The sequence below is a fragment of the Hibiscus syriacus genome, unplaced genomic scaffold (genome assembly GCF_006381635.1).
Source record: "Hibiscus syriacus cultivar Baekdansim isolate YM2019G1 unplaced genomic scaffold, ASM638163v2 tig00111210_pilon, whole genome shotgun sequence".
NCBI lineage: Eukaryota > Viridiplantae > Streptophyta > Magnoliopsida > Malvales > Malvaceae > Hibiscus > Hibiscus syriacus.
Genome location: NW_024063021.1, coordinates 569,314 through 641,402, shown reverse-complemented (window position 1 = coordinate 641,402; position 72,089 = coordinate 569,314). Strand labels below are relative to the sequence as shown.

The 72,089-nt window shown below is 33.6% G+C and overlaps 2 protein-coding genes across 4 annotated transcripts; one reads left to right on the top strand and one right to left on the bottom strand.

Moving 5' to 3' along the window:
• Positions 1 to 33,422: 33,422 nt before the first annotated feature.
• Positions 33,423 to 35,012, bottom strand: LOC120155953 (RING-H2 finger protein ATL11-like). Its single transcript, XM_039167402.1, has one exon. It carries the CDS (start codon positions 34,643 to 34,645, stop codon positions 33,470 to 33,472), a length of 1,176 nt encoding a protein of 391 aa, XP_039023333.1. The 5' UTR covers positions 34,646 to 35,012; the 3' UTR covers positions 33,423 to 33,469.
• A 3,178-nt stretch (positions 35,013 to 38,190) lies between these two features.
• LOC120155946 lies at positions 38,191 to 60,987 on the top strand. 3 transcript variants are annotated; one of them, XM_039167397.1, is made up of 6 exons: positions 38,191 to 38,196; positions 43,111 to 43,116; positions 59,463 to 59,677; positions 60,140 to 60,225; positions 60,333 to 60,532; positions 60,880 to 60,987. In XM_039167397.1, the coding sequence occupies exons 3-6, from the start codon at positions 59,613 to 59,615 to the stop codon at positions 60,970 to 60,972; spliced, it is 444 nt and encodes a 147-aa protein (XP_039023328.1). In that variant the 5' UTR covers positions 38,191 to 38,196; positions 43,111 to 43,116; positions 59,463 to 59,612; the 3' UTR covers positions 60,973 to 60,987. The 3 variants fall into 3 exon arrangements, with proteins under 3 accessions (XP_039023328.1, XP_039023327.1, XP_039023326.1); XM_039167396.1 differs by lacking the exons at positions 38,191 to 38,196; positions 43,111 to 43,116 and having other exon boundaries at positions 59,337 to 59,677; positions 60,143 to 60,225; XM_039167395.1 differs by lacking the exons at positions 38,191 to 38,196; positions 43,111 to 43,116 and having other exon boundaries at positions 59,337 to 59,677.
• Positions 60,988 to 72,089: the final 11,102 nt, after the last annotated feature.

Here is a 72,089-nt window from a genome sequence, read left to right as displayed (position 1 = left end):
TAGGCCCAATACATAAACCCACTCTTTTATTACAAATATGTATGCATTAGTGCTAGTCCATTCATATTAGGGTTTATGGTTTAGTGTTTAGTGTTTATAATTTATGATTTAGGGTTTTTATAAACTATATAAGTAATATAATTTATATAGTTTATATATACTATACATGGTTTATACATACATATTATATAAAATTATTTAATAAAATTAATAAAATTATTTAAATGTAAATAATATAAAACATGATTAATTAGGTGTTAAATAATTAGTATGTCACATTGCATATTATATGGTTCATAAATAGTAGTACATGTCATATTAATTTCATTTGCATAATTAGTATTTTAGTTGCATGTTAGATTAATTCACATTAATAGCCTATTTATTTTGTTGTTATGAATAAGAAATAATAAAACAAAAAAATAAGTCAATTTACAATAGTGTTAGTCCATTTACATTAATTTACATAGGCCCAATACATAAGCCCACTCTTTTATTACAAATAGATATGCATTAGTGTTAGTCTATTTATATTAGGGTTTATAGTTTAGTGTTTATGGTTTAAAGTTTAGGGTTTAGGGTTTAGGGTTTAGGGTTTAGGATTTATATAAACATATATACTTTATTACTTTATATAGTTTATGCATAGTATTTCTATAAACTATATAAATAATTTACTTTATATATATATATATATGTTGTTTTTTATATACTATACATGATTTATACATACATATACTATAAGTTACATATATAGTTCAGGGGTTAGTGTTTAGGGTTCACAATTTAGGGTTTACAATTTAAGGTTTACGATTTAGGATTTATAACAAAACGATCACTCGCTGTTAACCTTCGTTAATGTGGGTGACGAAAAACTTACATGGCCTACTTTGTCTACTTTCTTCATCACACACTCTCTTTCCTTAAACTCATGTTTTACTTTTTCTGCTATAAAATTTTCTCTATAAAATCATTCTTCCTTCGTCATCAAACCCTCCACTGTAAAATAGTTTTTGTTATTTTAAGGGGGTCAAAGTCATCGGAAACACATACCCCAAGTGTTGTGATCAAAAGACTTTCCTACGCAGACATCATTGTAAACAAGTTGAACAAGAGTTGTTTTACCCATGTCCCATGCTAATGATGGAAAGGAGACAAACGTTGGTAGGAGACGGGTTAACGACGATGAGCAGTGATTGCGTCGATGGTGTTTCTGGGACAAATTATTCACCTGGGAAACTCATCCAATCTAATAAATTAAAATAAAGGTTTTAAAAACCCACAATGTCGGTTTAAAATAAAATATTATTAACTCCCATCAACCACAATAGCCTAGCCTAAATGGTAAAAGGCTTAGGAAATATCTCTATAAGACGTTGGTTCAGTTCTGCTGAATTTTTTATAGCCAAAGGGTGATGGAAAAATTACAATTTAGGTCCCTAACTAATCGAAAACTCATCAAAAAGGATCTCAACAACTGAAATCTAACAATTAGGTCCCTCGATTGATAATTAAAAATTACTAATATTAATCTAAAAATTTTGGGGTGTGACAGGTAGAACATGAGCACAAGGAAAAATAGATGTTTAAGGGATGCTGATCATCTGGTGAAGAAGTGGTCATACAATTCAGTGTGTTCCTTGATATGTTTAAAGCAACGTATGAAGCAATCAACTAAAGGAGATCTCACGTGGAACCTTGAGGACAAGGTTCTGTTTGAAGGCGGGGGTAATATTATGAACCAAGAATTGAAGTTATTAAAACACCATGCCAAGGGGATCACTTGAAGATATTGTTGAGTCATTTAGTTGAATTTTATTTTACTCATATTACGGAAATACTAGTATAAATAGATTAGGATAACCTCGAGATGGGATACGAGATTTTTTAAAACCTTTGGTTGCGGCTATTTTCTTCTCTAGGTTCAGTGTTCCCTGCTAAAACCTTTCTATCTTCTTTAATCCTATTTTCTCTATTTTTTCTACTGTTACTATTGAAATTGAAGGAAAGCTCATTACAGGACCACCCTGATTTGGGGAACAAATCAAATTTTGTCCCAACTTAACAATCTAAGGTAGAAGTAATGAACGAAGTTCTCAAACAAAACCTAGTTCTAATAAATAAATAATAATATTGCTTGTCCAAATCCAATTCAAACATAATGAACGAACAAAACCTAGTTCTAATAAATAAATAATAATATTGTCAGTAAATAATTAATAATGAAAAAATAAAGTAGAAGTAATTAGAGTAGAGCCAGCGCTTGAACGAAGAAAACAATCTAACGTAGTGCGTGTTGCACTCTATTTTGTTTTTTTCTCTGTATAAAGAAACAATAGGGTTTGAATATTTATCACCAAAACCTTTGCTTCCAATGTACCACTCTACGACATTTAGCATTTTTTTTTCGTATTTTGTTTGTCTTTTGCTTTATGAAATACTCTTTCATATATATATATATATATAGAATTCGTATTATCTGAGAGTAAAAAAATATTTTTTAAATAATTAAAATTTGTTATACGATAATATAAATTGTTAAAATCTGATTAGATTTTACCTGCTGTCTTTCTACTTCATAAAAATATCAAATAGTTTTAATATTTAAAAGGATATTCTACTCTATATATGTTCAGACTTATGAATATTTTAGTTTAAAATAATAAATTTTTTATTATTTGATTTTCATATATCATTAATAAATATATTTTAAAAATATAAAAATTTAAATTTAAATCTTGGCTTTTTTTTTTTAGAAAAAAACTCAATTTAAAGATTATATATTGTAAAATTTAATCAAATATGGGCTTTGGTTTGGTGGCTAAGGTGCATGCACTTCCCCCTAATTAAATTAAATTAATTAAAAGTAAAAAAATATCCTTCAATTTAGTAGTGACATATGTCACCACCTAATTGAAGATTAAATGTATTTAATTGAATTAAAATTAGAAACAATTTGATAGAATATATAAATATGAGGAACAAATTGCAAATGAAATGTTATCTAAGGGATTCAGACAAGGAACCACAAGTGTGCACCTCGAGGTAAATGCTACGTTTGTTATTAGATTGCAAACTCTTCTATATATTTTGTTTCAAAATATTTCACACATACAAATATATATTAAGTTATTGAATTAAATCTAATAAATAAATTTAATTCCACACATATAAATTAAATTATAGTTAACACAAGATTTATAAATAAAAATAAATGTAACATTTCTATTTTTTAAATTAAATTAGTTTTTTACAATTATTTTTAAATAATTATATATGAATTATATTAAAAATAAACTATAATAAAAACTTCAAAGTTAAAAAGAAACTTAAATCATAAAACAAATTTATAATTTGAATCTTCATTTTTTAGTTTTAGTTTTTTTAGGAAAAAACTATTCATCATTTTTTTTATATTTGTAATCATTTTTATAATAATTATAAAAATAAAGAAAATAAATTAATTTAAAAATATAAAATTATTAAACACAATTTTATTTTTAAATCTTACTTTAACTATAATTATATATATATATATATATAATATTATATATTTATTAGATTTATTTCAATAATTTAATATATACGTGTGTGAAATAATCTAAACAAAATATATAGAAAAATTTTCAACCTAATAACAAATGGAACATTTACCCTAGAGGTGTGCCTAGAGATACCCACAATCCTTAGTTTGAATATCTTAAGCAGCACTTTCTTTATAATTTTTTTCTTATCACCGGTGGTGACATGTGTCACGACTTGGTTAGTGGATAAACTTTTTCAATTAAAATATTAAAATTAACTAAAAAACTCTAATCATGTAGTGACATGTGTCATTTGAAAATGTGTCACAATAATCTGTTGACATGTGGCACCTCTGGATTGGAGGGTTAGTTTTTAAATTAAATTAAAACTAGGACTAAAATGATAGAATGTATAAGTATCGAAGACCAATTGTATAATTATGCCAAGTTTTTTAAATATCACATCATCATCTTCCTTTAATTTTCTTAGCTCGTGATTTTCAGGTTTGCATCAAATAGGCAAATACCCAGCAACCCATTTTCATTTTGGTTATATATTATATGTTGTTTGGCTATCTCTAACGCAGATCTAAACTTATTCACCTCGTGCAGTTACATTTAATTTTCTGTTAAATTTTAGTTTTTCTAAGAATTAGACTCAGATCTATTTCGTTTCTTTTGCATCTATTATCACCCTTTTTTTTGTCATAATATATCATCAAATGGGTAATTGGTTTAGCTCTTTAGCATTTCTTTTTCTTTTACATCTCTACTTCAAGTTCATCTGTTTCTTTTTCGTATATGTTTTAGTTTCAGATATATGTTTTTTTAACTTGTACCTCAATGGTTTTTGTTAGTGTTTTGGTTCAGCTTTGAAAAAAAAATTCGCTTCATTTCCCCTATTTCAAATCTCTAGATCTCAGTTTGCTTGTTATTTTTGCTTGAGTATCATCACCTACGTGTGTTATTTTGTTCTCTTTGGTTGGTTCTCCGATTTGTAAAGGAGAAAGATTAAAGCGTTTGTGTTATGTTCTAAGGTTTCACCCCTTTGCTTAGCAATAACTGTTAGATTTCTGTGATTGTGCGAAGGGGGATTGAAGAACTTTTGGGTTTATGTAGGATAGACCCTTGAAACATTAAATTGTAATGCTTTTAGTTCTTTTTTATAAATTAACAATCAATACTATTCTATTCTCTTCCCTTTTAACATTAGGCTTTTTAGCAATTAAATATATTCATAAATATTTACCCCCGCTTAATAATAAAAATCAATATTATTCTATTTTCTTCACTTTTAACACTAGGCTTTTAGCATTAATAATAACAATTAGTTTTGTATAAATTAAAATCCTATTAAGTAACCAACTAGGCTTCTTAGTACCCCCTAAATTCTCTAGCTTTTTATTGGTGCATCTTATGTGTTCTTTGGATTTTCTTTTTCATAGTTCCTCATAGCTTTGGCTATAGATGATTACTTGAGGTCATGTCTTTCTTTTAGATCCTATAGGGCATATAGGGGGCGGGCTCGACAGAGTGTGTCAGTGAGACTAGACTTAGAGTTTGTACGTTGAATGTAGGCACATTAAATGCAAGGCGGCTAGAGGTGACCAACGTACTAAGTAATAGAAAATAGATTTTGCATGTATTCAAGAGACTAGGTGGAAAGGGGCTCGTGCCAGAGAGTGTAATGGGTACAAGTTGTGGTATTCAGGCGTAGATAATTCTAGAAATTGGGTGGGTATCTTGGTATCCTCTAGGCTCAAGGAAAATGTAGTTGAAGTTTGTAGATACCGTGGTAGGATCATGATGATTAAGTTCATTGTAGAAGCGGAAGTGGTGAATGTCCTTTCAGTTTACGCCCCATAAGTTGGCCTAGGGGAGGGGGAGAAACGTTGCTTCTGGGATTCGTTAGATGATGTACTTAGGAGTATTCCGAAGGACCAAAGAGTTTTCATAGGGGAGACTTCAATGGTCATATAGGTAGTGAAATCGACGGGTATGACGGTGTTCATGGGGGTTTCAGTTTTGGTAGTAGGAACGATGAGGGGCGTACGATGCTTGAATTTGCTACTGCACACGATATGGTGGTCACTAACTCCTTCTTTAACAAGAGAGATGTGAACTTGATAACGTTCCATAGCGGGGGACATTGTACCTAAATCGACTACATCTAGTTCGAAATCAGGATCGATGGGCTTGCATTGATTGTAAGGTGTTCCCTGAAGAGGCATATGCATCACAACACAGATTGTTTGTTTTGGTGTTCCGTGTATGCCACGGGCGGAGCACTCATAGGAGGGCTTAACTAGGTAAACCTAGGATCCTTTGGAAGAACTTACATGGAGGGACAGCTGATGACTTTAAGAGAAAGGTTTTGTCTCATATAGATTTTGGAACTATAAGCTCAAATAATGCAGATATGTTAGGAAAAAATATGGAAAATTCCATCAGAGAGGTGGGCAAAAACACCCTTGGGTTGTCGACATAGAAGGCCAAGGATCATAAAGAATCGTGGTGGTGGAACGACGAAGTACAAACTAAGGTGAAGATAAAGCAAACTTGCTTCAAGGAGTTACTAAAATGCAATGACGACGAAGAAAGATCGAAAGCTAAACAAATATAAGGAAGCAAAGCGGGAAGCCAAGAAAACAGTGGCTAAAGCAAAGAATAAGGCATACGAGGAAATGTATAAGAGATTAGACACCAAGGAATGACACAAAATCCAGGGAGAATAGAAAAAGGATCTAGGTAGTATTAGGTTTATTAAGGACAATAATGGTGTTCTTTTAGTGAAAGATCATTATATTAAGAGGCTTTGGGGTAGTTACTTCTTCAGATTATTTAATAACGATTCCTCTCCCTGTAGAGATAGTAACGTTGATGGGCCAGTCGACCATCATACTACGACCAATGACTATCCTACAAGTAGGATTGGGATTGAGGAAGTTAAAATGGCCCTTAGAAAGATGGGGAGGGACAAAGCTGTCGGTCCAGATCAAATTCCAATCACTGTGTGGTTGACCCTAGGAGAAGAGGGAGTTAAGTGGTTGACCAACATCTTTAATGTTATTTTAGAGATGCCAAGATGTCAGAGGAGTGAAGAGAGTCTACGGTGATACCAATCTATAAGAATAAAGGAGATCCCCAACGTTGTGGTAACTGCAGAGGTATTAAACAACTCAGTCATACCATGAAGCTATGGGAAAGAGTGATAGAGGCTAGGCTGAGACAGGTTACTAGGTTTTTGGAAAACCAATTTAGCTTTATGCCAGGCATATCTACTACAGAGGCGATTCATCTACTTCGACGGCTTATGGAGAAATATAGGGAAAAATAGAGATCTTCACATGACGTTCATTGACCTTGAGAAGACGTATAATAGCGTACCCCACGATACGATCTGAAAGACCTTGAAAACGATACGGATCCCAACTACTTATATCTGGGCGATTCGTGATATGTACTGTAGATCTACTACATACATCAGAACTATAGTTGGTGACACTGAGGCTTTCCCGGTGGAAATCAGACTCCACCAGGGGTCGACTCTTAGCCCTTACTTCTTCGCCTTGATTATGGACGACATCTATTATGCGACACCAGACGGTGTTCCATGGTGTATGCTTTTCACTGACGACATTATTCTAGTTGCTGAAAAAAAAATGAGTTGAATAGTAGACTGGCTACCTGGAAGAAAAATGTCTAAGGATCAATATTGAAAAGACAGAGTATTTATGTTCAAACTTCATTGGAAACCAAAACGATGAAGATGTAGAAGTATGCATCGAAGGACATGTTCTCCCCTCAAAGGATTATTTCAAGTACCTAGGGTCTATGATACATAAAGATAGGGGTGTAGATGATGACGTTACACACCGTATAAAGGCGATATGGCTAAAATGGAGGGCTGCTACTGGAGTTTTGTGTGACAAGAAGGTGCCTCTAAAACTTAAGGGAAAATTTTATAAAATGGCAATAAGACCAGTGTTGCTGTATGAATCAGAATGTTGGGCAATCAAGAAGGATCACGTATGGAGGATGGAGGCCGCAGAAATGAGAATGCTTTGATAGGAATGTGGTAGGACTCTGTGGAACATGACACCAAACTCTGCAATTAGGATACCCTTGGGGTGGTGACTGTATCCGAAAAATTGAGGGAGGGAAGGCTATGGTAGTTTGGGCATGTCCTTAGGCGAAAACCGTCGGATGCGGTCAAGAGGGTAGAGTCGATTACAGTCGACGATGTCAGAAGGAGAGGACGACCAAGGAGGAAGTGGATAGACTGCTTGAGATCTGATTTGAAGGATTTAGCCCTTACCGAGGACATGACCTCTGATAGGAAAGTATGGAGACTAAAGACCAGGGTAGCCGAGTAGTGTGGGTCACAGCCATAGGGTATAGCATCTCTGTCTTCTTTTTAAATTATCTTTGTAGTAATTTCCATGACCTCTACTTTTTATATGTTTCTGTCATTGGATTTTATGAAGGATTAGAACTAGGGTAGCGGAGTAGTGTTGCCTTAGTTTAGGTTCTAACCCATTAGACTTTATTTGTAATACCCCAAAAATGTGGATAATAACCAAAATGAAAATTTTAAAAGTTTGATGGTCAAAGTAGAAAATTGGGAAAAAGTTTAGGGAATTAAGTGATAAATTTCCTAAAAAGAATTCTATTCCATAAAGAGATAGTTTACTCTTGAGATTGGGGTTTTATAGAAATTATATTTTTGGATTTGGAATTTTAGTAAAGAAAAATTTGAAAATGGTTAAAGTCCGATAAGGAATCGGTAATTCCGATCGAATTGGAAGTTTTACAAAAATTTGAAGGATGTTATAAAATGGTTGGAAATATTATTTTAATATTTTTGATTAGAGAAATTTGGTTTGGAATTGTGTAATTTTTCAGATTTAACCGAAACAGTGGAATTTAGTGACTAAAATGCAATTTTTGAAAATTCAAGGGGAAATTCATAATTAAAAGTCAAAATAATTCATATTTGACTTTGTAATATGATAATGATCAGATGTCTTGGTTTTATGGTGAATATGGAGATCATTAAGGGCAAAAATGGAATTTCTTATTGAATGAAATAAAAAAATTCCATTATAATATATTAAGCACGTGTTAGATCTAATTAACATTAGAATAACAATAACGGGGGAACATTTCAGCTTCTTCTTCATCCAAGGGCCGGCACCTCCCAGCTTGCAAGGTAGGTATTTTTGTTTTGAATTTTGAAGCAATTGTGTTGAGAATTAGACTTCGGTGTGATTAGGAAAAATATTATATGTTCAATTCTCTACGTTTTGACATGAATATTACTAGCGTTCATGTTCAAGTTCATCTTGAGTTGATGAAGGGGATGTTGATTTTTGTGTTTTATGGGTTTTGAAGAGTTAAGTGATTTTAAAGAATTGGTTGTAAGTATTGATGAAGAATCTAAGAATGAAGTTAAAGAAAACAGTTTGGATTTTGAATATGGCAGTAGGTTCGAAAATTCACCAGAAATTATATAAAAATAATTTCAAGGTTATTTTTATATATTTGTGTTCATATATCGATCTAGTTTCGTTTAAAACAAACGGGGATCAATTTAAATGTTATAAAAAAATATGAATTTTTAACCAAGGAAAGGTCAGAAAATTCGGACAGCAGATTCTGCAAAACAGATTATGTTGGTCAACTTTGAAAATTTACCATAAATTGTACAGAATGAATTAGAAGGAATTCTTTATATGGATATATTTGTATTCAAGTCTAGTTTTTAATGGAAGAAACGGAATTAAATTCAAGTGTGTATATCAGTACAGAATACTGATTCGTTAAAGGTAGTACGAGTTGTCTGAATATGAAAAATTGATGGGTTGTTGTGTAAGTGTTATATAATTGATATACTATGCTGGAATTATTAGTTTTAAGAATTTAAGTGGTAAAATGGTGAAGGACCATTTTGAGTAAATTGGAAAAGTTGGTTCCAATACTAAAAAGAATTAATAAGTGTTAAAGTTTTTGGTGGTGAATAGTTTGAAGTATATTATGGAGTTATTTTAGGATGTGTTTATGTTAGTACAATACTAACATATGTAATCGTTATGAATTGTGATTTATACAGATTGTGATTGATTTGTAATCGAAGCAAATCAAATATAAAAGGGCTTATTGTGGACAATAGTGAGGCACATATATTTGGAAAAATTATAAAGTGTCAAGGTGAGTGCAATACATGCATGAAATTATACATGGATGTTTTATACATCATTAGGAAGACTTGCGATAAGTCGACCTTGTTTTTATCAGCATGATATTATGTCATATTTTTTTATAAATTGACATGACATTGATATGTCATAGTATGAAATTATAATGCATTGATTTTGGAAAATGTGATATTTTACCATGAATGTTATTTCGGGTATGAACTGCCCAATGTTAAATATTGATGATATACTTTACCATGGATGGATCGAATAAAATTGATTATATGCCCAGTATGTTATTGAGGTTCAGTGGTATTAATGGCATGCCATAGAGTCTAGCAGCTGCATATTAGGTAGCACTAGAGTATCTAGAGAAGGCACATAGTGCAGGCCTTAGTGTCTAGTGAAGACACAGTACAAACACTACAGTGTACTAGGTGGGTAAATCCCGACCTCAGCACTACGGTCCATTATTAGGTGAGCAAAGCTCGACCTCAGCACTTCGGTGCAATATTTGACTCCTATATCGGGTTCCTCATACAGTTATACTATGGGCTATGAGTTATGGTTTATCGGTTAATAAATGGTAAGTATGCAAATAAGCTTATGAGCTTATGAATAATGGCAAGTATATTGATAAAATAAGCTTACGAGCTTATGGAATTTAAATAGTAAGTATCTTGGTAAAATAAGCTTACGAGCTTATGGGATAAATGGTAAGGGATTTTATATTATTTTGATCATGGTAAAATATTGGATATGTTAGTAACATGATTAAATGGTATTTTGATTTTTGGCATTGAAAATCATGCATGAATTGTATTGCACTGTTAAATGTTTTAATTGCCTCACTAAGTTTATACTTAGCGTGTGATGATTTTCACGCGTAGGTAAAAAGAAAATAGTGGATTAAAGAGTTCAGAGTGACATCAAGCATCGAGAGGTATATTTCAATATCAGTAAGACATCCTACGATGGAAATTGATTTTTGATAGTGGCATGTAATTTGAAAATGTTCAATTTATTTGTTGAATAAATTTTGGAAATTTTTATAGTGATGAAAGGTTAAATTTTATGAATTTATATGTATTTTTGGAAGTTACTGTAGCATGAACAGTAACCACGTTTTAATCCAAATTTCCAGATGACATAAGGGGTACCGATTCCCCTACAGGAACCGATTCCCCCACTGTTCACGGGTACTACCTCCCCCTTACCCCATTGTATATTGGGAATAGGGTTTTGTTGTTGTTGTTGTTGTTGTTGTATTTTCGTTAAAAAGTTAATGGTTAGTGGCTGGATTGAAGCATTTAAATAGTTGGGTGGTTTGATTGATTAAATTGAAATATCGATGGTCAAAATGAAATCTTGTGATAGTTAAGCGGTCGCTATTGTAGTTTGCCCGTAAATGTTTTTGTAGTAAAATAGATTTTAGGGTAAACTAAACGTTTTGTACCTAAACTATTATTTTAGTTCTGTTTTGGTACCTAAACTTTATTTTATTTAAAAATATACCTAACATTAATATTAGGTTTCATTTTGGCATCTCTTATTTAAAAACTTAACATAACTATTGTATGTGACATTTTTTTTATGGATAAATTGCATTCATTCATTACTCAACTACATTTTCACTCCTATTTTGGTCACTAAAGTTTAAAATTTTCAATTTAACTACTCAACTTTCAAATTGCTCATGTTTTAATCACTCTAATTTATTTTATTAATAATTTTGTGACATGAATTTTTTTATTATTTTATTAATATATAAGTAAAAAAATTAAATTTGAAAGTTAAAATGGTTAAACTAGGAGTAATTTGAAAGTTAAATAATTAAATTAAAAATGTAAACTTGAGTGACCAAAATAGGAAATAGAAGATAGTTGAGTGATGAATGAAGTAATTTGCCATTAAAAAGTGCCACATACAATGGTATTTTTAACGACAAGATATTAAAACGAAACTAAAAATAAATATTATGTATGATTTTAAAAAAATAAAAGTTTAAGTATCAAAATGGGATAAATAATAATTTAGATACTAAATGTGTAGTTTACCCTAGATTGTAAAAATTATATATGGTACACATTTTAAAAATAAATTTTATAAATAAATTTTCGATTTTGAGAAATAATCTTTTTTAAAAGAAAAATGAATGGATGGTTTTCTAATACTGAAAATTAACCTGAAAAACAATCGATAGTTTACTTTTTAACTAAAAGATAATCGGTAGATTGATTAAGATTAGTGAGTGGTTTCTTTAAACATAAAAAAAAGAATACTTAGTAGTTGTAATAGAGCGGATAAATTATTTTATAAAAATTATTTTTCTTTTAAAAAATATAGATGGTAATCGTTTAATAATAATAATAATAATTTGTTAACGTGACGCTATATGAAAAAAAGTGCGCCTATAAATTAATAAGGTAAATTACATGTGTAGTACCAAAATTATCGGTTTTGGTTTGTTTTAATACCTAAATTTTCAATTTTTCAAAATCATACTTAAAGTTTAGTTTTTATTTCATTTTAGTACCCTCGTTAAAAACTGAACGTTAGATTTTGAAAAAAAATGAAACTTTAGGTATTAAAACGGACCAAAACCAATAGTTTAGGTACAATACACGTTAAATTTTTAACGTCGATGTACTAAAACAAAACAAAAACTAAAGTTAGGTATGATTTTTTTTAAAAATTGAAAGTTTAGGTACTAAAACGGATCAAAACTGATAGTTTAGATACTAAATGCGTAATTTACCCAAATTAATAATAGGGTAAGGTACATAAATGATTCCTGACTATAGGGTGTTATTTTGTTGATTCTCATTACTATTAAAAGTTACACAGTGACCCCCCAATTATAAGATGTTATTTTGTTGAGTCCTCAAACTACTAAAAGTTATAAAAGGATCATTCTACTATTCATATATTCCAAAATTGTCCTTTTTCGTTTAAAATTAAAGCTTTTCTAAACTGGACGTTAAAATGTTGATTGAGATGTGATAAAATCATATTTTAATTGTGTCTACAGGCACTGTCATTGCTTTCAAGCACTGACTTACCAGTATTATATTTCAAGAATTGACTCGACAATATAGTGTAAATGAATATTCAATCCACAAAATACAACTAAAATGATTCTAAGATTATATTTTATCATATCCTAGTCAACAGGTTAACGTCTATGTTGAGATTTTCGGAAGCTCGAATAGATAACCGAATAGGTTTGCAAAGAGGGGTCGGAACGGTTTTTGTGTTTAGGGAGTAAGGAGATTGAAAGATAGAAATTTGTACAACGATTTATAGTGGTTTGACTTCTTAATCAGGTCTACATCCACTACCTTAGCTCCTCACCAAGGATTTTCCAACGAATTCACTAATTTGTTCTTTCTTTTTCAAGGACAAAGAGATAACCTTTACAACTCACTAGTTTTTTAATGGCTAAACTAGAACATTTCCCTAGCTTTTACACGGGCTTAGCTAGAACCTTTCCCCTTTACAAAGGAAAAGAAACGTAAACAAGAAAACCTCTCTAAGGTAGGTGTTTACAAGATTGAGCTCACAAGAACAAAATATTTATAAGAGAAAGATGAAATAAGAATGAAAAACTCTTCTCTTGTGTTTGATTGCTTGGATAGTTGTTCTCTTACTTCTTCAAGTGTTCTCAACTTGTATTTATAGATTGAAATGAGTTTAAAGTCGTATATAGTCGTTGGGGATGTTTTGGAGTCGTTTGGGGATTATTTTTTTGCTCAAAAAGGCTGCCCATAATAGGGGGTATCGGTTCCCCTACATAGGGTATCGGTACTCCTTCATTAAATTCAAATTAAACTAGCTGTTGCAGTCAGGGGGTATGGATACCCTTTCTGCATTCTGTAATTTGAGCTTTCATGGGGGTATGGATACCCCTGGGGGGTATCCATACCTCTTAACATTTTTGCTCAAATCTGAATTTAATGGACTTTGAATTATTTTTGAAACCTTTTGAAAACTTTGAATAAATTCAATTGAAGTCCAAAAACATTTTGCCTTTAAATTTTTTATATCGAAACATAATTCAACAGTCTATCTTAGATGACCGCCAATTGTTTTAACAAAAAATGATGAATTTGGAATATATGAATAGTCATGTGATCATTTTCTAACTTTTAATATAACAACCTCAGATCAATAAGGGAGATCCGATCTGATTTGGGGTGTAACATTAGGGTCACCGGAGCGACCCATATTGAAAATCCTGAAAATTTTAAAATTTTTGTTAGTCCATTTAAAAATGTAAAATAATTTATAAATAAAATACAAGTTCAAAAATAATTTATAAATTAAAAATATAATTCAACAATATCCAATAATAAAACAAGTTTCATACTCGAATATAAAAACATAATACAACCTACATTCCCCCTAATTTCATGCATCGTACTCCGCAAGCAACGTCGGTGGAACTCCTTTACTAATGTCGGTAAAAGCACATGATCAAACTTTTTAACCTGAAATTGTAAGTAACAGAGTGAGCGTTGGAAAGCTCAGTAATACAGAACTACCAGATAAATGCAATAGGTCATCGAGTATAAGGTAAAGCATAAATTGTCTTAACGATACAAACATCATCAGATTTTAGCGACGAGTTCAGATTCTATTAATTATTTCTTCGGTAACCATTCGAAAATCAGAATCTGAAGGAAATATTCAGAGAGACAGATTCAGGAGATTGAGATGAGGAGTCTAGTGTGTTTTAACAAAACCAAAGAAAGTGTGCAGATCTTTTAAAACAAAAATAGTTTAAAATATATTTTAAGGACCACAGTAATACCCTCTAACCGAACACCTATATTTAGTTCCCCAAAACTGCATCTATAAGGACTTACCTAGGCCCATTGGGCGTAGATGACAACCTAAGGGATTACCTTGGGGCCTGAGAACGTACTCAAGAGTGTACCTTGGGGCCTAATAGCCTACCTAAGGGAATACATTGGGGCCTTAGAGCCTACCCAAGGAAATACCTTGGGGCCTTAGAGCCTAACCAAGTGTCACCTTAGGTCCGTAAAGATTTATCAGCTTGATCAGAACTGAACCTCCATACTCTAGAATCCTACGCAGACAGTATCCCAATAAATCACTTCATATAGTAACCAGTAATTTCAATGACCTATAAATCAAGCATAATTATATATTATAGTGAAAACAAGTAACCAGAGAGCACATATCATGTAGCCATAGTTCATAACAATAAATCAATACATCAGTAATTAGGAATATCAAATAGTTAAAATATTTAATAAATCAGTAACTTTGATGAGTCACATTTCAGAACAAATAAAACAATCATATAACACATAGGGAACACACTAGAGGATCTAGTTATTTTATGGGGGTACTTGGTATTTATCAGGTAGAGAGCCAGAAAATTTCTTCAAACTGATTAAATTTCATAATGAGATCCCTTAAAAAGGGGGTTTGATAGCTAACAATTCATCAGTCATTCAGGAAATGATTTAACAAGATCATAGTATTCAAATATATTAGCAAGGTATTCACGAATTATTGCATCAAAATTTATTTAGGATTCAGACATTCCTAAAGTGATTCCATCATTCAGGCTTATAAGAGCATTTTAGTTATTTAATTCATGAGAAATTTGATAAATCAATTTAATCAGGGTATGAAAAGATTTACAGAATTCCATATTTCAAGCATCTTAACAAGTTTCCAGTTCCAATTGCACTGTAAAAATTCCTAACAAATGTGACACTTATCAATTATATAGGTAGAGAAACTTCACGGATATTCATTTCTTAAAATTGGTTGCACTGCAGAATCAAACTGATTACCTTGAGAACCATCTTTGGACGGATCATGAGGAGCCGAACATGTATTTAAGCGATATTTATTTATTTTCTGTATTGTAATAGTATTAGGGATGATCGGCCTATTTAGGTCGTAATTCAAAACCTCAAGGGTGTTATAGCATTTAAAGCTTCATTGGTATCTTCAGAAGTTATCCAAAGGCATTTGCTTAATCCAAGTCAAGAGGGTATTCATATCATTCTGGTTTTCAAGGTAGATTCAATCATTCCAGAGTTTATGGGTATTCAGTTATTTCAAGGCTTGGGGTTATTTTAGGTCATTTTACATTTCAGTGGTATTTTGGGCTTTTTATAGTTCAAGGGTATGTCAATCTATTCCTTCTGTATAATCTTTCCACTTAATTCAACTTGACATTTATTTCAGTTATTTCAAATAATTCTGACAAAAATGGTACTTCTGATAAGTTAGTACTCAGGTGTTTACTCATAAATCAGAAATTTTAGGTCTAGTGCTTTCTCAAAGCTACGAACTAATTCTAAATTTTTTTCGAGTAAATCAAGAATTTAACAGGTGAATTAGTAATCTATCAGATTAAATAAGAATTTTCAGGGTACTTTTACTATCAGGGTCAATTCGGACTATTTTTACCTCTCAAGGGTAATTTCATAATTTCTTAATCAGGTAATATCAATATTAAAAATTTATTTAGGATAAATAAAATTTTGAGATTCTGAGGTTAATCGCTTTTTCGGATAATCACTGAACTTGAAATTATTTCTTATCATTTTCTAGCGTCTTATACGTGTAGTTTGAGTCTTTTTCAGTTTAATACTTTATATCGCATACATATCTAGTTTAAAAATATTAACTATACACATGTGACCAAAAATAATCATTAATGCATTAACAAATACCAACATGTTCGTAAAGCATGCAAATGGTAATAATGTATTACCTCGATTTTTGAGCTACATCGGTATAACATTTAAACTCTATTTGATCGCTCTCAACTTGAATTCAACATTCAATAATATCTTAGATATATATCAACAGAAATTACATCAGAAACGAAGTTTAATTGTGAAAAATGGATCGAATCGAGAGGTTAATTAGTGAAAAATAGCTTACCAGGTTCGAATTTGACATAACGGACTTATGGCATCGAGAAAACATAAAATATGACTTTTTAGGAAATTTAACTTTTTGGTCAAAGTTAACCCAAAAGTCAACATTCAATCGGGTGAATAGGTTCGAGTCAACTCAGTTTAGGTTTACTGGCCTAGATCTGCTGGTTCAGGCCCACCAGTTCAGCTAATGGGTTTGTGTCACACCTACACTTTAGCCCAAACCCTTATTCATATAAGATTGGAAATAGGGTTCCCAAGCCCTCATATGAACGAGAGTGCAACGAACGAGAGTATTGACGGTGATGGTGGCGTGATCAACGATGGCAACAATGTTCTAAAGAAACAATTTTGGTTGTAAATCACCAGGGAGCATGGAGGTGGTGGAGGTGAGAGGAGTAGACTGATGGATCGGTCGAAACGAGAAAACCAACGGTGACAGTTTGGGTTTTTGGTGCAACTTCAAGGCGTTCTCCATTGCAAACGGTGATATCTTACGTTAATCGGCCACCAAGGTTTTGATTGAACGAGTGACGCACTTCCAGTGGAAGAAGTGATGACACACAACTGACGGTGGTGGAGACTGGCAGATGAGGATTCAAACAATTTTTCTTTGATCGGTGATGAATGATTGGCTTCTTTGAAAAAGAACAGTCGGGGTTGAGGTCGTACGGTGTTGATAAAGCTGTTGATATATGTGGTGTAAGTCATCACTGGATGAAGACTGGTGAACAACTCTATTTTGAAAACCAGACCGGCCGGTTCAACCGGGAACCGTTGCTTAGTCCGGTTCAATCAAAACCGGTTGAACCGCTATTAGTGAACCGGCCAGAACCGCTGAATCGTTCGAATCGGGCCGGCTGAAAACCGGAATAAACCGTTGAAAAACTGGGATTTTTGTTTTGTTTTTAAAAAAAAAAATTAAACCAAACAACGTCGTTTGTTAAACGAGCCAAGTCGAACTCGAGTATTGCTGAGCTCGACTCGAACTTGAAAACTTTAAAAGTAAGCTCAACTCAACTCAACTCAAACTCACAAGTTAAAAATTATCAAGTTCAACTCAAACTCGAAATATAATATTGAAACTTAAACTCAAAAAGGCTTGAACTCAAAAAAAAAATTAGAAGCTCGATTGAAGCCTAAAATTCGAGCTTGATTGAAGTGAAAGAATAGTTCACTCAATGCTCACCAAAAGGCTCCATGATTTTGAATGCCAAATTACCTCTATTATTTATAGAAGTTAATTGTGATGCGCTTCTATGTTTCTTAGCAATGTGAGATTGTTTTGTTCTCATATTTTTACTCTTTAGACTTCTGGGATGCTCTTCTATGTTTCTTAGCCATGTGAGATTGTTTTTAAAAAAATTAAACCAAACAATATCATTTTGTTATGATTTTTTTAACCCCAAATTTATTTTTTAAATATAGTTATATAATTATATTTAATATTTAATATGTTTTACCTTAAATATTATGTTGTAGTTAATTTGAATCATTTTGTTTCACTTGATTTTATGGTTTTTAACTTATATATGTTATGACTTGCTTTGAATATGACTTGTGATATAAAAAATTATTTTTTATTAAATATTTTTGGTATTTTTATTTAATTTTTTTAAATAATTATGACGTCGTCCGTTTCTTCCGACCGGTCGGACCGGTTCGACCGGTTGAACCAGTGAACCGGTAGCAAGACCGGTTCGCTAACCGGTCTGGTTCTGAAAACCATGGTGAACAACGTTGAGAGGGAAAAGACAGGAGCTTCAAGATAAATTTAGGGATTTTATTTGGTTCCACAGTGGGGGTATATGATTTTTGAGATTAAAACCGAGCCTTAAACAATTATGAGATATTTTTATTATTATAATCATCAATAATGACCTAGGGTAGATGGCTAAGGCTTGGGTGGCTATCCCCTTGGTCATAGGTTCAAACCTCCCAACCATAATTTTATTTTATTTTTATTTCAGATGATATTTTTTGTTATAAAAAAAATTATAGGGTTAATCCCTGAAACATCTTTGGTTTACATTTTAACATAAAATCATTAATAAAAATTCAATTTAACTCGTTTAATTAATTTAACGAATTTCTAATATTTTTACCCGAAATTTTGGGAATGTGACAACTCTCATCCCCTTAAAAAATGTCATCCTCGAAATTTATCCAATTTATGAAAATGTGAAAAATGAGCTTTAAACAATTCTTCATTCTATCAAATATCTTTTACAGGATTACAATTTTCCTACTAAACCTTAACCAGCTAAAAATGTGTTCTCGTCATAACTCTTCCTTAACAAAATTCTATAATCTGAATAGAATTCTCCTCGTAGAACCAAACATACCTTAAATATAGATCCCTAATCAGAATAATACTTGCTTAATTTTAGATGTAGACATAACTGTTTTCTTTCAGATGTAACAGAATCGTCTCGTGATTTACACCTTTAACAAGTATACTAGCATTTTCCTTTAATCTCAAACACTGATCAAATCATTGAAGTACAAAGCTCAAAATCTATTGGGTTTCATTCTCATGAAATTAGAACAAGAATGATTCTAGAAATTCTTTAATTCCATTTACAATGTAGAACTTTAGCATGGGAAACACCTTGTTAAAGCTTAGACCAATTACCTTGTTCTTCAATCCACTTGTGTAGCAGTTCTTAATCTCAAAACTTAACTTAGAAAGTTTGGTTACTAGCTTATCTTCACATGACGTTTGGGGGTAGCAAAACTCATATTCAGGTCGAGAGTCAATTCAAAATTCTTGAACAAATAATCTCCAATGTTACTCGCGGGGTAACTTTCAAAATTGGGACGAATATTGATATTATTACCTTTTTACACAGATTGAGTCATATTGATAAGATACTTTGGTATACTTATTACAGAAGGATTATTTGACATTAGAGTTCCAGCTTAGAAGAGTACAATCATAATCTAGGGGCATGTATTGACCAGACACCCTACAACAGTCGATCGACCGATCTACCCAGAAGACTCAACTCAAATTAAGCTTTGATACCACTAAATAAAACACCATCATATCCATAAGGGTGATTCGATCTGATCCAGGTATCACATTAGGGTCACTGGAGTGACCCAGACAAAAAATCCTGGAAAATTTAAAATTTTAGTTAATCCATTTAAAACTATAAAATAATTTATAAATAAAATACAAGTTTAGAAAATAATTTATATATTAAAAATAAAATTCAACAATATCCAATAATAAAACAAGTTTCGGATTCGAATATAAAAGTAGAATACAACCTATATGCCCCTTAATTACATGCACTGTATTCCGCAAGTAACACCGATGAAACTCCTTTATTGATGTCGATAAAAGCACAAGATCAAATTCTTTAACCTGAAATCGTAAGTAACAGAGTGAGATTTGGAAAGCTCAGTAATATAAAACTACCAGATGAATGCAAAAGGTCATCGAGTATAAGGTAAAACATACATTTTCTTAACAATACATGCATTATCAGATTCTAGAGACGAGTTCAGATTCCATTACTTATTTCTTCGGTAACAATACGAACATCAGAATCTAAAGGAAATATTCAAAGAGACAAATTCTGAATATTGAGATGACGAGTCTAGTGTATTTCAACAAAACCAGAGAAAGTGTATCGATGTTTTAAAACAACAACAATTTAAAACATAATTTTAGGACCACATTAATACCCTCTAACCGGACACCGATATGCAGTTCCACAGAACTGTATCCATAAGGACTTACTCTAGGCCCATTGAGCATAGGTGCCAACCTAAGGGATTATCCTACCCAAGAGTGTACCTTGGGGCCTAAGAGCCTTCCCAAGGGAATACCTTGGGGCTTTAGATCCTACCCAAGGAAATACCTTGGGGCCTCAAAGCCTGCCCAAGTGTCACCTTAGGTCCGTAAGGATTTACCAACTAGATTAGAGCTAAACCTTCATACTCCAGAATCCTACCCATATAATATCCCAATAAATCGGTTCATACAATAACCAATAATTTCCATGATCCAAAAATCAATCATAATTATATTTTCTAGTGAAAACAGGTAACCAAAGAGTACATATCATGTAGCCATAGCTTATAAACAATAAATCAATACATTAGTAAGTAAGAATATCAAACAGTTAAAATATTTAGTAAATCAATAACTTCGATGAATCAAATTTCAACACAAATAAAACAATCATATAATACATAGGGAACACACTAGAGGATGTAGTTATTTTTTGGGGTACTTGGTATTTATAAGGTAGAGAGCCATAATTTTTTTGTAAACTGATTGAATTTTAGAATGGGGTCCTTATAAAAAGAGTGTTTGATAGCTAACAGATTCATTAGTCATTCAGGAAATGATTTAACAAGATTATAATATTCAGATATATTAGCAAGCTATTCAGGAATTATTGCATCAAAATTTATTTAGGATTCAGACATTCCTAAAGTGATTCCATCAATCATGCTTATAAGAGCATTTTAGTCATTTAATTCCTGAGAAATTTGATAAACCAATTTAATTAGTGTATGCAGTGATTTACATAATTCTATATTTAATGCATCTTAACAGGTTTTCAATTCCAATTGCATTGTACGAATTCCCAACAAATGCGACACTTATCAATTAAGTAGGTAGAGAAACTTCACGAATATTCATTTCTTAAAACAGGCTGCACTGCAAAATCGAACTGAACACCTTGAGAACCATCTTTGGATGGATCATGAGGAGAAGAACATATATTTAAGTGGTATTTATTTACTTCTCGTATTGTAATAGTATTAGGGATGATTGACCTACTTAGGTTATACTCCATATGTAACATCCTCAATAACAGGTTAGTGACCAAATTGTAAAGTTTCAGAAATTGGTGATTAAAGTAGAAGAATGAAATAGTTCAATGATTTATTTGGGAATATTTCCAGAAAGTTGTTAGTAATTATTAAAGGAATTAAGGGCAAAGTGGTCATTTGTCATAAAAGATATTTTTATTTTTTTATCTCTTTAAGGAGAGATAAACACTTGGGAGGGGAAGGAGTATCTGGAAAACTCTTCTTCTTCTTGCTTTCTTCTTCTCCAACGTGCTAAGCAAAGGTGAGTTTAATTTCAGCTGTTTAATTCTTGGATTTATAAGTTGATTTTGATTCTTTGAGTATTATATAAGCTTAAGGAAAGCTTATATAAGCTTTAAACATCAAGAATAGAGAATTAAAAATGAAATTATATGAAGGGTGTAGAAATTGACTTTTGTTATAGAAAGGTTTTGGAAGTTCTAAAGCTGGATTTGACTTGTCAATGGTCTAATTAAGAAGTTAGAAGCAATTGAATGGAATTTGGAACATGTTAGAAATTGAGTATGATTCTTGAATTTCATAAGGAAGATAGGATTTTGAGGTTAAAGATTATTTCATGGATATAAGTTGGTTTAAGTAATGGTAGTTGAGTTTAATGACATATTAGAGGCTTAAAATAGAAGAATTTAACGGAAGAGTTGATTATTATCGTGCTAAAATGCAAATTCTAGGCAAGGTGTATCGATGCATATTCAATGTGCATCGATGCACTCTTTAAAGAAGAAACATCGAATGCAATTGGTGCATCGATGCATCCCCTTAAAATGAAAATATCGAAGGTAATTTGTGTATCGATGCATGGGTAGTGCATTGATGCACATGTTAAAGAATGCATCGATGCACTGTAGAATGCATCGATGCACTTCAAGGGAAATAGAATTATACCTTTCTTTTGGTCTAAGAAATGATATATTAGTGTATATCAATTGGATACTAATATGTATCAATGTATGATTATATAGATATCAAGCACGAACAAGTCCTAGACCGATTATCAAGTTATGATTCGATCGCAAGAGAGGAAATCATAAAAATGGATTGGAACTTAGTGAGGCCAAGGTGAGTGCGTATTATTTTATATATGATGTTTAATGGGAAATAAGACTTGTGACAAGTCTAATTTCTATAGTATTGTGCATGAATCATGAACATGAACATGTGTTTGTTATAAGTGTCTGAGTTATATGTTATGGTATGTGTTGACATATTATTGTATATGTATTTCATGGTTGATGTGAATATATTCTATGTTATGATGATATGATAATAAATTATATGAATATAAAAGAGAAATTATGTGATAAGATCTTTGAGATATATAGAAATGGATTATAAGATTACGCAAATACATGATATGGGATAAATTAGGTAATAATATGGGAATATGGTAAAAAATGAGTTTAGAAGAAATGATGGGAATGAAGTACTCAAGTGTAAAGGTTATATAAACAATAAGATTGTGAGTTGGGTAAATGAATAGTGGTATGAACATGTGAAATAGTAAAATAGAATTATATCATTGAATGAGAATTGAAACAAGATAGATAATATTGACCTATATGATGATATGAGACTTGAACATAAGTGATAATAGGAAAGATGAGTTATATGAGAAAGATACATAAGCTTAAATAAATTATGATATATGGGTTGTATGATGGAAATCTACGTAGTCATATTAGAAAGTTATAGGTACTATATGAATTGAATTAGGTAAATATATTAGATTAGTATATAAATGAAACAATAGAAGTGACATATGTTTATGAGTGTGACAGAATTGATAAGATCTAGGTGAATATCATAGAATGAGGTATAAGCTATATGATATGAGATAAGTTATTTTATACATATATGATATAAGCTATCAATCAGGACATAGGAGATTATGAGAAGGAGAATATAAATGATGTGAATACAAGTATAGAAAAAATGATATATATATATATATATATATATAGGAAGATGAATTATATGAATATACATTTAGATGAAATGATGGATTATGAACATGTGAATATATATATATATATATATATATATATATATATATATATATCTAGGATAAGACATAAAAATAAGATATAAGCAATGTGACAAGAAATGTAAAATAGTATAAAAACTGAATATGAGCTACGTGATAGGTGAAAGTTATTTACGTGTTTATACGTATATGTGATTCAACTTATGTGACATAATCTACGTGCTATGTGAAAGTGAACTACGTGTTTATGTGAAAATATGTAATGACATAAATGATGATGCCCATGTTATTTGTCATGAGAGCTAGGGTATAGTTGGCATGCTAAGAGTCGAGGGTCTACGCGGTCCTTTGGGATATATATGTATTCTTTGGAACATGTGTGAGGTCTTTTGAGACACATACTTGATCCTTGGCATATGTATATGATTCTTAAGGAATGATATATGGTCCTTAGGGACAACCTTATATGGCACTTCGGTGCATTTCTACGCGGCACTACGGTGCAATTTTACGTGGCACTTCGGTGCATTTATACGAGCTGTGGTGACAGCATTAGTGCACAAGCTCTATAGACTCATATATCTATAGTTCTCACATGTGTACATGGGCTAATAAGATAAACAATGATTTATATGATGACATGTGGATTGTATGATTAAATGAGGCAAATATTGGTTAAAATGCTAGGTATAAGAGGATATGTATTAAGTGATATAAACAATAATAATATTGATAATGAAATAAGGCTAATGATGGAAATGATAAGTGATGAATATATGTGTGTATATGTTTTTATTTGTAATGATATATATTGCATATGTGTTATAGGGATTTGTTACATGAATAAGGGTATGAGTGATAGTAGTAATTATTTATGCATGATTACAAGCCATAGTTATATTTTATGTTATTGCCTCACTAAGTCATCGACTTAGCGTGTGACTATTTCACACGTAGGCTACCGAAGTGAGAAGAGTAAAGAGCAATGTGGGGCAAGACAGGTCAGTTCTCCTTACCAAAGGTCAGATCAGAAGAAAGGTGAATAATATGTATTTTAATACATAAAGTTCTAGTTGGCATGTATTCAAAATAATATATTGTATAAGCTCTGAATAGTTCGATAAAGGTTTTGAAACATTTATATGTAATAATAAATTTTAATTACTCACTATTTTATACAAGTAAAGGTTTTTGAAAAGTCAATGTGATACTTCAAACTCGGATCCAGGTCGGATACGGGTTGGGGGTGTTATATTTAATGGTATCAGAGCTACGGTTTAGCCGATTCTCGGCATAAACTAAAGTCCAAAGTGTCATAAAATATGTATATGCCAACACAGAGTGAAAATTTATGATCTGATAGGGTAAGGAGAATGTTATATTTCCAATAGAACAAGATTTGTATAATATAATAGAATGGATTATAAAAATTTTCGAAGTGAATCGATATCTGACAAATCTGATGGTGATAGCAATTCACTTGCCCTGGCCAGGCAGGATGAAGAGAAGAGACCTCAGAAAGTGTCTTATAAGATTAAAGGTTGATTTTAGAAATTGAAATCATATTTGAATAGTGATAAAAGGTTTTCACTGTTTCGAATCGAAAAAGTGATATGGAGAAATTTTGTTATAAAGTGAATAAGATATAATATGGTGAGCAAGTGTCACCATAAGGACGTTAGAAGATCTAAAGATGTGATTAGAATTTATGGAGAATTCGAGAATAAGTGCATCAGTGACAAGCGTATAAGATATATATAGCCAGAGTTGATGAGTTTGAAATACAGGAATAGTACCGTGTATAAGCAAGAATGTGGATAGAATAAGGGTTTTCATTTTGGATGGATAGAGTTAGCGTTGGCTAACCAGATTATGTGATGGAAAAGGTATAGAATTTAATATTTTGAGATGTTGTCAGGATAAGACAACCAAATATAAAATGGATCTGGATACAGTTGTATATTTGGACCATAGTAAGGTGATATAGTAAAGGAAATAAGGATTTGTATATTTGAGTAAAGCTGAGGATTGATAAGAAGAGTTTGAGAATGTATATATTAATGATCAGTTTATAAGACAAAGGAAGTTATGATGTTGAGTTTGAATAACAGAAATTTCAGGATGTATGAGAATGGAGGTGAAATTGACAAGTTAAGTAAACGAATTTTGAGATAATTTCGATTGAAAAGGATGTATGTGATTGGTTGACTAGGGTTTGTGCCCTCGATTGGACAGATGTTATTGATTAATTATCATAGTAAAGGTTATAAGACTGGAAGAAATGGTAATGTTGAGTTAATCAATTATGATGTGAAATGAATGTAGTTGTGTATTCTGATCAGATAGTTATGATGTAGAAAAGAAGATAAGAATTTGCATGGAACCTTAAGGAAGGAAAATACAAGTATAAGAAATGATAAAGAATGAAGTTTTATATAAGTAAATGGGTTATCAAAGTTATGAGGGTGCCATGAAGATTGGTACATAGAGATGAGTATAGATGATAAGACAAGAGTATATGAACATGAAATGAAAGATATGATTTGGGGTAAAAAAAATAAAGGAATAATGGAATAAAGAAATAAAAGGAATGAGTTAAAGGATCAGATACGATAAAGGTTATATGGAAGTGTAGATGATAATTTTGGATATAGAATTAAGAAAAGTGTGTAAGGTGATGTGAAAAGATTCTTTAAAGTGTATGTTGAATCGTATTTAAAGAAGATCTAATATTGTGTTCTCGGTCAAATGATGTTGGAAAATGAGTTGGTTATTGTTATAAGATAATTGAAGAGGGATTTATGATGTTGAGTGATGGAAATGAATGTTGTTGTTTATATAATGAGTGACATTATATGGATTTTAGAAATGTCGAAGGAAAATGCAGAATCAAAGGAGATAAAAGACATAAATGGATTGAGGTTATGGGTTACTGTGTATATGATAAGTGACAGTAGATAAATGTATAAAGGAAATCGACAATTGAAGAAATAAAGGAAGCAAGATTAAGTAAAGGAATTAGCATGAGAACATTAGAAGAGATGTTCTTATTGATATGTCCAGTGAAAATTCGAGGACGAATTTTCTTTAAAGGAGGGGAGATTTGCAACATCCTCAATACCAGGTTAGTGACCAAATTGTAAAGTTTCAAAAATTTGTGATTAAAGTAGAAGAATGAAATAGTTCAATGATTTATTTGGGAATATTTCCAGAAAGTTATTAGTAATTATTAAAGGAATTAAGGGCAAAGTGGTCATTTGTCATAAAAGATATTTTTTTATTTTTTTTATCTCTTTAAGAAGAGATAAACACGTGGGAGGAGAAGGAGTATCTGGAAAACTCTTCTTCTTCTTGCTTTCTTCTTCTCCAATGTGCTGAGCAAAGGTGAGTTTAATTTCAGCTATTTAATTCTTGGATTTATAAGTTGATTTTGATTCTTTGAGTATTATATAAGCTTAAGGAAAGCTTATATAAGCTTTAAACATCAAGAATAGAGAATTAAAAATGAAATTGTATGAAGGGTGTAGAAATTGACTTTTGTTATAGAAAGGTTTTTGAAGTTCTAAAGCTGGATTTGACTTGTCAAGGGTCTAATTAAGAAGTTAGAAGCAATTGAATGGAATTTGGTACATGTTAGAAATTGAGTATGATTCTTGAATTTCATAAGGAAGATAGGATTTTGAGGTTAAAGATGATTTACATAGATATAAGTTGGTTTAAGTAATGGTAGTTGAGTTTAATGACATATTAGAGGCTTAAAATAGAAGAATTAAGGGAAGAGTTGATGATTTTCGTGCTAAAATGCAAATTCTAGGCAAGGTGTATCGATGCATATTCAATGTGCATTGATGCACTCTTTAAACAAGAAACATCGAATGCAATTGGTGCATCGATGCATAAGGAGTGCATCGATGCATAAGGAGTGCATCGATGTATCCCCTTAAAATGAAAACATCGAAGGTAATTTGTGTATCGATGCATGGGTAGTGCATCGATGCACATGTTAAAGAATGCATCGATGCACTTCAAGGGAAATAGAATTATACCTTTATTTGGGTCTAAGAAATGATAGATTAATGTATATCAATTGGATACTAATATGTATCAATGTATGATTATATAGATATCGAGCACGAACAAGTCCCGGAGCGATTATCAAGTTATGATTCGATCGCAAGAGAGGAAATTATAAAAATGGATTGGAACTTAGTGAGGCCAAGGTGAGTGCGTATTATTTTATATATGATGTTTAATGGGAAATAAGACTTGTGACAAGTCTAATTTCTACAGTATTGTGCATGAAGCATGAACATGAACATGTGTTTGTTATAAGTGTCTGAGTTATATGTTATGGTATGTGTTGACATGTTATTGTATATGTATTTCATGGTTGATGTGAATATATTCTATGTTATGATGATATGATAAGAAATTATATGAATATAAAAGATAAATTATGTGATAAGATCTTTGAGATATATAGAAATGGATTATAAGATTACGCAAATACATGATATGGGATAAATTAGGTAATAATATGGGAATATGGTAAAAAGTGAGTTTAGAAGAAATGATGGGAATGAAGTAGTCAAGTGTAAAGGTTATATAAACAATAAGAATGTGAGTTGGGTAAATGAATAGTGGTATGAACATTTATGTGAAATAGTAAAATAGAATTATATCATTGAATGAGAATTGAAACAAGATAGATAATATTGACCTATATGATGATATGAGACTTGAACATAAGTGATAATAGAAACATATAAGACGAGTTAGATAGGAAAGATACATATGCTTAAATAAATTATGATATATGGGTTGTATGATGAAAATCTACGTAGTCATATTAGAAAGTTATAGGTACTATATGAATTGAATTAGGTAAATAGATTAGATTAGTATATAAATGAAATAATAGAAGTGACATATGTTTATGAGTGTGACAGAATTGATATGATCTAGGTGAATATCATAGAATGAGGTATAAGCTATATGATATGAGATAAGTTATTTTATACATATATGATATAAGTTATCAATGAGGACATAGGAGATTATGAGAAGGAGAATATAAATGATGTGAATACAAGTATAGAAAAAATGATATATATATATATATATATATATATATATATATATATATGAAGATGAATTATATGAATACATATTAGATGATGAAATGATGGATTATATGAACATGTGAATATCTTTATATATATATATATATATATCTAGGATAAGACATAAAAATAAGATATAAGCAATGTGACAAGAAATGTGAAATAGTATGAAAAGTGAATATGAGCTACGTGATAGGTGAAAGTGATTTACGTGTTTATACGTATATGCGATTCAACTTATATGACATAATCTATGTGCTATGTGAAAGTGAACTACGTGTTTATGTGAAAATGTGAAATGACATAAATGATGATGCACATGTTATGTATCATGAGAGCTAGGGTATAGTTGGCATGCCAAGAGTCGAGGGTCTACGCGGTCCTTCGGGACATATATGTATTCTTTGGAACATGTGTGAGGTCTTTTGAGACACATACTTGATCCTTGGCATATTTATATGATTCTTAAGGAATGATATGTGGTCCTTAAGGATAACCTTATATGGCACTTCGGTGCATTTCTATGCGGCACTACGGTGCAATTATACGTGGCACTTTGGTGCATTTATACGATTTGTGGTGACAACATTAGTGCACAACCTCTATAGACTCATATATCTATAGTTCTCACATGTGTACATGGGCTAATAAGATAAACAACAAATATATTACATGTGATTTGTATGCTTTTGTGATATGAATGGTATTATATGAGTTATATGATGACATGTGGATTGTATGATTAAATGAGGCAAATGTTGGTTAAAATGCTAGGTATAAGAGGATATGTATTAAGTGATATAAACGATAATAATATTGATAATGAAATAAGGCTAATGATGAAAATGATGAGTGATTAATATATGTGTGTATATGTTTTTATATGTAATGATATATATTGCATATGTGTTATAGGGATTTGTTACATGAATAAGGGTATGAGTGATAGTAGTAATTGTTCATGCATGATTACAAGCCACAGTTATATTTTATGTTATTGCCTCACTAAGTCATCGACTTAGCGTGTGATTATTTCACACGTAGGTTACCGAAGTGAGAAGAGTAAAGAGCAATGTGAGGCAAGACAGGTTAGTTCTCCTTACCAAAGGTCAGATCAGAAGAAAGGTGAATAATATGTATTTTAATACATAAAGTTCTAGTTGGCATGTATTCAAAATAATATATTGTATAAGCTCTGAATAGTTCGATAAAGGTTTTGAAACATTTATATGTAATAATAAATTTTAATTACTCATTATTTTATACAAGTAAAGGTTTTTGAAAAGTCAATGTGATACTTCGGACTCGGATCTGGGTCGGATAAGGGTTGGGGGTGTTACACCATAAACCTCAAGGGTGTTACAACATTTAAAGCTTTATAGGTATCTTTATAAGTTGTCCAAATGCATTTGCTTAATCCAAGTCATGAGGGTATTCAGATCATTCCGGTGTTCGAGGTAGATTCATTCATTTCAGAGCTTAAGGGTATTCAGTCAATTCAGGGCTTGGAGGTATTTTAGGTTATTTTACACTTTAGGGGTATTTTGGTCATTTTACAATTCAACGGTATTTTAGTCTTTTCCTTTTGTCCAGTCTTTCCACTTAATTCAAATTTGTCATTTATTTCAGTTATTTCAAACAATTCTGACAAAAATGGTACTTTCGATAAGTTAGTATTCGGGTGTTTGCTCATAAATCAGAAATTATAGGTCTTGTACTTTCTCAAATGTATGAACTAATTCTAAATTTTTTCGATCAAATCAATAATTTGATAGGTGAATTTTTAATCTATCGAATTAAATATGAATTTTCATGGTACTTTCATTATCAGGGTCAATTCGGGCCATTTTTACCTCTCAAGGGTAATTTCTTAATTTCGTAATCAGGTAATATCAATATTAAAACTTTTAACAAGGATAAATAAAATTTTAAGATTATGAGGTTAATTATTTTTCCAGATAATCACTAAATTTGAAATTATTTCTTATTAATTTTCTAGTGTCTTATACGTGTAGTATGAGTCTTATTCGATTTAATACTTTATATCGCATACAGATCGAGTTTAGAAATATTAACTACACATGTGACCAAACATAATTATTCATGCATTAACAAATACCAACATGTTCCGTAAAGTACGTAATGGTAATAATGTATCACCTCAATTTTTGAGTTACACCGATCGAACATTTAAACTTTATTCGATTGCTCTCAACTTGAATCCAACGTCCAATAATATCTCGGATACATATCAACAAAAATTACATCAGAAACAAAGCTTGTGAAAAACAGATCGAATCAGGAGGTTAATCAGTGAAAAACAACTTACCAGGTTCGAATTTGGCAAAACGGACTCAGGACGTAGAAAAACATAAAATATGACTTTTCAAAAAATAGACTTTTTGGTCAAAGTCAACCCAAAAGTCAACAATTAATCGGGTTAATAGTTTTGGTCGCAAATCGTTGGGAAGCACGGATGTGGTGGCGATGAGAGGAGTAGACTGCTAGATCGGTCGAAATTGAGAAAACCAACGACAACGATTTGGGTTTTCGGCACAACTTCAAGGCATTCTCCATAGCAAATGGGGGCATCTTACGTCAATCGACCACCAAGGTTTTGATCCAACAAGCGAGGCACTTCCAGTGGATGAAGCGATGACGAAAATTACTAACGGTGGTGGAGACGAGTGGAGGAGTCAAACGGTTTTCCTCTGATCGATGACGAATGGTTGGCTTCTTAGGAAAATGGCAGTCGGGGTTGAGGTCGCACGACGATGGTGAAGCTGTTGGTATAGGCGGTGTAAGCCACCACTGGCTGGAGACTGGTGAATGATGGTGAGAGGGCGATGACGGGAGCTTCAAGCCAAATTTAGGGATTTGATTTGGTTCCACACTGGGGGTATTTGATTTTTGGGATTAAAACTGATCCTTAAACAATTATAAGATATTTTTATTATTATAATCATTAAGAGTGACATAAGTTAGATGGCTAAGGCATGGGTGGTCATTCCTTAGGTCACAGGTTTAAGCCTTCTAACTACCATTTTATTTTTTTTTTGTGTCAGATGATACTTTTGATTTTGAGAAAATTATGGAGCTAGTCCCTTAAACATCTTTGGTTTACATTTTAACCTAAAATCATTAATAAAAATTCAATCTAATCCGTTTAATTAATTTAACGAATTTCTAATATTTTTACCCAAAATTTTAGGGGTGTGATATTTAATATTCGAGGACTAAACAAATCAACACCTTATAGTCAGGGGACCATTTTATAACTTTTAATATCCATTGGACTCAACAAAACAACATCTTATAGTCAATGGATCATTTACCCTTAAAATCATATTTTAATGGTGTCTATTGGCACTGTCGTTGCTTTCAAACACTGACTCACCAGCATAATTTTAGCACTGACTCAATGACATAATGTAAATGGATATTCAATCCACAAAATACAACTAAATGATTTTGAGATTATATTTTATCATATCCTAGTCAATAGGTTCACGTCTGTCTTAGATGATCGCCAATTTTTCAACAGAAAATGATGAGTTTGGAATATATGAATAGTCGGTGATCATTTTATAACTTTTAATATTTGAGTACTCACCAAATCAACACCCTATAGTGAGGGAGCATTTTATAACTTTTAATAGTTATTAGACTCGACAAAATAATACCATATAATCAAGGGTTCATTTATGTACTTTACCCTTAATAATAATACAATGAACAAAAAAAAAGAGTTTTAAAGAAAAGGTGTTGACAAAAGTTAAAAGAAAAAGCTATCTGAAATGCAACAACCGACGTGACGCTCATATATTAAAAAAAAGGTAAACTACTTGAATGACTACTAAACTATAGAATTGGTGTCGATATAATTACCATTTTCCAAATTTTGTCAATATGACCATTTAACTATTTAATTGGTTTCAATATAGTCAATTGTCATTAACATTTAACGGAATTGTATACGTGGCAGTTAACAAAATTGATATAATTACATATTTGATACTCAATACTTGTACATTCAATAAAGAGGTGACACATGTCACTGTTTGATTGGATAGAAAATGAATTTCATTAAATAAATTTAAATTTATAAAAATCTCCAATTAGGTTCTTACATGTGTCAACTATGACATGTGCACCATCATATATTGACACATGTCACCTCATGATTGAATAGTTAATTTATGAAATTAAATTGAAATTAAGACAAAATTGATTGAATGTACAAATATTGATGATCAAATATATAATTATATCAATTTTTTTAACTGCCACGTAAGCACCTTCATTAAATGTTAATGAATGTGACTATATTGAAACTAATTAAATAGATAAATGGTCATATTAACGAAATTTTGAAAATGATGGTCATATCGATATTAATCCCATATTAAATGATCACTCAAATAGTTTACCTTAAAAAAATAACTTGGGTCAAATTTTTCAAAAGTCCCCATGATTTAATAAAAAAAATTTCCCATGCTCATTCAACTTTTAGAATTTAGATTTTTTTAATAAATTCAAAACAATAAATTTTAAAAAACTTTAAAGTAAAAACACAATTATTAATTTTATTTATTTATTTAATTACAAAAATATTTTTAAAATATAAAAAACATTAATTTAAGTACAAAGAATTTATTGTACTACTTATGTTTAGATTGATCCGATAATAAATAATTTAGTTTAAAAGTATTTAAAATTGAATATAATCTATTGAATTAATACTACAAATAATGAGTAAATTTCTTCTAAACAAATAATGATATCAAATAATACTACAACCCATTTTATCACCTCAAATCCAAAAGAAAAAAACCCGATAAACCACCAACGTCTAAACCTGACTTTCAGACCGTAGTCGGTCCGACAATCGTTCACCTACGTTCTCCTCCCCCAACCCTCCAATGAACAAGCGATCAAATGACGATTTAATAGGTTTAGTTAAACTCCTAGCCGACCCCTCATCGCCGCCACTAACCACCGGTTTCGGTGACCCGCTCAACCCGAACCTTAAAAAAAACGGAGGAGTCGTAGTGAACCCCCACTGATCGAACCTCTCGTAATTATAATAATTCCTCCCTAAACTCCTACTCCTATAACCCCTCTTCGAACTCCTCGCTCGGGGGAGCGCCTCCCAACTTTTAGTACGGCTCAAACTCGAGTTCATCAGCTGGCTCCGAACATCCTCCGGCAGCCGTAGCGTAAACCTCTCGCGGTTGTCCCCCGGTTGGACCAACGAGTGACCCGTCGAGCGAGACCGTGGAAACAACCGGGTTAACCTCCACCCCGTCGACCGTGACCTTTGCTGCCTTGCAACCAGATTAACATCCGGCGATTCTGTGTCCGCTGCCTGGTTAACAACGTCGATATCACTGGGTTGGTCAATCGGATTATTGTTTTCGGGTCGGGTTTCTTGTTCGGAGACCGAATCGTTTTCTTGGAGCACGGCGGCGCAGGGGATCGTCGACTGGTCTGGGTTTGGAACCAAATTTGCGCGGCAGACGGGGCACGTGGAATGAGAGGAAAGCCAAGCGTCGATGCAACCAGGATGGAACACGTGGCAACACGTAGGGATCATACGCAGCGTTTCGTCGTCCTCGAACTCGTTTAAGCAAACGGCGCACTCAAGCGTGTCTTTCCCCATTTTGAATCCTTTGACCGTCGAGTACAGGAACGTCGGGAAAGAATCGATCACCGAGGGGTCGAGTCCACGCATCGATCTCCTCGACCGCCGCCCGAAATTCACGGTGCCGTCCCAATCCCAGTCCCAGTTCCCGCCACGACTCCTCCTATCGGCACACTGCCTGATGTAAACAGAAAAGAATCCCATGAAGAAAAATGCCGTCAGCAAAACCACTATGACGATCTCCATCGACGGGTTGAACTTGTGTCCAGCCGGCCCAAAGGTGTTGATCGGTGGAGAAGGCGGAGCTGACGAAGCTTGGCTTTGCGCCGTTGACATCGAGACGACGAAACAGAGAAAGAACAGGAGTGAATTTGCCTTCGCCATTGATTTACAATTCCTGTTGCCATAACGGCTGCGATCTTCTGGTATTGGGTTGAAGACGACAGCAGAAGGTGGAGCGTTGATTTTGCTTGCTCATGAGTTTTATGAAACAGTAGTGAGATGTTTTAGCTGTGATTTTAATGATTTTCTTGTTGCCTAAAAGCAAAGCAAAGTTTAAAGCCACAAATTTAAAAAAAGTTTGCACTAATACATGAAAGCGAAGATGGGGAAGAAAAGGGAAATGAAAGATAAAGTACGGCGTCTTAGTATGTAGCAGGTGGTTTAGAATATAAAAGGAAGAAGATAGTTGTTTTTTCCACGCGCCGTGGCTGCGTATCTGATTCAAACTAAAGGGATACCTCTTCCTTGAGACAATGCTCAAGCAATACATGAAACAGTAGAGGCGGATGACAATAAAAAATTATAAAAATTTGTGTGAGGGTAGACGTATGTATGTCCATTTAGAATTTAAATTTTCTCTAAATTATATATTATTCTGATTGTATTCGTATTAAAATCTTATTTATGTCTAGATCATATATAAAAATTGTATATTAATAATATATATCTGTCGGAACCGTCTTTCGGATGGATTCCGAATTGGGTTTCGACTTGAATTAATTGAATTGGGTTAGAGTTACCACTGATCATTTTAAAAACATTTAGGTAGATCGGACATCATCTTATCTGATCTGCGTTGTACCAAAAATGTGTTGAGTTCGGGAGTCGGTTACTGTCAAGGAAAGATTAGCACCCTTGAACCGCCCTTTCGGTACCAATTAATTTATCGGTTCTCTTTAAACGCGAAAATTGCAAATTAAAATTTAAATTTAAATTATTCGATCCGAATTACTTACCCTTTGATTGGTTGGAATTACGACTGAAACAAAGTATGTTAGATAAAAAAAATACGAAAACAAAATTTTAATATGATAATAAAAATAAATAAATAAAAAGATAATAAAAATGAAAGAAAAAATTATTTAAAAAAAATATATATACAAAAAATAATAATAATAAATGAAATAAAGTAAAAAAACAAAAGGTTAAGTTTAAAAAAATATTTAGAAGTAAAATAAAGAATAAAAATAAAAATAAAACTTAGGATCAAATTGGAATGAATTGTGCTTAATGAATTAGAAAATGAGCTGCAAAAGAACAAATAAAAAGTTAGGGGACCAATTCACAGAATAAAAAAAATAGGGATTGAATTGATTAAATTGGAAATTTGGAGGCAAATTTACAGGTAGTGACCAAATTGAACTGCGACTCAAAATATCAGGGACTGCGGAAAAAATTTAAGAATCTTCTATTTGCAGAGTGGTCCCTCATATATAAATGAGTTAAAACCCTATTTCCATCACATTTTTCTCATTCCTCCAAAGCTCCCGTTTTTAAACGAGAGAAAAATCTCTCTGCCAGGCGATATCAGACCACCTCCTCGGTGGCCCCTAGTTGCTCCGACCGTCGCTTTAGCCGCCGCTCGCGGCGACCGGGTAAAACTAAACTAGCCCAAAATAACCTCCTCGGCCTCGCAAACCTAAAACGGACCTCCAAATACCCAAACAACATCCTCACCGGCATGGATCTAAAAAAACAAACCTCGACCTTTTACCTTTTTTCTGCAAAAAATCGTTCGTTTCCCGGGGAGCCCTGTTGGTTCCGACGCACATTGGTTCTTACTGTTTTTGTTATTGTGTTGTATATCTGGTTGCTTTGTTTTGTTTCGATGTTTGGTTATTTTGGTTTGGTTTTGCTTCGACTCTCGTGTTATTTGGTTGTGGCTCTCTGTTTTTTATGTTGGCTGATATGTTGAGATGGGTTTCTCTTGGTGTACTGTCGAGGGTATTGTGTGGTATTCTCTCGATGAGGCTCTATTGATGGTCTGTTGGTTTTGGATGGCTCTGTTTCGTTCTCGTGGGTTCTCGATGACCGTTCTCCCCTCCTCTGTTGGTCACCGGGGTATTTATACCCTGCTCGGTGAACCAATACCCCGAGTTGTTCCGTTTTGCTCGGGGCGTTACTGCTGAAATCCCGGGATGGTTCAGTCCCGGGATCCTCGACCGACGTCCGGCCGTTTCGCGTGACCCTTGACTTTAGGGTTTCAAAAACCCTAGTCTTGCTGTGTAATCTTCATGCACTTGGGCCTAATCGGGTCAGCTGGATTAAGCTACCTGGTTGGGCCTGTTGGACTCTGACTTGGACCCTTTTATTCTGACCTAAACTTTGGACCTACAAAAAAATAATAAAATGTTAATAATAATAAAACAGAGAAAAGGAAAAAAATTAATAATAATATATTATATATAAAAAATATTTTCCAAAACCTATATAATATATAATTTCAAAACTATTTTAAAATTATATATTATATACTTTTTAAAAAATGTTTTCAAAATTATATAGTTTTCAAAAATGTTTTTAAAAAATTATATATTATATATAAATTTTCAAAAAATGTTTTATATAATATATGTTTTTAAAATGTTTTAAAAACTATATATTATATATACTTTTAAAATATTTTAAAAACTATATAATATATAAATGTTTTCAAAATATTTTTCAAAACCATATACTATATATATTTTAAAAACGTTTTCAAAAACTATATAATATATACTTATTTTTTAAAATCGTTTTTCCGAAAATTATACATTATATTTTGTCAAAACATTTTCAAAAATTATATTACTATATACACACACATATATATATATATATATATATATAATAAAATAGGAATATATATATATATAAAAACAAAATTACTCCGGGCGAAAATAAGTGTCTACAATATCCATCTTAAAAATATTTATAAATTCATGATTAATAAAATTTCTTCTCAAAATTTCTTATAAATAAAAGTTGCATAGAGGTTTGAATCTTTCTCTCCTCTAATTATAAGAATAAAAAAATATAAATTAAACAAAAATATCAATGAATGTAATACGAATACCGTATAATATTATTCCAAGAAAGGAGTAATATTCCTGAGGGGATGGAGATGGCCGGTGAAATGTGGGCCAATAGATAATGGACACGTAATCAGAAAGAAGCTGGGTGACTCACGGTGATTGGTTAATGTGTTGGTCAGAAACGATGAGATGTTCTAAATTTGTTCTAATTGTGAGATTCAAGTGATTTCACCTAAAATAAGTTTGAATATTTCAAAAATAATATTAATAAATTTAATTCGATTTTTAATATCCACAAATTTGTTTTGATATTTTTAAAAGAATAATTTTGAGTGGGGTTTAGTGGCTATATCTAGATTGACTTATCCGGCTACAAATAATAATATTTTTAGTTTGACTTATCCCATAACAATCAATTAATTTAAAATATTTAAATTTAAATAGTATTTATTATACTAATACAGAAAATAAATATTTAATATTTAAATATTATTATTGATTTTTATTTACAATTTTAATATTAACTAATGTTTAAATTAATAAGAGTAAAATTATTGAAAGTATAATAAAAATATTTCATATTATAAAAGAGAGACCTACTATTACATACATTAGCATAAATGAAATGCAAAGTTTGTGTTAAAATCACGTCATGAATTACATTTTTATTTATTTTTCTTTTAGGAATAATTAATAAAAAAACGATAGATATAATTAAACTAACAACATTAATAAAGTTTATATGAGTGCTGCTAAATTTTTATTTAGTATAATATTATTGGAAATGTTACATATATAGTCATTATATTTAGTTGATTGAATATAAGATTATTTAAAAGCATGGTAAAATTATACTCATTACCACTTAATTATGGAAAGATTTTAAGACCGTTGAATTTTAATTTTGACCACATAACAATTTAATAATGATAATCAAGACACATGTTGTTAATATTTGATGAAGGAGATGACATGGCAACCAACAAAGTTGATATAATTACACATTTAGTCTTTATTGCTCATATATTTTATATATTTGATTTTAATTTTAATTAATTTAATAAAATGAATTATCCAATAAAATGGTGACATATGTCGTGACCCGTGTTACTCTAAGATAATGATATATATATATTAATGAGATCAGATGCTTTAAATGAGATAACATTTATAGAAATTAAAAAAAAAATCATCTCTGTAGGTAGGATTTGAAAATTTTATGTGGGCTACCAAAATCCCCTCTTTAAATTTTCTGTAAATTTTAAAATTTTCCATTAAATTTTACTTAAATAAAGAAAATTACTTTTAAAATTTTAAAAATCGTAAAATAAATAAATCTTCTCTCAAAATCTCTCATCCAATCACATTCTTATTGTTTGGAATCATATGTTCTCGGGTTCTCTTATTTATTGTTTATTAATATGATTAAGAATTATCTAATTATTATTTTAAAATAAAAATTTAATACATTTTTGGTTTTTAATAAAAAGAAATATTTTCCTACAATTATACTTTAATTAGTTACGTGTTAGTTGTTTGAGTGTTAATAGGATTGATGATTTATTCGCAAGTTATTTTCATAGCATTACTCTATAAAAATTCATATTATATAATATTATAACGTGTGCTCCAAGTTACCTCTTCAATTACAACAGAAGTTTAATAAATTATGAACCCAGTTTTGCCATAATATGCATAATCAAAAGTAAAATATGAATAATTGGGGGGATAAATAATTGGTTAACTAGACTTCCAAAAGTAAAATATTATTGATGAAAATGGTAATGATTTCATTTAAATTATCTATTCATAACTTGTTTATTTGTTGAGAAATAATTGGTTTGAAATATTTAAATTTATAAAAAATTTAAAAAATGGATAAAATTTATATTAAAATGTTTAAAATATATATTCCTTGAAGTCCTGGGTTTGAGTACTATGAATGTTATAGGTGTGAGCGTTCAATATCAAAACGGTTGAGAATTATCTTTAAACATATATTGTCTTGTATTTTTTCTAAATTAAACAAAAAATGTTTAAATAAAAAAATTATAATTCTTTATCTTAAACCCTAGCGATAATGAAAAGGATAGCCTAACCCTTCGATAGTGATAGATCTAAGCTGGAAGAGTAATGTCGTATACATGGTACACACTATTTTAAGAAAAATATTTGAAAAAGATAGATGAAATTATCATAATAATACTAATAATAAATTTAGATTGATTATTATATTTATCTTAATTTTTTAATTTGAGATAATTACAATATAATATTTTCAGAATTTTTTGAACTAATCGACTATAAATATACATATATTTTGCAGATATAACTACGCGAATTCAAAATATCAAGAGAAAATAAGTTTTTTATCTTACACTTGACATATTATCTTGGGTATTTTCTTACAATTATATGTAGTTATCTATGGATTATCTTTAAAATTTAATAAATGTTGTTAGGTGTTTGCTTATGTTAGGCCTATAGGATGTTATGTAGTTGAGGACAGTTGAGGGTGTTAGTTGTTATGCAATTAAGGCTATTGAGTGCAGTTAAGAATTAGTTACGTTAGCTTGTATGAGTGCATGAGTTGTCTTGTAAAACTATATAAGCATAGCCTGATATCGTTGTGAAGTGTGAATAAAGAAATACATTTCTCTTAAGTATAGATTTCTTTACATGGTATCATTCGCCATTCATCCTGGAGGAGGAGTCATTGATGCGTAGTTAAAAAGAGGATTCTGCTTGAAGTTGTTGATCCACTGATTGAAGGTTGCTTCAAGAATTAGTGAAGATGTTCACCAATAAGAGAGTGAATGTAGTTCTGATGAATCAAACTTTCTACTATGGAAGCAACAAATACTTCTTATTGTGAGAAGTCATCATTTAGAGGGGTTGCTGACTTGTGTAATGCAATCTCCACCCGCAATGGTTCTTGATGATAATGGTGTGCTGACTGCTAACAAGGCATATGAAGATTTTGTTGCTCAGGACAGTGCTGCGGTTTCCTGGCTCTTATCCACCATCAACAGTCACCTCCTGCCGTAGTTCGTTGGTGCTGAAATGGCTGGTGCTGTTTGGAGTACAGTCTTGTAATTTTTTGCGAATCGGTCTACAACGTCGGTTATGAACCTACACTATAAACTGCAGTCACTCAGAAAAGGAGATGACAGCATGAGGGTGTTCCTTACTAAGGTTAAGGAGGTGTGTGATGCGTTGGCGTCTTGTGGCAGCCCAGTTCCTACTGTAGAACACATTGCCAGCATTCTTAAAGGACTCCCAAGGGACTACCAACCATTCATGGCTGCCATAACGTCCAGTGGTGAGTCTCTTTCCTTAGATAGGATTCATACTATGCTAATTGATGCTGAAACACAACTAGCTGGGTTTACTGCCCAAGAAGAACATGTTGCTTCAAGTGTGCATGTGGCTCATGGATCAGTAAGTAATACTACTGATGGTTACCGTAATCCAGCATATCGATATCATTCTGGTGGACGTTCCATGGGGTGTGGTCGAGGGAGACCACATGTTCAATGCCAACTTTGTGGAAAGATTGGGCACCTTGTCAATAGGTGTTGGCATAGGTTTGATGAAAACTTCAATGGTCTTGATGATGAGGTTGGGCAGTTTCGTCCTAAACAAGGAACAGCTGGTGCTAATTTTACCACAATGGAGAGTACCAACTGTGAGTGTTGTTAGGCTAAGAAGCGTGGAATAGCTCAAGACACTTCCTCGGCTCATGCTGAATTAGCAACTAGCTCGAATCAATGGGTGATTGATTCGGGTGCTACACATCATGTTACACCCGAATCCAAGAACATTACTCACCAAACTAAACACTTTTGCCCAGGTAATCTTGTTGTGGGTAATGGCATGTCATTAGCAGTTAAAATGGTTGGTAATGATGCTTTACCCTTGTTATCTCGACAGTTATTCTTGAATGATCTTTTACATGTACCTGGTGTGACAAATAATCTGCTTTTGGTTTTAAAGTGTGCTAGGGACAATAAGGTGTATTTTGAATTTCATGCGCATGGCTGTTATGTTCGAGATAGCTCCAAGGGTGAAGTGTTGCTTTCAGGGAAGGTCAAGGATGGTGTGTACGTGTTTTTCGAGGCTAGTTCATCAAGTGTTTGTAAAAAAACCCAAATTAATCTCGCTGATGTTAGTAATCTGTATACTCTTTGGCATAGGAGGTTAGGACATGCCACTTATAACACTGTTGTCAAAGCTTGTAAGGACATTGATGTATCGTTTTCCTCGAATATGAATGAAAAATGCGATGCTTGTTGTATTGGCAAGAGTCACAAGCTACCATTTCCTAATTCTACTTCTGTTTATTGTGCTCCATTCGAATTAGTGTTCATTGACCTTTGGGGACCGGCTCATGTTGCCTCTAAAGGATTTAAGTATTATTTGACGTTTTTTGATGCCTATTCAAGACACAAGTGGATTTATTTCCTACACAATAAGGCTCAAGCTGTAATGGTGTTTCAAAAACTAGTGTTGAATCAGTTTGGTACGTCGATAAAAGAGGTTTAAAGCGATTGGGGCAGTGAGTATAGGAGTTTGTCACGTGCTTTGCTGCAAGATGGCATCGATCATAGGCTTTCGTGCCCCCACACCTCCGAGCAGAATGGAGTTGTGGAGAGGAAGCACATGCATATCATTGAGCTGGCCCTAGTTTTATTAGCTCAAGCGTCCATGCCTATATAATACTGGTTTTATTCTGCCATGACTGCAGTTCACACTATTAATATACTTCCAACTAAGATACTGAGTGACATGTCCCCATGTGAGAATCTATTTAGAAAAAAACTTGATTACACTTCGATGAAGGTTTTCAGGTGTAAATGTTTCCACACCTCAGGTTATTTCAGACTCATAAGCTTGAGTTCAGGTCTCAAGTTTGCACCTTCCTGGGCTATAGCTCACAACACAAAGGATATTTGTGTCTTGCATCAAGTGGAAGAATCTATGTTTTGCGTCATGTTGTATTTGATGAGTAAGTATTTCCATTTGCAGGTTTGGCCACCAAGGTCCCTACAAACAGCAGTGTAGTAGAATCAGCTGACTTGGAGGTTGTAATTGATGTTCAGCAGTTACGAGCAATAACAGATGCTGTGGGAGCTGCTGATGCAGTTCATGGACATGTGTAAAGTACTTCAGAGAATTTACAAAGCGCTTCAGAAAGTGTGCGAGGTACTTCAGTTAATGGAGTGCTTGAAACTGTTGGTGAGTCTGGTCATACGGATAACTCTAATGATGTAGTGGTTTTTGATGGGCAAACTGGTGAAAACAGTGATGGTATCGTTGTGCAAGAACTTGTGGTTTCAAACACTGATGATGGAGTTGTGCAAGAACCCTTGATGCCAGATATTCCTACTGTAAACGTCATCCTATGATGACAAGGAGCAAGTGTGGTGTTTTTAGACCTAAGTTAATCATGATATCTTCAGAGACAGTAGAGCCAGACAATGTATATGATGCGTTGAAGTCCCCTAACTGGAAAGCAGCAGTATATGCTGAGCTTGATGCATTACAGAGAAATGGGACATGGACTGTTGTGAAGCTGCCACCTGGGAGGTCGGTTGTAGGCTGCAAATGGTTGTTCAAACTAAAGACTAACCCAGATGGGTCTGTTCAGAGATACAAGGCCCGTTTGGTTGCTGATGGGTACTCGCAAGTACCAAGGAAGGATTTCACCGAGACCTTCAATCCGGTAATTAAATTTCCCATAATTCATGTGGTTTTGTCGTTAACAGTAACAAGACAGTGGCACCTGCGTCAAATTGACATTAACAACGCGTTTCTGAATGGAGAGTTACATGAGGATGTGTATATGCAGCAACCACCAGGCTTTGAGCAGTATGCTGAAGATGGTAGTCAACTTGTGTGTAAGCTAAACAAGTCCCTGTATGGACTTCGACAGACGCCTAGGAACTGACAAGCACGGTTAAAGTAATGTTTGTTTCAGTTGGGGTTCACTGAATCCAGGGCTGATGCATCATTGTTTATACGTAATAACAATGGTGTGTGTACCTATATGCTAGTCTATGTCAACGATATCATAATTACTGGAAACTCGAACACAGAGATTGATGATGTGGTTCGACAGCTGGACCTTGCGTTTTCATTAAAAGACTTGGGAGAGCTCGGTTATTTCCTTGGGATTGAGATTGGAAGAAGCGGAGGAGCGTTGGTACTAAGCCAACACAAGTTTGTTCTTGAGCTGTTGACAAGAACATGCATGGAGAAAGTTGGTCCAGTAGTAATACCTATGGTGTTAAGCAAGTTACAATCAGAGGTTGGTGATTTATTATGTGATGCAAAGGAGTATCGTAGCATTGTTGGAGCACTACTATATGCGTATCATACTCGGTATGACATCACCTACAGTGTGAACCAAGTAGCTCAATACATGCATGCACCGCGTTAGAGCCACCTGGTTGCCGTTAAAAGGATACTTTGGTATCTTGCAGGCACGCTTGACTATGGGTTAGTGATTGCACCCTATGGAGTAAATATAAAGATAGTAGCCTTTGCAGATGCAGACTGGGGTGGCAATCTCGATGATAGAAAGTCCATATCTGGGCATTGCATGTTTGTAAGGGATAACCTAGTGTCATGGACTTCCAATAAGCAAAAGACAGTTTCAAGATCCACCATGGAAGCCGAGTATCGCAGTGTAGCTGATGCAACAGCTGAAGTGGCTTGGGTTGGTGCTCTTTTGTCAGATATGGGTGTCGTGAAACAAGGAGTACCAATCATCTGGTGTGATAACAGTGGTACTGTGGCCATGAGCAGCAATCCAGTATATCATGCAAAGGCCAAACACGTGGAACTCGATGTTCACTTTGTGCGAGAGAAGGTGGTTGCTAAACAAGTTGTGATTAACTACGTCCCAACAAGCCATCAAGTTGCAGATGGACTTACTAAGCCGCTGTCCAGACTGTTGTTTGAGCAGTTTAGATCAAAAGTACAAGTGTTTTCATTTGGCAGAGAAGAAGGAAGAGAAAGCAGGGAGAATGTTAAGCCTATAGGCTGTTATGTAGTTGAGGACAGTTGAGGGTGTTAGTTGTTATGCAGTTAAGGTTGTTGAGTGTAGTTAAGAATTAGTTACGTTAGCTTGTATGAGTGCATGAGTTGTCTTGTAAAACTATATAAGCATAGTTTAGTATCATTGTGAAGTGTGAATAAAGAAATACATTTCTCTTTAGTATAGATTTCTTTACAGCTTACAATTATTTATTGATATAAAACATTAACTTTCATCATAAATGGAATACAAATCATCCCTTCATCTTTTCTATTTGATTATTTGATTTAATAAGTCATTAATTATTGTTGTGTACTTGATATCATTTGTCTTTTGATTTCTTATTGTTTGATTAGTGGAAGTCAAACTCATATCTTGAAAGAAAAATAAATACATTTATTATTAAATCAATGAGTGATTTAGTTTTTTAAAAAATGGCGGGTATATACAAGTAAATTTGGAAGGGGCTGAACCAAACTGATCTTATCCCTTATAGAGAGGGACTGGCATGAGCCTTTGCCCCTTTACTGGTAAAACTATGCATACGTAAGGATGGGCATGGGACCCGAACCCGACGGTTTTAATTTGACCCGATTTGGTCGATTGTTTTTTGAAAAAATCAGATTCGGGTCGGGTTTTTTCAATGTGATGTTTGGGTCAGGTCGGGTTCGGGTTTAAGGTAAAAAATACTAAAGCCGAAAAGACTCGACCCGAAAAAAATATAATTTTACTTATATATTTATGAATAATTACAATAATACCCCTCTATATATTATTATTTTAATTAAGTCACTGTTTTTATTGAATAAAAATAATATTTTTTATTATTTCGGGTCGGGTCTGATTTTTAAGTTATATATCGGGTCGGGTTTGGGTCGGGTGGAATCTTGTTTTGGTCGGGTCGAATCTCAGGCGGATGATTTCTTGTTCTCGGGTCGGGTCGGGTAGACCAAAAATCCGACCCATGCCCATCCCTATACATATGCCTCTCTAAAATTTACAAAATAAAGTAATACATGGTAAAATCACATTTATCCCCTAAATGAAAGACAGTGATTTAGTCCTTGTAAAAGTTAAAAAATTGTAAGCTAATGTATTTTAAAAAGAAAGAAAGAAAGGCGAGCCTCGTTAAAAATTCTTCCATAATCCAATTAAGACGAAGTTCAATTGTGATAGCGGAAGGAGAGTGGAAGGAGAAAAGAGTGCTCAAATGATTTTATTAACCAATATCGTAATGCAAGAAAACCAACCAACCAACAACCGATAACTAATATAATCTTCAAGATAACAATCTCTGCACTTCACTTCAAAACACTATAGCCGAGCCCCTTGCAGAAACTATTTTAGCAAACACATAGCAGTCCACAATGGATAACTACAGACTAATCCCGCACGGATACCAGAACTGAGCCTTCAACAGAGCACCCACTAGAAGGATCAACACAATGCCAGCCAAACGAGCCAGACTGAACAAAGTAGAATAACAAAACAACTCAACAACCCGGACACATACAACGAAAACAAGCGACAAGATGAAGAATAAAATCATAAGAACCATTACTGCTTGCACCATTACAAATGAAGGCCAAGAACGATGATAGAAATCGAAACCCCACAACACCCAATTTTACCAATCTGACCAACGAACAAACTTGCATAAATAAAAAGAAATAGCTCGAACCAACACAATGAGCACAACATCAACCGGTATCAATGACAGAGGATGAAACAAAGGAAATTCTAATATTTTCTGAATATCTTAGTAATCGAAACCGCGGAAGGATCTGCAGCAAAGTTATTTATGGATATTACCTCTTCGGGCCAATTACACTTGCACCACCAAGCAATCCTAGTAATGAAAATATCTAACATTTGGTTCTCATCAACCGTCTTGCCATTGAAAACTACCTCATTTCGAAACAACCAAATTGTCCAAGCTAACCCGTGAAGAGCCACTAACCACACTAGGCGAGAGGCAGCTCAAATGGGACTACAATCCTAGGGAGTCGCAAATGACATGGGGTCACATGGCATAACAAAATGAAGGTTCCGAATTTTACAATTATAACCTCTAAGATACCAAGCAATGGAAAAAGAGGTGAGTAATAGATTCGTCAACTTCTTTGCATAGAGGGCAGCGTAGTTGGTCTGGCGATAGCAAACCTCTATGGCGAAGCTCGGACTTAAAGGGCAATCTTCCAACAACTAGTCTCCACATAAAAAATTGAACTTTGAGTGGGATGAATTTAATTCAAACGACCTCCCATACTTAATCCTCAGTTGAATCAGCCGAGGAAAGAGTCTCGCAAAACTGTTTCATAGAATAGACCCCTTTGTATTCACCTTCTACCTTAGGCAATCCTGAATCGAAATATTGACCAAAAACGATTCAACAAACCATTAAAATTGTCTTAAATACTTACTTCCCAATCGAATAAGCTTCTCCTTAAAGGTATCAACCATTTCTAAGAATTGAAAATTCGGGGAATAGTTCTTTGAGAGAAGAATCGTCTGTCCAAAGATCAGTCTTAAACTCTATGATTTTTTTGTCATCTAGCACTAGATGAAGATTATTTGCAAAAACATCGTCATCCGAGGATATTGGTTTACTATCGACTTCCACACCCATGACATGTGTCTACCAACAACAGCTCTCGACGATGAGTTTGGAGATTGATTGCTCTTGGCACAAATAAATTTCTTCTAAAAGCAATCCCATTCTCGCCCGAAACTCCAAATCCATTTATTGAGAAAAGCACGGTTATTTACCCTTAATCAATGAGACCCAATCCATCCCTCGATACCGGTTTACACAAAACTTCCCACTTGACGCAATGGATCGATCTTGCATTGACCTTTCCCTAAATAAACTTAGCAATCATTCTATTCATCGAAGAACTGATAGAAATAGGTATTGGGAATAAAGGAAGGAAGTAAATGCGAAGGTTGTTTAAGAAGAACTTCACCAAAGTCAATCTTCCTCCCGAAGATAACGAATTGCTCTTCCAACTTGCAAGCCTCTTTGAAAACTTGTTAGCTACTAACTTCCACAAATAGATTATTTGTTGGTGCGCCTAGGGGAATGCCCAAATAGCTTGAGGGGAAAGAACGCTTACAGCAGCCAAGAGAAGCAGACAGAGAGCTCAATGCAACATCCGATATATTAACTCCAAACAGATTAGTCCTCTTAAGGTTGAGTTTCAGAGCTGAAACCAACTCAAAAGATCTGAGGACCCTCTCGATGTTTTTTGACTTGGGGTTCATTAGCTATAGCAAAGATAATCAGATTGTCAACAAATTAATATCTATACCAGAAAAGAGATCCAAGTCTACAGCCTTCTTTAGAGCTAAACTGAGGCCCGCAACAACAATATTGAAAAGCAAAAATGATAATGAGCAACCTTGTCTCAGCGCTCTTTTAGTCCGAAAAGAGGAAGATGGGATGCCATTAACCAGAACTGAAATTGAAGCTGTAGAGATGTAGCTTCTAATCTAATTAACCCATTTGGGTCTGAAACCAATCCTTCTCATCATAAATAGGAGGAATGACCAATCAACTGTGTCGAACACTTTTCAGAAGTCTGCTTTGAAAATTACAACCTTGTCGCCCATTTTACAACTATATCCGTTATTTCATTAGTGATTAGAGCGTAGTCGAGAATCTTCACGCCAGGAATAAAGGAAAATTACTTACAATCAATTATTTCCCTAATGCACAATGATAATCTTTTTGCAAGAACCCTAGCAAGTATCTTTTACATGCTGTCGACAATACTCATTGGACGAAAATTGTCAATAGATGATGGGGACACCACTTTAAGGATCAATGAAATAACGGAGTGATTTAAGGCCATGTCTAATCCTTTACCTTCGAAGAACTTGTTAAAAAAAAAAGCCATAACCTCGTCTTGGACATACACCCAATAAGTTTGGAAAAGGAAAAGATTAAACTCGTCTGGCCTTGGGGCACGAGAACCATTTGTAGTAGAAATTACAACCCACACATCTTCCTTAGAAAAGGACCTCTCCAAGAAGGTATCAGACTCGACATGAAGGTGATTGAACTGAACATCTCAACTAACCAAATTGATAGTGTTACACTCATTGAAAGACTGCTTAAAATGATTTGCAAAAGCATCTAGGAACTCAGCTTGTTTTACAAGGTTGCGATCACCACTGGCAGAGAGGACACATAAATTTATGTTGGGAGCGAACTTAACCTTAAGGGGATAAATTAAAATTCTAGGGGCGAAATAGATTTTTGATAGGAAATATATAGAAAAAATTTAAAATATATAGTAATTTTAAAATTTTACCTCGGTCCATCCTTACCCACTTGGATAGAATCAATTTGATTCCTCATATGTTTCATCGTTGCAGTGAGATGAAACTATTTTGTATTACAATCGTCTTCTTTAAACCATTGAATCTAGACTTCTGAAGCCAGTCTCTCTCTTCCTTTTTATAGAATTACCATAGCCGATTCCTCAACTCTATAACTTTATTGACATCTTCAGCCTTAGCTTTACTCGAACAAAAGACCTTACCTAGCGAATGAAAACGATGCACCAATTGATATATTGAATCACTATCAGCGGGTTTATTGGCCTTCAACAAAGCTTTCGAAGCAAAATCTATACTCCTTTAACAAGTTTTTAACGTCGACCCCTCCCCAAATCACACTTCACTTTGATGACTTCTGAATAACCCGATTCATCATCCCAAGATGAGAACCATTTGAATGGTTTTGGCCCTGATAAGATACCGCTTTGTCTAATAGTGACAGAACAATGATCCAATAAAATTTTTGGTAGGCAAATTTAAGATAAAAGAGGCCACATTACCAAACAGTCAGAAGACACCAAAATCTATCAATGCGACTCGTTGTAACGGGATATCGACCACCTATCCAAGTAAAAGGCCCACCGATTAATGGAAGTTCAATGAGACTTAGAGATTCAATAAACTTTTTCAAGTCATTTGCAGCACTTTGGTTTATGCTTGAGCCAGTTTTCTCCGCTGCCCTCAAAGTGCAATTAAAGTCCCCTCCCACAATTATAGGAAGCTGAAGGGTAGATAAAAAATCATGACTAGACTCGAAGAAATGCTTTCTCTACACAACATCATTTGGTGCATAAACAATAACTAAGAACAATTTCAAATTACGAATGCCATAAAATCTAATCAGCCCTCTAAAATAATAATTCTTTCTCAACTATGAATATATCTGGATCCCATATTGATAACAAGCCCCAGCAGAACCAACAACATCAGCAGCAACCATGCGACGATTCATCAATGCCATTGAGAACCGTAACAAGTTACTCCTTACTGAATTTAATTTTGACTCTTGAATGAACACAATCTCAAAGTTACCTTTTGAACAGAATCTCATAATAGTTCGTTTCTTCAAAGGGTTTCCCATACCTCTAACATTCTAGGATAACAAATTTAATGATTCCGAATTCATGGAATAAGATAAAATATGCACACATCTTCACTTCTGGTAGAAGGCAATTTTATGGGGTGAAGCAATCTTCCTCCTCGATAGCCATCATTCTACTCACAATGGAATCTTTTGAAGCATCAAAACCAAAACTGAGATTAGTAACAACTTCATAAACAACCTCTGCTTCATGCCTTAACTTCGCATGAGCTTGGCTAGATTCTCCTCCCTGATACCCTTTGGATATTCTCAGTCGCAACCTTCAAATGCACAGAAACCCCCGCTTTTCTTCTTTTCAATGATTTTTCCCTTTCCATTTTTTATCCATTCTTCTCTAATTTGCTAATACGATCCCCGTCCAGCATAATGAGCAGACTTGAGTCTATTTACTTCCAAGAAACTGGTCCTTCCAAAGATTTTAATGACTCACTGTCATCCAGCACTAAAACATCTAATAGTTTCAACTGTCTGTTAGAAGACTCCAGCGAAATAGGATTACAACATACCATAGTCCCATTGTTCGAGCCCGACGCGATGTAGTGAGATTCATCCCTAGAAACAAAAACACTATAGGTCTCAATAACCTTAAAACTAGCCCGCTTGGTCAATATGGTTAGCCTCACCAATAATCCCTTCATCATTGCTAGACCCGGGACTTCCACCTATAACCCTTTCAACAAGCCTATCCAAATGAATAATTGCTCTATCGGTTTCACCAGGTACGATAAAGTATCCATTAATAAAAACACAATCTTCTTTGAAAGGTTCCACGGTAACTCATATGGTTTTGAGAGCCATCTATCGAGATTACAATAGAAGGAGGAACAATTGACAAACTTAGTATAAGAACCAGAATTTTCACAACGTCAAACCTTTCCTTCCTATATGTTGAAGTATGGTGCTGATATGCTAGTGCATGACATGCTGGTTCGCTCGTGCATGGTAGTCACTACTAACGTTCGTGGAACATTCTAGTTTACTGCTGGCGTTCGTGGAACGTTCTAGTTTCATATGCATCAGATCACTGCTTGAGGAGTTACAGCAGTTATTGCTGTTAGGAAGTTAGATTTTTGTTAGTGTAGTTGTAGTGCAGTTAGTCTCTTGCACTCTTGTTGAATCTTGTAGATTGTTAGCTATATAAAACATGTAAGGTTGAAGGAATCAATGAAGAAGAGTGTTATCTGTTTCTAGCTATGTTGCAAACTCTCGGTTATTGAGTTCTTTCAATATGGTATCATTCGTTGATACATCCTAGGGCGTGCTTTCGTTGTTCGCTTTCCTATGGATCACAGTACCTCATCTACAACCACATCAATGGAGTTCTCATCAAGGAACACTAAAGTCTTCACCAATAAAAGAGTGAACGTAGTGCTTGATGAAACTAATTTTCTGTTGTGGAAACAACAGGTTCTGTTCACTGCAAGGAGCCATCGCCTTGAAAGAATGCTTAATGGTACAATGCTTCCTCCTCCAGAAACAGTGGTTGGTGAAGATGGAGTTGTAGCCGCCAATGAAGAACATGAAGAGTTCTTGGCTCAAGACAGTGCCTTAGCTTCTTGGCTGCTTTCGACGATTAGTCCCAATTTACTTCCACAGTTCGTTGGTGCCGAAACGTCTGCCCAAGTATGGAACAAGGTTTTACAGTTCTTTGCCAATCGCTCTACCACTGCAGTCATGAGCTTACACTACAAGCTCCAATCCCTCAAGAAAGGATGAGATAGCATGAGATCTTATCTCACAAAAGTAAAAGAAGTCACTGATGCCTTGTACTCGTGCGGTAGCCCAGTAGCAGCATCTGAGCACGTTGCGAGTATTCTCCGGGGTCTCACAAGGGAGTATCAACCCTTCATCGCGGTTATATATGCCATGCGTGACACACTGTCACTTGACAACATATGCACGATGCTTATTGATGCTGAAACTCAGCTTGAAGGCTTTGATTATCAACATGACTCCTTACCTGTCAGTGCCAATCTTGCACAAGGAAAAGGCGAGGTTGAATCTTATAAGAACCAAGAAAAGCAAGAGCCTCGATCAAGCCACTCGTCCTACTCACGTGGGAGATCTCGTGGCAGAGGCAGGACACGGCCGAGAGTTCAATGCCAACTATGTGGAAAAGTTGGTCATCTTGTCAGTCAGTGTTGGCACAGATTCGATGAGGATTTTTCTGGTATCTCGATTGATGATCACACGGCTGGTTCTGACTCCTCTAAAGCATACTATGCTACAACCAATAACAATGAAAGCACATGTGCTTGTTGTAATCACAGCAGCGCACATCGTGGTGACAACAGGGGTACTACGAAAAGCCAAGCGCATGTAGTATCTGCTGGTCAAGACCAGTGAATAATTGACTCTGGTGCAACACACCATGTCACCCCCAACGAAGCCTCAATCATACCTCACTCGAGCTATAAAAATACCGGTAAGTTGATGGTAGGAAGTGGAGACTACCTACCAGTTCACTTGGTTGGTAAGGCTGAGTTGAACACTTCTTCTAGAACCTTGGCCTTAAGCAACATTCTACATGTTCCCTCAATAACGAAAAACTTGCTTTCTGTCTCTAAGCTTGCTAAGGAAAATAGTGTGTTCCTCGAATTTCATGCCAATACGTGTTATGTTCGAGATGAGGCCTCCAAGACAATTTTGCTGCAAGGAAAAGAGTGCAGTGGGCTATATACTTTCAAAGCAAGTAGAGCTCGATGCCAAAACAATGTGGTTGAAGTATAGACTGCTATAGCTTCCTCCACAGTCTCAGAAATGTGGCACAGAAGACTGGGTCATCCTGCTCATGACACACTTGCTAAAGTTTGTAAAAAATTCAATGTAAAAGCATTAGATGATATTAATAAGAACTGCATTGCTTGTCATTTTGGTAAAAGCCACAAGTTGTCATTCCCTTGCTCGGACAGTGTATACAACAAACCGTTTGAACTCGTGTATTCTGATTTATGGGGACCTGCACATGTTTTATCTAATGGCTTTAGATTCTATATTTGTTTTATTGATGCTGCCACACGATTCACCTGGTTGTATCTACTAAGGACAAAGGATGAAGCCGTAACAACGTTCCACCTGTTTCAAAAGCTAGTTGCTACACAATTTGGTGCATTACTCAAAGCCCTCCAAACTGACTGGGGAGGAGAATTTTGACCTTTGACCAATGAGCTAAGCAAAGCGGGTGTGATTCATCGCCTCACCTGTCCCCACACGTCTGAGCAAAACAGAGTAGTGGAACGAAAGCATAGACACCTCGTCGAGATGGCCTTGGTCTTACTTGCACAAGCATCCATGCCTATTAAGTACTGGTCCTATGCCATTCAAACCACTGCACATTTTGTAAGCAGGCTTCCTTCAAAGGTGCTTCTAGATAAGTCCCCGTTTGAGATGCTATATGGCAAGCCACCAAACTACAGTAGCCTACGGGTGTTTGGGTGCAGGTGCTTCCCACACTTAAGATCGTTTCTACAACACAAGTTAGAATTTAGATCCCAACCATGTACATTCTTAGGGTACAACACCCAACACAAAGGTTTTCAGTGCATGGCAAGCAATGGGCGAGTTTATATTTCCAGACATGTTGTCTTTAATGAAAATGTCTTTCCTTTTGCATGAAATTATGGTCGAGCTCCAATTGCTACCCCAATTGGGAACACTTCTCAGTCACTCAAACTGGTCACTGATGTTACCAGGCTAGAATCCTCACGATTTGGTCATAACATACCATCTTTAAGTGCTACCAGAAGCAGCTCAATGAGCAGTCCACAAGGTTCAACTGCCAATCAAGCTGTGCTGGAAGCTGTGGTTGCTCCTGAGGTTCCTGTTGTTGATACTCATGGAGATTATCAACATGAGTTGAATTTAGAACAAAATGTACATAACTCACTCGTGTACGATGACACTCAAGATGAAGAACGAAATCCGGTATTAAATGATGGCACTGAAAGTGAGGCTGCTCGGGTCAATAATCACCCAATGATGACTTGTAGTAAATGCGGTGTGTTTAAACCCAAAACATACCTAGGTGTCACTGTTGATGATGTTCCGTGCAGTTTGCATAAAGCACTTGAGTCTTCAGAATGGAAGTCTGTTGTTCTTGAAAAGTACAATGCATTACAACGCAATGTGACTTGGGAATTAACCAAGCTACCTGAAGGAAGGAAGGTGATAGGCTGTAAGTGGCTTTTTAAGGTCAAGAAAAATCCTAATGGCACCGTCCATCGCTACAAAGCTCGACTAGTGGCTAAGGGCTTTTCTCAGATCCCTGGCTATGATTTTCGGGACACATTCAGTCTTGTAGTCAAGTTCAACACACTGAATGTCATACTTTCATTGTCTGTAACCAACAAATGGACCCTAAGGCAGGTTGACGTGAACAACGCCTTTTTGAATGGTGACTTACAAGAGGTGGTCTTTATGCAGTAGCCGCCCTGATTCGAACAAAATGCCCTCGATGGAAGCAGTATGGTTTGCTCCCTGAAAAAGGCGTTGTATGGATTGAGGCAAGAACCAAGGAGCTGACATACTAAGCTTCGAGATAGCTTGCTGAGCATTGGATTCAAAGAATCAAGAACAGCTGTGTCGTTGTTCATTAAGAGCGATGGCCAGCACTATGTGTATTTGCTTGTCTATGTTGATGATATCATCATCACAGGCCACTCGAGTGCTCGAATCGATGAAGTAGTTCAGTTACTGAGTGACAAATTCTCCCTAAAAGATTTGGGGCAGCACGCATACTTTCTGGGAATTGAAGTCAAACGAACTAATGGCTACCTTGCACTCTCATAGTAGAAGTTCATCATGGAACTCCTTGAGAAAGCTGGTATGTCGAAAGCCTCTTCAACACCAACTCCTATGGTGGCAACTACCAAACTACATTGTGACGATGGAGAACTCATTTCCGATGCTCACTTCTATCGCAACATTGTTGGAGGGTTGTTGTAAGTGTGCCATACAAGACTTGACATTGCTTTTTGTGTTCACAAAGTCGCCCAGTTCATGCATGCTCCACGACAGTCCCACTTGGCTGCAATTAAGCGAATCCTGCGGTACTTGGCTGGTACATTGAATTTTGGCCTAACTTTCACTGCTGCTGGAGCTGGTGTGAAGGTGGCTGCCTTTGCTTATGCCGACTGGGGAGGCAACCTTGATGACAGGAGGTCCGTTTCTAGGCATAGTGTGTTTGTTGGAAGCAATCTTGTTGCATGGAGCTCAAAAAAGCAAAAGTCTGTGTCGAGATCCACCATGGAAGCAAAAGTATGGGTTGGAGCCTTGCTGACTGAACTTGGTATATGTCAGAAAGAGGAGCCTGTCATATGGTGCGACAACACCAGTGCTGTAGCTCTCAGCGCCAATCTAGTCTATCATGCTCACACCAAACATGTTGACTTGGACATACATTTCGTACGCGAGAAGGTTGCTGCCAAACTGATGAAGGTCAACTATGTACCAGCTGCCCATCATATTGCTGATGGATTAACAAAACCTCTAGCACGAAATGCCTTTGAAGAATTTCGTGAGAAGTTATGTGTGAAGCCATGCTGAAAAGAAGGAGAGGAGAGAAAGCAGGAGGAATGTTGAAGTATGGTGCTGATATACTAGTGCGTGATACGCTGGTTCGCTCGTGCATGGTAGTCACTACTAACGTTCGTGTAACGTTCTAGTTTACTGCTGACGTTCATCGAACGTTCTAGTTTCATGTGCATCAGATCACTGCTTGAGGAGTTACAGCAGTTATTGTTGTTAGGAAGTTAGAATTTTGTTAGTGTAGTTGTAGTGCAGTTAGTCTCTTGCACTCTTGTTGAATCTTGTAGTTTGTTAGCTATATAAGACATGTAAGGTTGAAGGAATCAATGAAGAAGAGCGTTATCTGTTTCTAGCTATGTTGCAAACTCTCGGTTATTGAGTTCTTTCAACACTATAAGTCTCTTAATCGACCTTGATGATCTCGCCCCACTTACCCACCAGCTCAGTAAAAAAAACTCTTCATGCCAGCCTTTCAAAGGCACGTCTGATAAAGTTACCCATGCTTTAACCATTCTCTTATCTTCAAAGTCGTTTAGAGGCTCCATAAAATCAAGGCACAAGGTTAGTAGAATAGTTCGATTAGACCAACAGTGTTTAAGATCATTTAAGGAATCAAAACGAAGAACAACATTCAATCCGAACCAAGGGCAGACCTTAGGCTTGAAGCCTTTCGATAAAAGCAATTCTTGAACAAATTCAAGGTTGTACATACCTTTAACTAATAGCCAAACACAACTGGAGCCAATTCATATCGTCTTCAGGGAGTCTATTCGTGGAGAAATTCAAGGAAAAGTCATTGAAAGAATCGACCTATGAAATGGCTCCTCAATATGCTTATGGGTTAGGTTAGGATCAGGGTTCGATATAATCAGGTTCTTCTCAACCTGGACGTCAACTTCAAGAATTTCAGGGTTACTGTAATCTATCTCTTCATCAGAAACTACAAATGCCCCTTGACTTTCTTGTGGGATAGGTAAACTCGACTCAGAAAGCACCGGCTCATTCCAGCACCGATATAGCATCCTTGTACGACCTTTCGTCGACATGGGAAGGGTTTAAAGTTCTTTTGATTCTTGGCCTTGAACTTGGTTTCATACCACCTGGTTTCAGATACACACACCATTCTTGAGCAGCTTAAACTTTGACGATAAAACCATCCATCTTCCTATCGTCTCCTCTGGAGATGGCTTCCTTTACACTATCTTGGTCTTTGAAACTCATAAAGCCAAAGGTTGCCATGCTATTTCTCCTGTTCTTATTCTGGTATGCGATATATGTTCCTATAACGCGATAACTCATAAAAGCTTCGCGCAAAGTGGTACATCTGATCTAGGTACATCTGATCTAGGTACATCTGATCTAAATAACACTAACTGATCTAAATAAACTCAAGAATATTTGCCATCCCTACATATATTCATCCCAAAATTAAATCTTAGGTACATCTGATCTAAATAACACTTTATAAAAGTAACTGTATAAAGAGTCATGTGGCACATATTCTTGAACAAATAATGAACTCAAGATTTAGTTACAGGGAATGTATACTATATTAGGGGTAAATGTATTTCTTGAAAAATTAAATTATGTTCGATTAGTTATTTATATTATTGATCGTATCCACCCAAAATTCTTATTTGTTCCCACTCCACATACACAAATTTTATATTGTTAATATATGTGTGTTCAACCTTAAAAATATTTTTGAGTCCAATACTGAATGTAATCAGGGATGGACCGAGGGGGCGAAGGGAAATTGCCCTGAAAATATAAAATTACCTTATATTTTTACTTATATTTAAGATTTTATATGTATTTTTTATTGAAAATATGTTTTCATCCCTTAAATTTTTATACGTTTAAGTTCGCCATTCTTAAAATTTTAATAATTTAAGTTTGCTCCTCATAACATAAAATCATGCATCCGTCATTGAATATAATAGATGATATATCATATCATTTGACTGAATGTCTTAACTAATGGAGTCTTATGGTGCCTTTGAAAACCCTTTTCGATATGCACCGGCCACCGTAAGGTGCCCCAAAATTATTTTTTATTGTGCAATATAAAATAAAAGAGCCAATGGACTGTATTTGAGGAGTCAAAAACAAAATGGCATCACCTTTGCCTTTGAAAAATCAAACCGTCAGTAATCTCCTAGCTTATTGGAGAATATTAGGTTAATTCAAAACGATCTAACTCATGACCGGTTGTTGTTATGCATATATATAAGTTGGAAGTCAAAAGTGAACTACATAGCATTAATAATCTTCTAATTTTATATTTGGACCTAAGCTTTTTTGTGCCCATAACGCTCCTTTATTCATCAATAGGTTAAACCCTGATTGTTTTTAATTAAGCTAAGATAATTACAAAGTAATATTTATTTTAAACACTCTCAACAATTTGAAAATGAACGTTCAATCATCATATTGTAGTCGTTAGTGGTCGAACCCGCGATCTCTAGAAACAATATTGATTCCTTTAAACCCTGATTTAGGTTAAAAAGGGTGAGGACTCATTTTGTGTTGACAATCTTCTAATTCTCAGACCCTCATTTTCAATCAATTAGCAATATTTCTCCCTACTAACTAAAATAAAATAAGTTAAAAAGATCATCTTCGTAATAATATTTATGATATATAATCTAGATTAATTAACTAATGGATACGATTTTGTAGCAGTAAGTTTTTTGTTCCTACCTACAGGGGTATGTAAAAAATTCAATATAATCGATCTAATCCATTGATTTAATACTACAATTTGATATTCGATTCATTTTTTTATTTTCGGATAATTCAAACTAGGTATTCGAGAAAACTCATAATCAAATTAGATATAGATAGACTAAATTTCATTTTTGAATTATCAGCAAAATGAGCTTTTAGAAGAGCCTACCCTGCCAGCAACGCCACTAGCCTGAAAAGCCCAGCCTATCCTTGCAGAATGAATAAGCTAATTTAACATTGTTGTTTTAGTAAAAAGGCTTGCGTTGGAAGACTGTTTAAAATGCATGGTGAAAAATATGACTTTAAACATGCTGTGAAAAAAAAAGAGTATAAAAGAGATATAACAGATATAATAGAGGTATTGTTTAAACTTGCTGTGAAGAATAATCAAGTTAATTTATTCAAAATATTAACTTTAAATTTATTTATTTTTGTTAAATTAAAATTTATATTGGATCCAAATATCTGATTTGTGTAAGTAGGAAACAGAAATTATAAGATATTTTTCGGTTACGGACTTTATTCATCTTAAGAATTTTCTAAGAAATTTTAAAGTTCCTTATATTTTAGGAATTTTTCTTGTATTTTATATAATTTTCTAATTTCGCATCCATAAATTTTTAATATAATTTATTCAATTCGTACCCCTGACATAAATTCATGAATCCGTCCTTGACTACCAGATCACCATTTTCTTGAAAGATGTCAGTGGCAAGAAACGAAACCTGATAGATTGATCATAAACTTTTAGTACTTAGTTAGGCAACATTTTTACAATTCAGATACCATATTTGACATTTTCAAATAATATAAGGGTTCCCAAGACATTATTCCATTACAACACGTGGACAGCTCAATTCAATTAGGAAGAAACTTCTAAGAAACATGGAAATATATAATAAGAAATCCAGCATGCAAACAAGGATTAGGGTTCATTGACTTCACAATATTTGTCTTCCTTCCTGTTCCACCTAAAACACCCATGTCTACAAAAACACGCAATAACTTGTTCAAGAAAAGCTTGTATTTTCCATCAACTGAGATTTTTTTCCCTCTCCTTTTTTCCCCCTGTTCTAACATTAGCGTTAAGTTCATTTCACAGATATTAAGGAAAAGCTGTAATAATACGAGGATATGTCGAGTATTTCAGCATCGATCTGTCGGTGCAAAGTTCATCTTGCCATTATAGGTTTTAGTCATTCCTTGGTGATAGCAAAACACAAGGCAAAACATCATATTCCGAGGATTCAGAATCTGCAATCGCTGGGCACTGCTCTTAGGTTGCAACATGCTGACACAGACAAGAACATGGTCGTTTGTTGCAGTGTTGGGTCCGGACCTTCATTTCCTTCTAATCCTGGTCCTGGTTCCTGGTTAGTCTTATATATCTAACATTATTTTTACATTTTTTTTATTTTGCAATTAATAAAACGAAAGAAATGTTATATTCTAATTTTTTTTGGCATAATACCGAAAAATGTCCATAACATCTACTTGAATAATCACTTTGCTACATATTTCATTTTGGGTAAAACGACCCATAGTTGGATGAAGACCGTTAGCTAACTAATGGTCAATGTTTGTTATTGACGTTACATTTTACAAGTCTTATGCGTCCAAAGTGAAGACGTGAGACATATCACATGTACATAAATGATGACGTGACATACATCAAATGTTAGAGTATGAGTTTGGGACATAAATAATGACATGAAAAAATTGTATCCTAAAATAAAATATTGAGGACTAAAGTGCTTCAATAGAAATAAAAATCAAAATAATTATTTTATCAAACCTCAGAGTGAATCTTGACATTATATACTTTTTTTTTCCAACAGGAAACTATGGGTTTTGGGAATTCTGATGAGTATTGTCTTACCCTTTTGGAGGAGCAAATGGGGGCCATTGCTAAAATGGAAAGGTTTGGGTATATAATAAGTTAATTCAAATTGCATTCTCCTCAATATATATATATATATATATATATATATATATGTTAACGCTATATTGTTTTATATATGTGTACAGATGAAGTTGAAACAGTAATAGACAGAGTAGAAGCGGTGACGGACATTGTTGAAAAAGTGGCGGAGCAAGTGGAGAAGGTGGCGGATGATATGGGAAACCATCTGCCAGAAGGCAGACTTAAAGATGCCCTTGAATTGGTTGAAGATATGGCTCAAAATACTGCTGAATGTGCACGCTTTGCAGGGGAATTCATTGACAAGGTTACTTTTCTTGTTCATTGCTATGTACCTATTACTTGTCGTTTAAGCATATTCAATTCATTATTAGCAATGGGTTTATTGAAAAACATGACAATTTACAGTTTTTAGATATTGAAAAAGAAACCATATGATATAATATTCCGATAATATGTTCCAAAAAAAATTGACTTGGTCTTCATTTTTATCAAGTGATATTGCATTCAAGCTAAATATTGAATTCGAACCCACATATAAGATAAAATAACAGAGTATCTTTAATCACTCGATCAATTTTATTTAATAGTTTAAAATAATTATTTTCTACAACTATACGTGTAATGAATTGTTTTAAAACGTAAAAAATGCAGGTAGAGGAAGTGGAAGAAAAGGTGGAATCTTGGATGGAACAAAACAGTATTGTCGAAGAATCCAAGAAGACAAAGGAAGAAGAAGAAGAATAAGAAGCAGCCGCCAAGGTTCAGGTTTAGGTTAAAATGTATAAATTAGCTAACCTATTCCCATATATAATGGGATAAGGGGAGGTAGGATAGTAGGCTGCCCCCAACGTCAGGTTGAGAATAGAAGACCTCCGACAGTTAGAATTATGAATTACCCACCGTGTAAAATAATCACAGCCGTTTTTAAAAAAATTATTATTTTATCAAAATGCCTTCTTACATATATTATTGTGTTTTTCTGACATAATCATATAATTAGCCGAGATCGTTTAAATGGTCATTTTGATTCTATTTTTTTTGAGCATTTTAATCTTTAATTTTTTGTCAAAGTAGTTCAAGTTAGATGAAAAATATTATTTCACTAATAGTTAATATTTGTTGTTTATATAATATTTTCATTGCACTTAATTGATGACATATCACATGCAGTAGCAGATCCATAAATATTTTTAAAGGTGAACATATATGTGTTAATAACTAATCGAAGAAAATTTAAATTTTAGAGTTGGCACGTGTCCACCTTAAGCTTGATGTAAATCCGCCACTAATCACATGCCACATTATCAAAGTGATGATGTGTCACATCTGTAGAAATGTCATGTCATGCATTGATCGTTAGTAAATTAATGATTTCCAATTAATATTGATTATTTTTGAAAAATTAAAATGTTTAAGACTAAAATACTCCATAAAAAGAATATAGATCAAAACGATCATTTAAATGAGCCTAAATTTTATCATTATATATTTTATACATTTAATGATCTTCAAAATAAAAAAAATAAAAAACATTTTTTGCATCAAATGCTTATTAATTGATCAACTTGAATAAGTAACAAACCTTTCACAAATCATTTTAATTGTTATTTGGAATCAAGATAAATTGACATATTACTGGTAAATATAGAGAGAAACCTTTCAAGACCGTATTTCTTCATTGTTGATGTTATTGCTTTATTAATTGGAATCAAGCTAAAATTACTAGTCAATAATATTTTCTAAAATAAATTAAAGTAGTTTAATTAATATTAAAATAGAGCCGTCATACTAATAGGACAATATTAGTGAAAATGGTGGAAAAAAAATAGAGAAATAGTGTTTATGGGAAATTATTGTAAATTTTTCATCCACTTGAGTCAACTATTGTTTTAATCGATTAACGTCTAAATGAGAAGATTGGTTGTGTGATGACATGTACTGAGACGATTTGAATCTAAAAAATTTTGTTGGTCTAACGAATGATCTCTGACAACGAACTCGACCATATCTTTCAGGACCAAAAACTTCAACAATAACTTGATTTTCAATCTCGTCCACATTAATAGAACCATGAGATAAAGTCGTAGCTTCATACTGTACCTTTTTAGCACTCAATTTTTCCTAATAATCAATTAAAAGTTTAGAACAATTCAAACATTATTTAAAATAAAAATGTTATACTATAAATATAAGTATAACATAAATCAATTTTTTGTCCAATAAATATACCATAATTTTTTAAGTTTCAGTAGCCATAGAGGAGCCATCTTTTTTTAGATGTGTCATTTTGAAGAGCTTTATTCATCAAACTCTATTGTCGGGTATAATTTCTTACAATGTAGAATATAAAATAATACTTACAAAAAAGTAATAGATAATAGGAAAAATGTTTGTTGCTATGTGCTACCAACTTAAAATCATTATGTGAACAATCATAATTAAAAAAAGAATGCATTGTCATGAGTTACACAGGCAAAGTTATTCGATCCAATTGTGCGAGTAAACTTTTGTTGTTATCTACTAGCAATACAAACGCGCTCTCAGTCCTACAATTTGAAATTTACATGAATTATAAAGCCAATGTTATAGTGATATAATATATTTTTTTTAAAATGCATCATACCTCTCCCTTTTTTGAACTCCAAAACATGATTGCATCTTCCCATTGATATCCGAGCATTCCAGGTAGGAAATTTTGCAGCTTTTCTTCAAGGCTGAGAATGTTCTTAAAATAAATAATTTTTAAGGAACTCTTATGGTTTCTTCATTTATTTCCTAATGGTTGCTTCAAATAATCATCTAAGACCTTTAGAGAAAATTTATCCTACAAATAACACAAATATTCAATTAATATTGAACTGTAATGGATTACGTATTACAATTAAATTATTGCCTTAATACAAATCCATAGTCTGGTTTTTGTTACTATTTAGTATTTCACGCCATGACTCATAATGGATTGGTAGAAGATGAGCATTGCGTGTAATCATGCCTAAGTAACCAGATAGAACACGTGCTTCTGTCCCAATAGGTTGGCTGACATCATTACTCGAAACTTTCACATTGTCCCCAAGAGAAAGTTGGTATAAACCTTTCATTATCGTGAAACCTCTAGTCTTGCACTTTTGACAATTTTCAGCTACATAAGAAATAATTCAGTGCAAGATTTCAAAATTACGTCAATAAGAAAAATTAACCACCATTAATATTTATAAAGTGTCAGACATTACCTTCAATTTCTATAGTTTCTTCAACCGTATTCAGAACTTTCAAAGGTCCAACACCAATTGGTTCTTCATTATTTGTTTCTTTCTCTTGAGGAGTTCAAACAATCCACATGTCACTTAATTTCCTCATAGGTATAATATATGCAATAAACAAAGAACAATATCAATAACTAGTTAAAATAATACTTTTAATAGATATATTCAATGACCTCAAGTTATAGTTATAATATTATCAATTAATCAATTAAGATATAAAATCTTATTATATTATTATTTCATATCATTTTTCATAAATATCTTCATCTATGTCATCTCGAACAGGGACAAAACTACTTGATGGTTGAGAGTGTTAATTGCCCCTCCCAAAAGTTTTGCTATAATGGCAGTTTAGGTCCTTTTTAGTTTAAATATTAGTTAAATAAGACTTTTTGCCCTCCCAATTTTTAGATTTAAATATTTAATAGCTCATTGTTCTTTTTATTTAAAATAATTTTACCCCTCAAAATTTGATCCTAGCTTCGTCCCTAGTCTCAAACCCATTGAAATTGTGAACTAGTAATAGTAAGAGTTTCATCTAAGCTTTGTGCGACATAAGGAAAAGTTTCTGATCTTATTTAAACATCATCTCTACTTTGATCCCCAATGTCTATCAAGTCTCATGGGGTATTACGGAGTACAACATATCAAGCCTCATCCATTGGACTGTGGCAATAATAAAACTTGTTTAACTTGAGAAAAAAATAAATCTGGCTCGTCCATCAACTATTGACCAGTGTGAATTAACCGAGAAAAGTTCACCATTCTAAAACCTAATTGATCTTTTTAATGCCTTGATTAGTATACATCAGCCCAATTACACCTAAATTACACAAGCTTTCATTTTTCATAATAATCCAACTCAATAATATTCGTAAAGATTCCATAATATTCTTCATCTCCCTCTATAAGATAATTGTCTATAGCACTAGCATAACTTATAGTTGAAGAAGTAACAACTACTCCACAATTTTGTGTCCTCCTTAATATTTCATGATATTTCGTATGGAACATGAACCTATTAATGTGGAAGACATTATATCTTTTAGCAATTCTATTCGGACCTTGAGAAAGCCATTTAACCTCTTCACTAACTTCTCTCCTACTCCAGACCTATTACACATGAAAGGTGAATTAGTTAGTATTTATATCAATATATTAAAACAAAAAAAGTTATACATGATATATGTATCGTGCAAGGATTTAGTTGTTTACCGTCTGCCCTAACCATTCATGAAAATTTCTATGAGTAACTTATGAATCTCTTATTGATATAATCTTTGGGAGATTGAACGAGATCTCAAGACTTCTTTAAACTCACTATAAAGTATATTATGTGGTTAAAGAATGAGAAATATAAAATATTAAGTGAATACACTAGGATTTCTATTGTGAAACTTACGTACATAAGGGATATAGTGAATCGTGATAAAAAAGAACATATATGTGTGCTTGTACCCAAGACTTATCATCTAATTGTATAACTTTAACTTTATCAAGTGGTTCATAATAACTTCCAAACAAATAAGTCTCAACTAAGTTATTCATATTGGACACTTCATTTCTATTTGGTTTATTCAATCTTGTTTCAAAATCTTCCAAATATCTAGAGTAAAAAGTCATATACTCCTCTAACAAATATTCTTCATCGATTGATCCTTCTAGATAATGCTTATTATGATAGTAAAAGTTCAACTTGCACAAAAACCTAGACATAAATCATAACATTATATAAATAGTTTTAATTAAAAGATATATTCAATAGAAATTAAATACATATAAGTTAATTAGTACCTCTATATATGATTCATCCACCAATAGAAAACTGATAGTGTTTCAACTTCATCCACACTCACATTTGTCGCGTCCTTATTCATTCAACGAGATTTTTCTCACTCACATTTGTCGCGTTTCAACTTCATCCTCACTCACATTTGTCGCGTCCTTATTCATTCAACGAGATTTTTCTCTTACATGACAGTACTCGTAGTTTTTTCGATCACCCTAATACAACATGCAATCATTCAGATAACTATGAATTTTCTCATAACCAAGGCTCAAATCCTTTATCACTTTTTTTATATCTTTGCATGACTAAGGGATTTTTGCAAAAGGAAACATTTCTCTTAGAAACACTAATAACTACATAAAATAGTTACCGATCCATCCTCCCAAGCTTTTTAAGTGGAAAAGACGAAAGCAAAAAAGAGAGTTTTAAATATTTTGATCCCTCATAAAGTTATCAAATCAATTTATTTATCAACTTGTAAAACTTTTTTGTTTCTCCATTTGGCTCTTCATCACATCTACTTATTTCCATTTCGGTGAAATCATTAACATTAATATCATAATCATTTTCTCTAACATATTGATGATGACTGTGCATATTATATACATCTCATAACATACAGATCGATTATGAAAATTAGGAGGATAAGCCAAATTACTAGAGGAAGAAGATCTACTAAGGTGTAACCTCTGTATGGAATATCCATTTTATAGCCCTGAACAAAGCCAAAACAAATAGATGCTCGTAGACAACTTCACGAATGTGCCAATTAATGTTAGCACACTTCTTACAAGGGCAAAGAATCATATTGTCCTGGCTTGTATTTACATAATCTAAATTTAGAAAAGTTATGATATGATCCAGGTTGTTTGATTACCGAATCATATGAATATGCCCGATCGTGATTCTAGTAAGAAACTGATTTCGTAAGATTTGTACTTTGAAATTGCATAAACATAAATTGTAAGAAGGAATTGATATGAATAATAATGAAATAAAGGAATATAAGTATTATGGTTGTTGTTTGAAGGTTATGGAAGAGTGATGGATGTGGTAGTTATATGAAATGAAGAAAAGGTAGGGAAAATGTAGTTGTGGTGGCATGGACTATATAGTTTAAAAGGATTGGTGGATTGTGACCCTTAAACTATATGAAAGTTAGGAACCAACAATATAATAAGGTGAAAACGAAGTAGTAGGATATGGAATGCGAACCACTAGCTATAGAAGAGCTAGGAACCAACGATATAAATAATGGATGGATGAAGACTACAAGACTATCTTGAAGCCGATAAAGTTCTTCAAAAGAACTAGAATAAAAGAAAACTCTCAAAAGTTTTTTTATAAATCAAATTTTATGTTTAAATATGCAATATAGGTTCCTATTTATAGTATGGATATGCACCATATGAAGAGTCTTACAAATGGTGTTGAATGATTCATCTTAATGTTGATTAATGCACTTTATTAGCTTGTCTTTTATTTTATTTTTATGTGACTGATTAATATAGTGTTCTTGGGATGAATTTGAACTTAATTTAGGATGAATGTAGCCTTAATTTTGTCAAAAAAGAGGGAAACTCTTGAAATTCCATAGTTGATTCCTTCTAAAAAAATTGATGATGAATGTAGACACATTGAAGTCCAAAAGGGGAGTGTCTCTTGCTATTCCATACTCATCTTCAATCCATTTAGCCCTCTTGAATTTCATAATAATAGGAATTAAGAAGGAATTCATTGCATGTCTCTTTGTAGAATATGAAAAGCCTCCAAAATTATGATAAAAAAAGTTTTTAAGGTTTGTCTACTGATGCTATGTAAGATGCTATAACATTTAACACAAGTATACGTATCGCTCAAGTAATAAAGTGGTAGCAATTGATGCTACGGATTTCGAACCCATAGGGAGCAGAGTGTTATCATTAGAGTTTGCAAAAAAAATGTAAGATGATTTATCATTAGAGTTGTTAAAGAGGAAATGTTAAAATTAATAAGGGAAAACACCATTTTATACTACAACATTCCAGGAAGCACGTGATCAGCTATCAAATTGATGGATACAATATTATGAACATCAAATATCATACAAACATTCAATACTTAATTTATGTGATCAACATTGACTAAAACCTCTTGAACTACTTTAACAACTTTCGTATCTTAAAGGCTCAAGATATTAACAATGCTAATCAATTGGATGCATGCTTTTTAGCATACACTATGCTACTCAACAACATCAATGCTCACAAAGGCATATAGCAAATTGAACAAAATTATTTCTATATTTAATCAAAAATTCTATATATTTAATTATAAGTACTTTTACCCACAATCGTAAAGGTCTAAGCTCATAAAATGGGTATCAAAGTAAACACTAAATATAAAATTCAAAATATCATCCAAGAAAGGTTTAAGCATTCAAATCACTCTTTCTCAATAGAAGGCCCTGAATGGAGATCCGCTAACTGTTGAAGCTATCCGGCAAGCTTCCCTTGTGCTGCAACAATCCTTGTCAGAGGACTTAGGCTTCCATGTGTTTGATGATTTAACGTAGAGAATTGGGTACTTGAAAAGGCTCTTGAACGTCACACTTTATGTGCTCAAGCTTTCCCTTTTTATATCTTGGACTTAGATTTCATCTCACAATAGAAAATACCTATATTTCACGTGATATACAACAAAATGACAGCTGACCAAGCCAGTTATCCCAACCCAGAAGTTTCCCTTAACCATCTGGAGCTTGGACGACCACTGTAGCACCCGATCAACATTTCCTACAATGCTACGACATCAGTGTAATAGTTTTCAACATCAAAAATTTATTTTAGCCCTTAACAACCCACAATGTTCCTAACATGCAAAATGTGCAAAACTAAGTGATTTTAATCCTAAAATGCTCTTAAACATGCTCAAGTTCAAACTAAACCTAGGTGAAAAAAACTACTAAAGATAACTCTTTTAGAGACTTATCACACCCCCAAACCTAAGTGTTTGCTTGCCCTCAAGCAAAACATGCATGAAATATCTAAAAAAAGAATGCCACAAAAAACTTTAAAAAATTAACTAAGCAGATAAGATCATTTTTCATCCCTCAGCTAATATTGTGAAGCACATATGTAATATGAAATAAGGAAATACAATTTCATCTCATCAAAACCAGAATCCTTATAGTGTAGTGTGTGTATTTTAGGTGTATCCAATCAAAACTTAGCTAAGTTAGAAAAATTCGCACCAACTTTGTTAAAAGTATTCAATGCTCCAATGTTGGAATTTCAACTTATTTCTCTCACTATATTGGAGCTATTAGAATTACCCAACTTATTTCCTAAACCTTCTCTCTTTTTTTAAAAAAATAATTACTATTACATCTAATAAAGATAAGAGATTTACAACTTGAAAATTTCTAAATTCTCTAAGTATTGAGAACATACACCTAAGTGTTAAAAGAAAATTCTAAGGATCTTAGATTTGAAAAGAATCTAAAGCATTTGTTATAGCATTTCATCTCAATTGATAATCATCATTGTGCATAATTACAATTCCCTTAAAAACTTCATTAATTTCTTAAAAATTATCCTATGTCATTACTAATGCAATTCTATATGTAAAACTATTCCTAAATGCAATTTTAACCTAATAACACACCTCCAAACCTAAAGGATACATTTTCCCTAATGCATGTAATATGAACAATCAAACTCAAAACAAATAAAACAAACTAAAAATGAAAAAAAGGGAAAGAAGACTCCCTTAAGTGGGTCTCCTCGGGCTTTTGTACGGGCTAATAACATTCGGGATGAGACACTTCGCTATTTTTTTACCTTTACCGAGATCTTCTTCTTTTTGACTGAATGACGCTATTAAGGCTTTTTCCAAAGTAGCCTCAGAGACTGGAGTTGTGGATAATGTAACATCCAACGGTTTATGTGCTTCTGGTCCTGATATCTTAACGCATACAACTTGTACGATTGGAGTGTTTTCGGCTGACTCAGAGTAACTGATTTTTCAATAGCAGTGATGACATTACGAATTATCGTCGCTGCATCTAACTTTGGTTCATCAACAACAATTGCTTCTCCTTCAGTTGTGGTGGCATTTAAATTTAGCAACTGAGTCGCCACTTGCTCTGCTGAAGCATCAGTTCCATCCGTAGCCTTCTCTTACAGCTGATCACTGCTCACATGATCTTCTTCGCCTGGAATTTCCTCATCCAAAGGTAAACTTTAGTAGATTTCTCGTACTCCTCTTCCTTTTCACTATTGCCTCATTCTTCTTCTTCACCTTCGACCTCCCCTTCACATTCTATTGACTTGGTATCGGTATCCATTGTTTTATTCTTCACCTCATGGCTGTATAGTATTAGGACTTTCAGTGCTAGCTGAGCTATGGCTAACATTAGGCATTGTTGGCTGCATCAAGTCTTTCAATATCTTTACTGGGAAGAATGGGAACAACACTTCAGCCTCTTTGAATAGCTTCGCAAACATCATCTTGGTCGCTAGATCTTTTTTCTATGCATACTCCCAATACTGAACCTGGGCGTTGTGCATCTAGGACTGATTCTGAAGAGAATGGCTTAACAACGCCATAGACTGATCCAACTTAACACTAACAGATGCTATAGCCATCTTGAGGCCCTCCAAGGTTCGATCATTTGTAGACAAGAATTGTGTTGTGGCAATGGGAGCAGATGGTTTGCCATGAACTTCATCAGGATCCAGCCCTTCCTTCAGTAGTGTTCGTCTCATAGAAGCAGTGTAATTGGGCTCCAGTTTTCAATAATTTGATCAGAAGATAGAACAACCACTTGTGCTTGATACCATAGTGCAATTATTAACGATGGAAAATACAAATAACTTGAGGTTTTCTGGGTACAAACAAATATTTCAGCATAAATAATTTTACCTACATTGATTTTTTCTCCCCATCAAAATCGAATGATAAAGGAAAATACGATCCTTAGTAATTATGGAAAAATGCATGGTTAGCATTAAACATGTTCTAAGAAAAATGAACCACACCCTTGCATCTCGATGAAGATCCAATCGTTTTATTTGTGAACGCCCGTTGTTGATCTTGTAAAAAAACGAATGGGTAAGCAAACGTCGCGCCCAACCTGCTCTAATTCTTCCTCAGTTAAGTTTTCCATAAAAGTTGAATGTTCACAGGGCTCCTCAGCAATACCCAACAAGCTATATTAATCGGTTTAGCCCACCAATGGACCATCTTCTCACGAACAAAGACTAATTGCTTGGTATAGTCGATGAGATTGTTGTAAAATTCCCAACCTACTTGTTGATTGATGTTGCCCGGATGTTCACAAAACTTCATCCAACCTCGTTGTGTACCCATGTAAGAAATATTATCAAAGATTTGAGGCTACTCGTCCGTAGTTAAAATGAATCCTTGCTCATAACAAAAATCTCAACCATTGAAGTCCTCTTTAAAACATCGTCATTGTTCATCATCAATGATTCTAGTGACTTTCTCCGACTGAGAGAGTTGTTGTGGCACAGATATAACCAGAGGTGGAGTAGGCGTGCGACTAGATTGTTTTGAACTTGTCTTCTTTTTAGGGGCCATGGCAATATGTAGATAGATGAGCAAAATGAAGGAGAGGGTAACAAGGGTTTTATAATCAAGGAGAAAAAGAAGGTAAAGTAAATGGGAGTTAAGATGTTTGGTGAAAAAGGGATAAAAATTGTTTTAAAATTTAAAATGCTTATGATGGAGAGATAAGGATAAAATTTAAATGGACGATTATGATAGGGTAAAGTGGATGGTGAAAAATGAAATAGGGGTACATGGTAAATAGCTCATACTGAGGTTACCCTTAGAACTTAGCTGGCTGTCCTTATAATGTTGTGGCTTTAGTACAAGAATGAAGTGCACCAGAATCTAAAGAGTTGCGTAGCATGAAAGATCTGATTAGGAATGATCCAAAAAATACCTATACAAAAAGAAAAAAATAAAAAATAAAGACTTAAAAATAAATGTCAAAAGAATTACTTATTCAAAGAGTAAAATATCAACAACAAAAATGAGAATCGCTTAGTGAGATTGAAGTGATGCTAGGGCTTTATTGCTGGCAATAATGCTTTAAACGTTGCCCACTAACTTTAAATGTCCTTTCATCCACTAAATTCTTCAATAATATTGCACCATGAAGGAAAATTCCAAAACTTAAAAAGGGTCTGACCAACAAGACCACTATTTTTCAGGGAATAACTTTAGTCTCGAATTAAGTAACAACGCTTGTTGTCCAACAATGAATTCCCTTGGAAAAAATATTTTGATCATGTCACTTCTTACTCTTGTCTTTATAAATGCGTGAACTCTCATAGACATTATTTCATAGTTCCTTCAACACATTAAGCTCCAGTATTCATTTTTCACACGTCGCATCTAGATCAAAGTTAAGCCTCTTTAATGACCACATAGCTTTATGCTCCAGCTCCACATGTAAATGGAAAGCTTTACCATAAACAAGACGATAAGAGGACATCCCTAACGGAGTCTTGTAGGTGGTCCTATAAGTCCATAATGCTTCTTCAAGGCATTGTGACCAATCTTTTCTAGAAGGGTTCACCATCTTCTCAAGAATTTACTTGATTTCTCGGTTAGATACCTTAGCTTGACCATTAAATTGTTTATGATATGCTGTAGCAATCTTATGATTCACTCCATATCTATTTAATGCTCTAGAAACCTAATGACCAATAAATTGAGATCCTTCATCACTGATAAAAGCACGAGGAGTTCCAAAATGTGTGAGAATATTTTTGTACAAGAATTGCAAAATTGGTTTA

Coding starts and splice junctions, on each gene's coding strand:
- LOC120155953 (XM_039167402.1), bottom strand. CDS start 34,645: ATGGCGAAGGCAAATTCACTCCTGTTCTTTCTCTGTTTCGTCGTCTCG.
- LOC120155946 (XM_039167395.1), top strand. CDS start 59,439: ATGTCGAGTATTTCAGCATCGATCTGTCGGTGCAAAGTTCATCTTGCC. Junction 59,678..60,139: donor AATCCTGGTCCTGGTTCCTG/GTTAGTCTTATA, acceptor TTTTTTTTCCAA/CAGGAAACTATGGGTTTTGG. Junction 60,226..60,332: donor GCCATTGCTAAAATGGAAAG/GTTTGGGTATAT, acceptor ATATGTGTACAG/ATGAAGTTGAAACAGTAATA.